Below are 72,089 nucleotides of genomic sequence, written 5' to 3' on the forward strand. Positions count from 1 at the left end.
CCCACCCAAGTTTTGACACTCAAAAATGTTTTTAGACATTACCACAATTGCTACCACTTGAGAACCAATGTTTTCAAAAAGCAAATAATTTTCCAGAGGTCATATATTCTAATGGTTAAAAGTTTGGGCTCTGAAGATAGAGCTATAGAAGAAGATTTGAGTCCTAGTTCTTTTACCTTTCTCACTGTGGGCTTTGAGTAAATCCCTTAACTTTTCTAAGCATCACTTTGTTCATTTGTAAAATGAGACTAGTAAAAATTATCCACCTTCTGCAATAATTGTGAAGATTAAATGAGACACACATGTAAGATATAGTGTAGTGTATGGGACATGGAAGTTAGTATATACCAGAACTTGTTCTTCCTATCATTTAATAGTTCTAAAAAGGCATAAGAATAGAGGAGATAAACATAGCTGTTTTTGAAAGTAGATGCTTTGGCATCAGAGAATTTTGGGAGCCAAATATATGGGTCTCACTATACAGCCTGAGTCTTTAGAGGCATTGGTCTGTTGAATCTATTAGTCAATAAATACTATTTGAGCATCTATTAGGTGCCAAGCTCTATTCTAATGTTGAGCATTGAGACGTGAGCAAAACACAAAATTTTTCAAGACCTTATGTATTATTGGGGAAGACAAAATTGATAGATATGACTTCAACTTACTGGGGTGTAACAGACACTACTAACTGTTCATCAAAGTTTATTCTCCCCTTCTATTACCAAAGCTGGCCCACAGCTTCCCAACTACACTAAGATTCTAACTTTAAAACTCTACACTAAATAGTATAGTAGCCATTTGAGTAAGTGCTTTGTATTAGTCCAAGAACAGAAGTGAAGTCTGCCAGTTCCAGCCCTGACCCGTAAAAACTTCCTCAAAGGGTTTTTTAATGATTTTTGTTTCTTATCATGAGCTGGAGGGTCACACCAATTATCAGAGTGACTAGAACAATCTTGAAAATCACATGTTAAAAGTGGCAGAGCTCCTATCAACCTGGGTTCCTGAATCAGAGTGTGGAACAAAGACTCCTTTCCAGGCTACAACCTACAAGATTGTCTCAACTTTTCAATGGAAGTGAAATAAGATCTGAAATAAGATCCTATTGTGTTTAAGTCATTGCAGTATGAGTTGATTTGTTCACCAATTATGGTTATCAAATGAAGCAGGTGATCTAAAAAGATTTCTGTGAGGGGAGAATATTTGAGCTGAAATCTGACAAAAGAAAATAAAGTAGCCTTATGCATTGGAGAAGGAAATGGTAACCCACTCCAGTGTTTTTGCCTGGAGAATCCCAGGGATGGGGGAGCCTGGTGGGCTGCAGTCCATGGGGTCGCTAAGAGTCGGACAGGACTGACCGACTTCACTTTCACTCTTCACTTTCATGCATTTGGAGAAGGAAATGGCAACCCACTCCAGTGTTCTTGCCTGGAGAATCCCAGGGACAGGGGAGCCTGGTGGGCTGCCGTCTACGGGGTCGCACAGAGTCGGACACAACTGAAGCGACTTAGCAGCAGCAGCAGCAGCAGCACGTGTGTCTAAAAGATTGTTTCTAATGGGAAGAACAACCAGTGTTAGGGAGCCATCTTTGACAAGTAGCCAATACTAGAGCCCCTCCAATCTAGAGGGCCCATGCTGGTGGGTAAGGTGGGAGCATACAGGTAGAAATGGCGTTAAGACAAAATGAAAGTATGGCCCCTAATTCTCCCTGGTTTATAAAGACAGATCTCCATGACAATTGGAAGCACTTCTTCCTTTCCAGAAGAAAAATTGGCTCCTTTTTGTCCAAATCTTTTTTTTTTTTTTTTTTAATCTGGCACTTCAATTGGCATATACATCCATCACATAGTAGTTACATGTTCAGATTGAAAATTCAGTTGAAATTGACTTGGGCAAAGACCATACCTGAAATCACTGGACATAGGTAATGAGGATCTCTCTTGCTTCATCTGATATAGATGAAAAGAGAATCTGTTTTGCAAGTTTCTCTGACAAAATGACCAACGGTGTAAACTCTTGAGATGTGTTAAGCATCCTGGTAGTGTTATGTTGTTCAGATTTCAATAACCCTTGTTTGGATAAGAGTTTTACTTATCTCTGAGCTATACTTTTTCTGTAAATATCTATATTTGAATTAGATTGAGATCGCAAAGAGAAAGATAACTCTTTGATATGTTAATATCCCTTTTATTCAGAAAACTAATTTGTGCTCAGTTTGGGTTGTCAGCCCAGTAACATGGCTGTTTTATGTAAAATGGAGGCTGACTTTTGGAGACAACAAATACTCTTTTGTTCATTTATTTAGCAAATGTCATATAGATGTTCTATAATGTTTTCAATGTTATATCGGATATACATGAATTAAGTAAAACTGAAACAAGCTAGAAAGTAACAATATTATATGCTGATTTGTAAGTTCAGTTCAGTTCAGTCACTCAGTCGCGTCCAACTCTTTGCAACCCCATGAATGCAGCACGCCAGGCCTCCCTGTCCATCACCAACTCCTGGAGTTCACTCAAACTCACGTCCATCGAGTTGGTGATGCCATCCAGTCATCTCATCCTCTGTCGTCCCCTTCTCCTCCTGCCCCCAATCCTTCCCAGCATCAGTCTTTTCCAATGAGCCAACTCTTCGCATGAGGTGGCCAAAGTACTGGAGTTTCAGCTTTAGCATCATTCCTTTCAAAGAACACCCAGGACTAATCTCCTTTAGAATGGACTGGTTGGATCTCCTTGCAGTCCAAGGGACTCTCAAGAGTCTTCTCCAACACCACAGTTCAAAAGCATCAGTTCTTCGGTGCTCAGCCTTCTTCATAGTCCAACTCTCACATCCATACATGACCACTGGAAAAACCATAGCCTTGACTAGATGAACCTTTGTTGGCAAAGTAATGTCTCTGCTTTTGAATATGCTATCTAGGTTGGTCATAAGTTTCCTTCCAAGGAGTAAGCGTCTTTTAATTTCATGGCTGCAATCACCATCTGCAGTGATTTCGGAGCCCCCCAAAATAAACAGTCTGTCACTGTTTCCACTGTTTCCCCATCTATTTGCCATGAAGTGATGGGACCAGATGCCATGATCTTCGTTTTCTGATCTTGAGCTTAAAGCCAACTTTTTCACTCTCCTCTTTCACTTTCAATAAGAGGCTTTTTAGTTCCTCTTCACTTTCTGCCATAAGGGTGGTGTCATCTGCATATCTGAGGTTATTGGTATTTCTCCCAGCAATCTTGACTCCAGCTTGTGCTTTTTCCAGCCCAGCGTTTCTCATGATGTACTCTGCATATAAGTTAAATAAGCAGGGTGACAAAATATAGCCTTGACGCACTCCTTTTCCTATTTGGAGCCAGTGTTGTATAATTTACCCTTCAAATTCCATTCACCTCAGCATGAACTCTTTGGTGCTCCCATCTTACAGCGTTTTACAGTGTTATTCTCAGTAACTTAGTTTCATGAGGAACTTAGAAGAATAATGGAAGAAGTGCTTCTTTTAAGAAGACTAGTATATTTCATTTTTGAACAAAGAATCTTTCATTCCTGGACTTCCTTCTCTCAGAAAAGAACACCATTTTCCATCTAATTACTCAAGACAAAATCTAGGAGTTATCCTTGTTTACTTTCCATTCATTGTTCCTTTTCCCCAAGTCTTCATTTTGGTCCTATAAAGCCTGTCTCCCAAATATATTTTAAATTAATCTATTCATTGCTATCTCTATTATTAACCAACCATCATTTTTTAACTGACCTAAAATAACAGGTTTCACTGATTTCTATTCTTGTTTCACAAGAATAGAGATCTCTATTCTTGTTTCATGAATACAGCACCCAGAATGATCACCTAAAAATCACAAAAATATCATAGTTAAACCCAAATATCTTGCTCTGACTTATAAAGTACCACATGTTCTCATCCTTGCATGTTCCACTTTATTTTATGCTGTTTTGTCCTTGTTCCTTAGTCTGCCACCGCACTGAGCAGACCAAATGTGTTCTCACTGTAGGGCTTTGTACGGTCACGTTAGTATGGAATGCTCTGGTCTGTGATCTTTGCATGGTTACCTCCTTCTAGTCGCTGCTCTGCTTTCAACTGAGTAAAATAGTTCCTGTTAACACAGCAGGCATGGAACAAATATTTGTTGAAAGAGAGCTAATGGGAAAATGGGTCCTTTTCTGATATGGAAGACAGTGACATAATAGGTTGGTGACATGTGGTCATATACCTATGGGGCATGCAGTTTTTCCTTTTGAATTTTATTACATGATGCTGAAGGTCTGTTGACTCCTTAGAGAAGAATTAAGCAATCATTTCCTTTTAAAATGGTTCTGTCTGTAGACTGCATTTTCAGTTTCTATATTTTTAGCCTGTTTTTCATGGAATATTCTAAAGAAGCACAGGCAATTTAGATGGAATATGCAATAAGAGTAAATCAACCCAAAGTGACCATAATGGTCTCATTTCCTGTTTCCTATATCTCTCTCTCATGGGTACGGAGTTCTTAGTAAGTAGGACTGAAGATGGATATTTGATAGAGGATTGGACCCCCGGATGTTTTTCAGTCATTAAATCTTTTACGTCTTACAATTCTAGAGTTTCCAGAAATCAAGTTACAGCCCAGTTCATACTTCTTTTCTATAGGCACCTTCTAAACCAGATTAACCTGTCATTCTAATTTACCTCTATTTTTTTTTTATTCATTTGTTACTGAAGAACATTTCTCCATGATTCAGAATGAGCGCATACTTTTTTCTGTGTAGTGTAAAAAAGGACAAGTGGTGATATATTAATCTGATGGCATTTTCTAGAATATCTGGAAAGTAAAAATTGACTTTTTTTCCAAGTAGATGCCAAAATGAAACAGAAAGGAAGTAACCTAAAACATTTCTTAAAATTGCAAACCAAATGATGCAGACAATAGCTAAGACATGAAGCAAGCAAGCTGCATCTCTTCCCTTGTGTTGTGAGTTAGCCTCGTGTATTCTCTGTTCCTCAGATAGGGAGCAAGCATGCAGCACCTTTCATGCTAAGCTTCAAATCAGGGGCTGGAACTTAGTTATTGAACGGAGGCCTTTGGGGTTTTGATCCTGATGATTCATCTAAAATATATGGAAGTTTATGAAAAGTATATATAGACATTCATTTTAACTATATATTTTGCAACACTAGATTTTAAACCCTGTTTAGGTCATTGATTGTGTCTAAGCTCGTTATGTAAATTCTGGAAGAATTTCTGAGATCAAAGCTCTTTCTGTAATAGGAGTGCAGGTTTGTTTCCCATAAACACTAGCATTACTGTTTTGGTTTATAAATGGCTCATTTTTTTTTGTTCCCATAAGGTACTTGTATGATGCCATGCAATGTTAATTATGTTTTGACTGCTATATTTTTATTTATAAATGGAAATTGAGTATAAAATTTCAAACTTCAAAATTTACAGAAATGCTTATTTGAAAAGACAGCATTTTATTGTTCAGTTGCTAAGTCATGTCCGACTCTTTGTGACCCCATGAAATGCAGCATGCCAGGCTTCCCTGTCCTTCACTGTCTCTGGGAACTTGTTCAGATTCATGTCCACTGAGTCGGTGATACCGTCTAATTATCTCATCCTCCGCTGGCTACTGCCTGCTCCTTTTGCCTTCAGCCTCTCCCAGCATCTGGATTGTTTGCAATGGGTTGGCTCTTCCCATCAGGTGTCCAAAGTATTGGAGTGTCAGCTTCAGCATCAGTCCTTCCAATAAATATTTAGGGTTGATTTCCTTTAGGATTAACTGGTTTTATCTCCTTGCTGTCCAAGGGACTCAAGAGTCTTCTCCAGCACCACAGTTCGAAAGCATCAGTTCTTTGGCACTCAGCCTTCTTTATGGTCCAGCTCTCACATCCATACACAACTACTGGAAAAATCATAGCTTTGACTATATGGACCTTTGTCAGCAAAGTGATGTTTCTGTTTTTTAATATGCTGTCTAGGTTTGTCATAGCTTTCCTTTCAAGGAACAAGTGTCTTTTAATTTCATGGCTGGAGTCACTGCTGCTGCTAAGTCACTTCAGTCGTGTCCGACTCTGTGTGACCCCACAGATGGCAGCCCACCAGGCTCCCCCATCCCTGGGATTCTCCAGGCAAGAACACTGGAGTGGGTTGCCATTTCCTTCTCCAGTGCATGAAAGTGAAAAGTGAAAGTGAAGTCGCTCAGTCGTGTCTGACCCTCAGCAACCCCATGGACTGTAGCCCACCAGGCTCCTCCGTCCAGTGATTTTGGAGCCCAAGAAAACAAAATCTGTCACTGCTTCCACTTTTTCCTTTTCTGTTTGCCATGAAGTGATGGAACCAGATGCCATGATCTTAGTTTTTTGAATGTTGAGCTTTAAGCCAGCCTTTTCACTCTCATCTTTCACCCTCATCAAGAAGCTCTTTAGTTCATCTTCACTTTCTGCCATCAAAGTGGCTTCATCTGCATATCTGAGGTTGTTGATATTTCTCCCGGCAATCTTGATTCCAGTTTGTGAGTCATCCAGCCTGGCATTTTGCATGATGTACTCTGCATACAAGTTAAATAAGCAGGGTGAAAATATAGACTCTTGACTTACTCCTTTCCTAAATTTAAACCAGTCAGTTGTTCCATGTCTGATTGTAACTGTTGCTTCTTGACCTGCATACAGATTTCTTAGGAGACAGGTAAGGTGTCTGGTATTCCCATCTTTTTAAGAATTTTCCACAGTTTGTTGTGATCTACATAGTCAAAGGCTTTAGTGTAGTCAGTGGCTACACTAAAACCAGAAGTGGCTGTTTTTCTGGAATTCCCTTGCTTTCTCTATGATCCAATGAATGTTGGCAATTTGATCTCTGGTTCCTCTGTCTTTTCTAAATCCAGCTTGTACATCTGGAAGTTCTCAGTTCATGAAGACTAGCTTGAAGAATTTTGAGCATAACCTTACTAGCATTTGAAATGGGCACATAATCATTCTTATAAATTTTTTTCAAAATAAATTGACCTTTTAGAAAGTCTTGAAATGCTCGGTTTTCTCATGACTGTGGTCTGTGTAAAGCTGTGTGTAGTGTTTTACTCCTTGTGTATAGATGAATTGATAATGTATTTTATACCAAAAAATAAAACTGAAAACTCAAGACTTTTTAATGAAAGTTTATGTACGTTGTGAGATATGAGAAAATGCACACAGTCCACTGTTGGATTTGTTGCATGTTCTTTAGCTAAATTGTCATTTCATTTGGATAGGACCTTTTTCTTTCTGGTCCTGGCTGTTAAGATGATGGTTCAGTTCCACTGAGTTCTAAACAGAAGGTAGAAAATAGGCAGCTAAAAGGAAAGGAAATAAGCTGATTCATTTAAGCAAAAGAGAAAGAGAATCTAATCTCCCAACAGGGACTCTCTCCATTTCTGCAGCCTCTGAGCCATGGTATCAATTGCTGTCAACACTGTTTATGTGGAAGATTGCATTGACGTAGTGTAATTGGTTCTGCAACATCATTTGTAACACAATGAAGTGAAATAGCCTATCCAAGGCACTCAACACCATACTTAGTCAGAAGACCAGACATAATGTAAAACCCAGGAAGGATCATTGAAAACATACAGAAAGGTGTTTCAGAGGTAAGTGTTTTGGAAATAAAGGTGTTTTGCCGTCCTTGTTAGTATAGTACTGAGTATCCCTGCCCGTCACTCGGGAAACCCAGGTTCGATTCCCCAGTGGAGAGGCAACACACCCTTTCGGAGAAGGGAATGGCAACCCACTCCATTATTTTTGCCTGGAAAATTCCATGGACAGAGGAGCCTGATGGGCTACAGTCCACAGGGTCACAAAGAGTCGGGCATGACCGAATGACTACACTTTGTAAGTAAAGTGAGACAGAGCATAAGAAAGCTTTTGATATTTTTAAGTTTAACATGATGATCAGCTTCTGGTAATATTTTTAAATTGGTTAAAAAGTAGAGAATTATTTTGAAACCCTGCTTTTTATTCTATTACATTGGGACTGGAAGGTTTATTCCTCCAATATCTAGTGGACAGTGACCTAGAGCTTTTGGAACTGGATCTGATCTGGTCCCTTAAAATGAGTGCTGTGTTGCATTGCGGCTCCGAGGGTAGTCAAAGCTATGTCTCGGATGAAAAATTTTATTTCTTTTCTTTTCAGATAAGATTAAGGAAACTAAAGACCAGGATAATTAAAACCCCATGGACAAGTTCATTTGTTATTAAATCATTACAACTGATGGCTTCATATTGGCTAGACTGATGATTTATTACTGACAAATAGAAACACAGCTTCATATTTTGTTATCTCCTTTACTTCATCTTTTCTCTCAGTATCTCAGTTCTTGATACACAGTCTCATAATTTTATCAATGTATTTCTAAATTGCTGCTACTTTCGAGTGGTGATAAAAGACAAGATTAAAGTGGTACTTTCTTGCTGGAGAAATAACATCTGCCCATTTGTAACGCCTATGCGATTATACATAGCAAGGTTTTCAAACACACATAGGATTTAGATCAGATCAGTTCAGTCGCTCAGTCGTGTCTGACTCTTTTCGACCCCATGAATCGCAGCATGCCAGGCCTCCCTGTCCATCACCAACTCCCGGAGTTCACTCAGACTCACGTGCATCGAGTCAGTGATGCCATCCAGCCATCTCATCCTCTGTTGTCCCCTTCTCCTCCTGCCCCCAATCCCTCCCAGCATCAGAGTCTTTTCCAATGAGTCAACTCTTCGCATGAGGTGGCCAAAGTACTGGACTTTCAGCTTTAGCATCTTTCCTTCCAAAGAAATCCCAGGGCTGATCTCCTTCAGAATGGACTGGTTGGATCTCCTTGCAGTCCAAGGGACTCTCAAGAGTCTTCTCCAACACCACAGTTCAAAAGCGTCAGTTCTTCGGTGCTCAGCCTTCTTCACAGTCCAACTCTCACATCCATACATGACCACTGGAAAAACCATAGCCTTGACTAGATGAAACTTTGTTGGCAAAGTAATGTCTCTGCTTTTGAATATGCTATCTAGGTTGGTCATAAGTTTCCTTCCAAGGAGTAAGCGTCTTTTAATTTCATGGCTGCAGTCACCATCTGCAGTGATTTTGGAGCCCAGAAAAATAAAGTCTGACACTCTTTCCACTGTTTCCCCATCTATTTTCCATGAAGTGGTGGGACCGGATGCCATGATCTTCGTTTTCTGAATGTTGAGCTTTAAGCCAACTTTTTCACTCTCCACTTTCACCTTCATCAAGAGGCTTTTTAATTCCTCTTCACTTTCTGCCATAAGGGTGGTGTCATCTGAATATCTGAGGTTATTGATATTTCTTCCGGCAATCTTGATTCCAGTTTGTGTTTCTTCCAGTCCAGCGTTTCTCATGATGTACTCTGCATATAAGTTAAATGAACAGGGTGACAATATACAGCCTTCACGTATTCCTTTTCCTATTTGGAACCAGTCTGTTGTTCCATGTCCAGTTCTAACTGTTGCTTCCTGACTTGCATACAGATTTCTCAAGAGGCAGATCAGGTGGTCTGGTATTCCCATCTCTTCAGAATTTTCCGCAGTTTATTGAGATCCACACAGTCAAAGGCTTTGGCATAGTCAATAAAGCAGAAATAGATGTTTTTCTGGACCTCTCTTGCTTTTTCCATGATCCAGTATATGTTGGCAAGTTGATCTCTGGTTCCACTGCCTTTTCTAAAACCAGCTTGAACATCAGGAAGTTCACGGTTCACATATTGCTGAAGCCTGGCTTGGAGAATTTTGAGCATTACTTTACTAGCGTGTGAGATGAGTGCAATTGTGTGGTAGTTTGAGCATTCTTTGGCATTGCCTTTCTTTGGGATTGGAATGAAAACGGACCTTTTCCAGTCCTGTGGCCACTGCTGAGTTTTCCAAATTTGCTGGCATATTGACTGCAGCACTTTCATAGCATCATCTTTCAGGATTTGAAATAGCTCAACTGGAATTCCATCACCTCCACTAGCTTTGTTCGTAGTGATGCTTTCTAAGGCCCACTTGACTTTTCATTCCAGGATGTCTGGCTCTAGGTGAGTGATTACACCATCGTGATTTTCTGGGTCATGAAGATCTTTTTTGTACAGTTCTTCTATGTATTCTTGCCATCTCTTCTTAATATCTTCTGCTTCTGTTAGGTCCATACCATTTGTGTCCTTTATCGAGCTCATCTTTGCATGAAATGTTCTTTTGGTATCTCTGATTTTCTTGAAGAGATCTCTAGTCTTTCCCATTCTGTTGTTTTCCTCTATTTCTTTACATTGATCTCTGAGGAAGGCTTTCTTATCTCTTCTTGCTATTCTTTGGAACTCTGCATTCAGATGTTTATATCTTTCCTTTTCTCCTTTGCTTTTCGCTTCTCTTCTTTTCACAGCTATTTGTAAGGCCTCCCCAGACAGCCGTTTTGCTTTTTTGCATTTCTTTTCTATGGGAATGGTCTTGATCCCTGTCTCCAGACATACACACAAATGTACACATGTTAATTCTTCATTAAAATACGCATTCTATGGCATTGAAACATGCATAATATCATATATGTAATGAATTGCCAGTCCAGGTTTGTTGCATGATACAGGATGCTTGGGGCTGGTGCACTGGGATGACCCAGAGGGGTGGTATGGGGAGGGAGGGGGGAAGGGGGTTCAGGATGGGGAACACGTGTATACCTGTGGCAGATTCATGTTGATGTATGGCAAAACCAATACAATATTGTAAAGTAATTAGCCTCCAATTAAAATAAATAAATTTATATTAAAAAAATAAATGCATTCTATAAGTATATGTGACTTTTCACAGTGCATTGTTTGTATAATCTTTCTACTTGACATATTCCTTTTAAAGAAACTAAAGGAATTATATTAGTCTACAAAAATAAGTACACGTATTGGTATTAGCTTACCTATAAAGTTCTTTGAAATATGAAATTTATTGGTGAAGCTTTATTTGTTAATATGGGCTAGTATATTTATTTGAGTTAAAGAAATCATAGGAAATCTGATTTGAGGTACTTGTTATCTTAAATTATCACCTATCATGGAAGGAAAGTTGAAATATTAAATATGAGCATTTTAAAGATTAAAACCTTCATTATCATGTTCTTAAGTTAGCACAGGAGAAGGCAATGGCACCCCACTCCAGTACTCTTGCCTGGAAAATCCCATGGACAGAGGAGCCTAGTAGGCTGCAGTCCATGGGTTCGCTAAGAGTCAGACATGACTGACCGACTTCACTTTCACTTTTCTCTTTCATGCATTGGAGAAGGAAATGGCAACCCACTCCAGTGTTCTAGCCTGGAGAATCCCAGGGATGGTGGAGCCTGGTGGGCTGCCGTCTATGGGGTCGCACAGAGTCGGACACGACTGAAGCGACTTGGCAGCAGCAGTAGCAGCAAGTTAGCACAATGGAGTACCCGGAAAGTTTCTCATATTCTGTGAAGAATTATCACTAGACTGTACATTTTCTGGGAATGATTCAGAACATCAAACTAGAGTTTGGGAAACTTGGGTTCTGATACAAACTTCAAGCTACCTAAATGTGTTTTTTCTGTGTAAAACGAGAGTGCTCATTTCTAAGTTTATTTTAGCTTTTCAGTATGTGATTTGGTAATATCACAATAGGCCTTCCCAGAGACATAAAATAATCACATTTAAAGGTTTCATTGGCACTTTTAATCTCAGTGCCAAAAACATTGCACATGTTTCCTCCTCCACAAGTTCTTTGGGACCTGAATATTAAGAGTTAAAGAACCGCATATAACCATGGGTGGTGCTGGTTAGTCCCCAAAAGACTTTTATTTGTACTGAAAGTGTGTTCCCAAGCAATTTTCTAGGGATCACTTTTCAGGAGACATAGATGAAAGAAACTTAAGCATATTTCCAACTTCACCTTAATTATAGCTATTATAGAGTGGGAAGATAGATAACATTAGATAATTATAGCTGAATTTAAGGAATAAAAATCAATTAACAGTAAACAATTTTTCTGTGTACAAATGTTAACACCAGTCAGGATTCCATGCACAGCAGAAAGAGATAAAACTTGGAGAACAAGCAACCTGAGCAATAAAAGTGATTATGCTTCTCAGGAATCACTGAAGAGCTTGCTTAGATAGTAAAGCAAAGGGAGAACATGGGGATAGTTGAAAGCTCTCTTGGATTGTAGGTAGTATATTTTACATGTTTATTTGTGTTTTTATTTATTTAGAATTATTCAGACAAACAAAAATGTGTAAAGAATACTCTAATGAACAGCTCTCTGTATCCACAGCTGGGTTACCAAAGGGAAATGTACAAACCCAACCAAAATTCCTCTTGGGTCTTTTCCTAATTGCAGACCCTTCCCTTCCTTATAGTGATGTGTCCTCTCCTGAATTTGATATTTATCATTCCCATACGTCTCTTTCTTTCCTTCCTTCCTCCTTTCTTTTTAAAATTTATTTATTTTTGCTTACACTGCATCTTCATTGCTTTGCATGGGCTTTTTCTCGTTGAGGTGAGTGGGGGCTACTCTTGCTTACAGTGTGTGGGCTTCTCATAGTGGGGGCTTCTCCTGTTGTGGAGCACAGGCTCCAGATGTGCAGGCTTCAGTAGTCAAAGTGTAAGGGGCTCAGTAGTTATGACTCATGGACTCTAGAGCTCAGGCTCAGTGGTTGTGGAGCACCGGCTTAGTTGCTCAGCAGCGTGTGGAATCTTCCTGGACCAGGGATCAAACCCATGTCTCCTGCATTGGCAGGCGGGTTCCTATCCATGCACCATCAGCGATGTCCTTTGTTTTTTTTTTTAAATAAATGCATATGTCTCTTGACTATAAGTAGAGTTGTTTGATGTGCTTTACATTTTACGAGTCAGATACCACAGTGTATACATTTTACACCCACTGTTACAAGATTCAACTTGTTTTTGAGTACTCTAAATGATTAAGTGGTTTTATATAATTGTATACTTTTATGCCTTCCCAGTTGGTACTAGTGGTAAAGAACCCGCCTGCCAACACAGAAAACATAAGAGATGCAGGTTTGACCCCTGGGTCAGGAAGATCCCCTGGAGGAGGGCATGGAAACCCACTCCAGTATTCTTGCCTGGAGAATTCCATGGACAGAGGAGCCTGGAGGGCTACTGTCCATAGGTTCCCAAAGAGTCAGACATAACTGAAGCAACTTAGCATGCATATACACTCTTTTACATTACATTATGCTATTAATCTTATCAAATAATTGGTTTGATTCATGGTTGCATATTTGTAAGACACTTTCAAGGTGATAGAAGTATAAATATCTTTTCAAATTATTTATAATAAGCATATAATCTTTAATACATGATCCACTTGTTAATTCGTTACTGGTAAAATGATATTTAAATTATTTCCTGGTCAAGGACAGTGTTAGGTATTAAAAATTCACCAGTGAGCAAAACAACTTGATCCCTGTCTTATGGACCTTACAGCCTAATTCAAAGACAAAGCTTAAATTTCACAAATAACCCCAGAAGTGAATATATAGTACATTAAACAGGAATCTATTAATTGCCTTATATAAATTAAAGCAATAAAACCAATGAAAACCTTTGTTCTTGCAGGACTCATATTCCGATTGGGTGGTTTTAGGAGAGTGAGGCAGACAAATAGTAAATAAGATGAGCTAAGAGTAGGCAGGATAAGTAAGAAAAATACAAAGTATGTTTAAAGGTGACATATGCTATGGGGTAAAACAAAGGATGGGTAGGGACTAGGCAATAAGGGAGGGTTGCAGCTTTAAATATACTGTCCATAGAAGCCCTTACTTCTGAGAAGATGACAGTTGAGTAAATATGTGAAGTGGGGACAGGTGAGAGGCTGAACAGTGAGTGTGGGTGTGGTTATATATGAGGAGCATTCGAAGCAGAGGGAATATAAGTACAAGGACTTAAGGGCAGGCAGCATCATTTCTGAAGGATAGCAATGGGCTGGAGTAGAGCACATTATGGGAAGAACAGTGCATTTGAAATCAGAGGGGGAGAGGGCGTGGTGATGTGGGATACATCGATTGATTGATTTGCCATTGTCAGTTGTTTGGCTTTTGCTTGGAATGAGATGTAAAACAATTGGAGGGTTTAGCCAGGAAGATGGCAAGATCTTTAGCAAGATCCTCTATGATCCGACTTCTGTTTAAATAGGATCACTCTACAGGCTACATTGAAAATAGAATGAACTAGGCATAAGAGCGGATGCACGGAGGCCAGTTTGTACAATAATTCTGTACAAATTTGGTTTGTACAATAATCATGGTAGCATGAATCTTAGAAGTGAGACTGTTCTTTTCTATGAAAAGTTTATAAAGAGAAAGAAAGCAATAAACAAAGTTATAGTGGTATGGGTTTAGAAGGCAAGGGCACTCCACTCCAGTACCCTTGCCTGGCAAATCCCATGGACGGAGGAACCTGGTAGGCTGTAGTCCATGGGATCGCGAAGAGTCAGACACGACTGAGCGACTTCCCTTTCACTTTTCACTTTCATGCATTGGAGAAGGAAATGGCAACCCACTCCAGTGTTCTTGCCTGGAGAATCCCAGGGATGGGGGAGCCTGGTGGGCTGCCGTCTATGGGGTCACACAGAGTCAGACATGACTGAAGTGACTTAGCAGCAGCAGTGGTATGGGTATGCAAGAGAAGATACACTTATGACATAAATTTGTGTTGTATGAAAGATGATGGGAATGTAATTTTTTGTAAAGTAGGTACTTTTCAATGAGAAAACTACATTGAAAAATTCAGGAATCAACAAAATTTAGTGTTTCTTTCTCTGTGTTTTAATGGTACATTATACAAATTACTATGTGAATGTCTATCTCACTATCCTTTATTGTAATTATTTATTAAAAAGCACAGAGATCCAAGACAAGGGTGTTCACTTTCACCACTGTTATTCAACATAGTTCTGGAAGTCCTAGCTACAGCAATCGGAGAAGAAAAAGAAATAAAAGGAATCCAGATTGGAAAATAAGAAGTAAAGTTCTCACTGTTTGCAGGTGACATGATACTGTACACAGAAAACCCTAAAGATAGTATCAGAAAATTACTAGAGCTAATCAGTGAATTTAGCAAAGTTGCAGGATACAAAATCAATACACAGAAACCACTTGCATTTCTATATAATAACTGAAAAATCAGAAAGAGAAGTTAAGGAATCAACCCCATTCACCATTTCAACAAAAACAATTAAATATCTAGGAATAAACTCACCTAAGGAGACAAAAGAACTGTACACAGAAAATTATAAGACACTAATTAAAGAAATCAAAGATGACATAAGCAGATGGAGAGATAGTCCATGTTCCTGGGTAGGAAGAATCAATATTGTGAAAATGACTATACTACCAAGTGCAGTCTACAGATTTAATGCAATCCCTATCAAATTACCAATGGCATTTTTCACAGAACTAGAACAAAAAAATTTCACAATTCATATGGAAACACAAAAGACCCTGAATAGCCAAAGCAGTCTTGAGAAAGAAGAATGGAGCTGGAAGAATCAAGCTTCCTGACTTCAGATTATACTGCAAAGCTACAGTCATCAAGACAGTATGTTACTGGCACAAAAACAGAAATATAGACCAATGGAACAAGATAGAAAGCCCAGAAATAAACCCATGGGAAAGGGAACATATGGGTCCCTTATTTTTGACAAAGGAGGCAAGAATATACAATGGGGCAAAAACAGCCTCTTCAATAAATGGTGCTGAGAAAACTGGACAGCTACATGTAAAAGAATTAAATTAGAACACTTCCTAACACCATATGCAAAGATAAAACTCAAAGTGGATTAAAGACCTAAATTTAAGACCAGAAACTATAAAACTCTTAGGGGAGAACATAGACAGAACACTCATTAACATAAACCAAAGCAAGATCCTCTATGACCCACCTCCTAGAGTAACAGAAATAAAAACAACAGTAAGCAAGTGGGATCTGATTAAACTTAAAAGCTTTTTCACAGCAAAGGAAACTATAATCAAGGTGAAAAGACAACCCTCAGAATGGGAAAAAATAATAGCAAATGAAATAACTGACAAAGGATTAATGTCCAAAATACACAAGCAGTTCATACAACTCAATACCAGAAAAACAAACCACCCAATCAAAAAGTGGGGAAAAGACCTAAACAGACATTTCTCCAAATAAGACGTACAGATGGCTAACAAACATGAAAAGATGCTCAACATCCCTTATTGTTGGAGAAATGCAAATCAAAACTACAATGAGATATCACCTCACACCGGTCAGAATGGTCTTCATCAAAAAGTCTACAAACAAAGATTTTTTATTTATTTATAAATTTATTTATATTATTTATTTATAAGTATATAAATTTTATTTAATTTATAAAATAAAATATTTTTATTTTATTAAAAAAAACTTAGATTTCTCTGAGCTTTAATGCACATCTAAATAACTCAAATACAATCATAGAATGTGTAAGAGATTCCAGACAAATAGCATAAGATTTGGATGAGATATACAAAGAGATAATGCTGTTTCTCTAAAACAACAGGGCATTGGAGAGTGTTTGTTAAAGTGTCATGCTTAGAAAAGTTTAGAGAAATGTACAACTGAAATTGTTTCTAAATCACACAGCTGGAAGAACAGACTTGGTGTTGAGTCAGGCATTTTCCTCATCAGCTTTTAGGGGAAGCAGAGGCTACAGTCAGATTATCTAAAATATTACTTTAAAATTGCAGTACATGTTCTTAGAACTGTTGTGTCAACTCAATTGCCTCGACACTGTCGTCTTTACTTTATATACTCAGGTGCTCACCGTCACAGAATACCACCATACCGCCAAGCTTTGAGCTTGATGTTTATCTCCGTGATATTTTTACAGATTTCTTTTCTCCCTCCTAATTTGTAATATTTAGGGAGTCTGTTGCTCACCCACAAGAAAATAAACACACAACTCGGGGCACATCTATCCAGTGGGCCACTCCAGCTCAGTAAAATCCTCACCTGAAATGGTCACTATAGAGCAGACAGATTCTTTACCGTCTGATCCCCCAGGGAAGCCCATGATTTTCTCCTTTAATGATACTGCCTAAGATCACCCTAGGCTCCTAGACCCTTAGCTTCTGCTTTATCTTCTGCTGTATCTTAGCTCTGAATTCCCCATGATGCTTGCTGCCACTTACTTTTCAGATAGAAGAGGGAAGATACAAGAAGAGGCCTTAAGGAAGCCCATGATTTTCTCCTTTAATGATACTGCCTAAGATCACCCTAGGCTCCTAGACCCTTAGCTTCTGCTTTATCTTCTGCTGTATCTTAGCTCTGAATTCCCCATGATGCTTGCTGCCACTTACTTTTCAGATAGAAGAGGGAAGATACAAGAAGAGGCCTTAAGTAGGATGAATTCAGAAGAACCATCAGTATGTAAAAGTAGGGAGTCAAGAAACACCTGGAGTAACAGGCAAATTTGGCCTTGGAGTACAGAATGAAGCAGGGCAAAGGCTAATAGAGTTCTGCCAAGAGAATGCACTGGTCATAGCAAAGACCCTCTTCCAACAACACAAGAGAAGACTCTACACAAGGACAAAATGAGATGGTCAACACTGAAATCAGATTGGTTATATTTACAGCCAAAGATGGAGAAGCTCTATACAGTCAGCAAAAACAAGACCAGGAGGTGACTGTGGCTCAGATCATGAACTCCTTATTGCCAAATTCAGACTTAAATTGAAGAAAGTAGGGAAAACCACTAGACCATTCAGGTATGACCTAAATCAAATCCTTAACAACTATACAGTGGAAGTGAGAAATAGATTTAAGGGACTAGATCTGATAGACAGGGTGCCTGATGAACTCTGGATGTTCATGACACTGTACAGGAGACAGGGATCATGACCATCCCCAAGAAAAAGAAATGCAAAAAAAGCAAAATGGCTGCATGTGGAGGCCTTACAAATAGCTGTGAAAAGAACAGAAGCGAAAAGCAAAGGAGAAAAGGAAAGATTTACCTATTTGAATGCAGAGTTAAAAAAAAAAAAAAGCAAGGAGAGATAAGAAAGCCTTCCTCAGTGATCAGTGCAAAGAAATAGAGGAAAACAACAGAATGGGAAAGACTAGAGATCTCTTCATGAAAATTAGAGATACCAAGGGAACATTTCATGCAAAGATGGGCTCAATAAAGGACAAAAATGGTATGGACCTAACCGAAGCCAAAGATATTAAGAGGTGGCAAGAATACACAGAAGAACTATTCAAAAATGATCTTTACGAACCAGATAATCATGATGGTGTAATCACTCATCTAGAGCCAGACATCCTGGAATGAGAAGTCAAGTGGACCTTAGGAAGAATTACTACAAACAAAGCTAGTGGAGGTGATCGGAGAAGGCAATGGCACCGCACTCCAGTACTCTTGCCTGGAAAATCCCATGGACGGAGGAGCCTGGGAGGCTGCAGTCCATGGGGTTGCTAAGAGTCTGGCACAACTGAGCAACTTCACTTTCACTTTTCATTTTCATGCCTTGGAGAAGGAAATGGCAACCCACTCCAGTGTTCTTGCCTGGAGAATCCCAGGAACAGAGGAGCCTAGTGGGCTGCTGTCTATGGGGTTGCACAGAGTCAAACACAACTGAAGTGATTTAGCAGCAGCAGCAGCAGTGGAGGTGATGGAATTTCAGTTGAGCTATTTCAAATCCTAAAAAATGATGCTGTGAAAGTGCTGCACTCCATATGCCAGCAAATTTGGAAAACTCAGCAGTGGCCACAGGATTGGAAAAGGTCTGTTTTCATTCCACTCCCAATGAAAGGCAATGCCAAAGAATGCTCAAACTACTGCACAATTGCACTCATCTCACACGCTAGTAAAGTAATGCTCAAAATTCTCCAAGTCAGGTTTCAACAATATGTGAACTGTGAACTTCCAGATGTTCAAGCTGGTTTTAGAAAAGGCAGTGGAACCAGAGATCAAATTGGTAACATTTGTTGGATCATCAAAAAAGCAAGAGAGTTCCAGAAAAACATCTATTTCTGCTTTATTGACTATGCCAAAGCCTTTGTGTGGATCACAATAAACTGTGGAAAGTTCTTCAAGAGATGGGAATACCAGACCACCTGATCTGCCTCTTGAGAAATTTGTATGCAGGTCAGGAAGCAACAGTTAGAGCTGGACATGGAACAACAGACTGGTTCCAAATAGGAAAAGGAGTACGTCAAGGCTGTATATTGTCACCCTGCTTATTTAACTTATATGCAGAGTACATCATGAGAAACGCTGGGCTGGAAGAAGCACAAGCTGGAATCAAGATTGCTGGGAGAAATATCAATAATATGCAGATGACACCACCTTTATGGCAGAAAGTGAAGAAGAACCGAAGAGGTTCTTGGGGAAATTGAAAGAGGAGAGTGAAAAAGTTGGCTTAAGGCTCAACATTCAGAAAACTAAGATCATGGCATCTGGTCCCATCACTTCATGGCAAATAGATGGGGAAACAGTGAAAACAGTGACACACGTTATTTTTTGGGCTCCAAAAACACTGTAGATGGTGATTGCAGCCATGAAATTAAAAGATGCTTACTCCTTGGAAGGAAAGTTATGATCAACCTAGACAGCATATTCAAAAGCAGAGACATTACTTTGCCAACAAATGTCCATCTAGTCAAAACTATGGTTTTTCCAGTGATCATGTATGGATGTGAGAGTTGGACTATAAAGAAAACTGAGCGCTGAAGAATTGATGCTTTTGAACTGTGGTGTTGGAGAAGACTTCTTGAGAGTCCCTTGGACTGCAAGGAGAGCCAACCAGTCTATCCTAAAGGAAATCAGTCCTGAGTATTCATTGGAAGGACTGATATTGAAGTTGAAACTCCAATATTTTGGCCACCTGATGAGAAGAGCTGACTCATTTGAAAAGATCCTGATTCTGGGAAAGATTGAAGGCAGAAGGAGCAGGGGATGACAGAGGATGAGATGGTTGGATGGCATCATTGACTCAATGGACATTAGTTTGAGTAAACTCCGGGAGTTGATGATGGACAGGGAGGCCTGGCGTGCTGCAGTCAGTGGGGTCACAAAGAGTCGGACACGACTGAGGGACTGAAACTGAACTGAAAAGTATGTAATTATTTGCTACTCAGAAAATTTCACACCATTTTTCCTGAACCTTAACTACCATTAAGCTCCAGTTTATAACATTCTCTCTTTCCCTCTTCAGAAGAACTTTTTTCCTATCAGGTAAAATTCTCAAATCTGATATTGTCTCTGTATTGACTTTTGTTTTCTTAAATAGCTCTTTTCCCTTCAGTTTAGAGAAAAAATTGTCTATGTCTCTGAATCTTACCACCTGTGTTCTAAAGATCATATCTCCACTCCAGGAGTTCTCCAACTTCATTATTGTACCTCTTTCTGTGCTTCAAATATTTCTTTTCTCTCATAAATATATATATATATATATAAGTTCAGTTATATAGCATATATGTAGTTATATACAGTCATATGTAACTATAACTTTATATATATAAAGAGAAAAGAAATATTGGATTATACAACTATGGATATCTATATAGTTTTATATATGTTAATGGTGTATATATAGTTATATATGATCTTATGTGTTACATATATATGTATTGTATATATATATAAATTATATATATCACATAACATGAGGCAGAGGGCACGTCTGCAATTTCTGTACCTTCCCATGGATAGTCCTTCAGCTTCCAAGATAAAGAGTTAGTTAGTATCAATGTACTGTATTTTAGATAATAAGAGGATGAGAGAGGGGAAGAAATCAAATGTATATATATATTTCCTTCTGATAGCTCACACACACACACACACACACACACACACACACACATATATATATATATATAGGCTTCTCTGATAGTTCAGTTGATAAAGAATCCCCCTGCAATGCAGGAGACCCTGGGTCAATTCCTGGGTCTGGAAGGTCTGCTGGGGAAGGGATAGGCTACCCACTCCAGCATTCTGGCCTGGAGAATTCCATTGACTGTATAGTCAGTCCATGGGGTCGCAAAGAGTTGGACATGACTGAGCAACTTTCACTTTCACACACACACACACACACACACACATATATATATATGTATGTATGTATGTATTTGGTTATTAAAGTGAAAGTGAAGTCGCTCAGTCATGTCCAACTCTTTGCGACCCCATGGAGTGTAGCGTACCAGGCTCCTCCGTCCATGGGATTTTTCAGGCAAGAATACTGGAGTGGGTTTCCATTTCTTTCTCCAGGAGATCTTCTCGACCCAGGAATTGAACATGGATCTCCCTCACTGTAGGCAGACGCTTTATTGTCTGAGTCACCAGGAATGTCCATTTGTTACATACATATATAAATGTTATGTATGCTAAGATACATATCATACATATATGATGACTAATTGGTATATAGCTTATACACACAAACATATTCATATCAAAATAAGAAGGAAAAACCATATCTACTATAGCCCTCGTTTCTGCAGCTACTTGTCTGGTCATCACTGGTATTTATTACTGCCTAATTACACTACTCATTCCATATTCCTTTGCTCTCAGCAAGCACCTGAGCTGGTTGTGATTCCTTGCATGGTATGGTTACCAACGTTTTCACTCCTGAGTCATATGGGCTACTGACAACCTTGGCTAAACTGGGTTTTTGTAGTTCTCTGTTGACTTTGACAATTTGACAGGCAGATTTTTTTTTACCACTGAGCCACCTAGGAATCCCCAAATATTGGCTAAGAGGTTATTTTTTTAAAACTGCTAAATGATGCACGAATATATTCTCTACTTAACATACATAATGCATAAAATACTTATCTCTTATTATAAAAATAATGAGCATTTGTTTAGAAAACATAGAAATGAAGATTAGCAAGGTACTTTCCTGGTGGTCCTTCCCTGATGGCTCAGACGGTAAAGAATCTGCCTGCAATGTAGGAGACTTGGGTTTGATCCCCTGGGTCTGGAAGATCCCCTGGAGAAGGGAATGGCAACCCACTCCAGTATTCTTGCCTGGAGAATTCCATGGACAGAGGAGCCTGGCAGGCTACAGTCCATGGACTCCTAAGAGTTGGATCTACACAACCTGAAGCTATTGTATCCAGCTCATTAGGCTACCATAAAGCAGTCATATTGCTGTTCATTTGTTATTGATGCATGAACCTGTATACCTATAAATAATTGTGAATATGACAAGAAAATAGTGTGACCAGAGATCTAAGAAAATGACAAAGAGTCACTTAAGAAAATCAATGGAAGTAAAAGTTTAATCAACACTGTCAATATTTATGACTGAATAGCTTCAGGTTAGCCTAGGCTATATGCTAATGAATAAATTGTAATACAATTTTTATGTCACACAGTATTGTAGTCATATTCATTATTGGAACCATTTTTAAAATTATTTACTTCATTTATGCATTTGACTGCATTGGGTCTTAGTTGTGGCACGAGGGATCTTTTGTTGAGCACACGGACTCTCTAGTTGAGGCACCCAGACTCAGTAGCTGTGGTGCTCAGGCTTAGTTGCCCTATGGTATGTGGGATCTTCCTGGACCAGGGATCAAACCTATGTTCCCTGTACTGGAAGGCAGATTCTCAACTGCTAGATCACCAGGAAGGTTCCAGGAAACTTTATTATATTTAAAAAATTTACCTGTGAAGAAAGGCTGAGAGAGAGGCATAATGGACAATAACGTAATTCTTTGAAAGGAAAGTTATGAAACAGTAATGGAACCAACTCATTATTATTAATTTTATATTAAATATCACTTACCTATGTGTACATAAGGCACGGACTATTTACTTTAACATGAGTCTTGCACACACTGTTCTGTGCCATGAATACTTAGCATTAATGATGAAGATGATATCAAAATGTCTCATACGGTTCTTGCCATACTGTTATATTTTCACGTGGCAACACTCACATACATACACAATGGATAGCTTTATATGGCTTTATGATTATTTACTTTTCACTGAGTGGAAGTGGATCATCATAAGATGAGGTCTTTATCATGAGATGAGGTCTTTGTCCTCATCTTCTTGTTGAGTAAGCCTATTAGGACAAAGAAGAGAAGAGGTTGGTTTTGCTATCTTGGGGTGGAGGAGGTGGAAGTGGGGATAGGAAAGGCAGGCACACTCTGTGTAACATTACAGATATACATAGTAATTTCTGCCCAACTTTTTGGTTTTTCATTTCTCTAAAAATATTTCTATATGGTTCCAATCCTTCCACCATTTGCTTTAGTTTCAGTGCCTGTATCATAGAAGGGTTCATATTGTCAGTCAGTTCAGTTGCTCAGTCGTGTCTGACTCTTTGTGACCCCGTGGACTGCAGTGTGCCAGGCTTACCTGTCCGTCACCAACTCCCAGAGCTTGCTCAAACTCATGTCCTTTCGAGTCAGTGATGCCATCCAACCAACTCATCCTCTTTTGTCCCTTTCTCCTCCTGCCTTCAATCTTCCCAGCATCAGGGCCTTTTCTAATGAGTCAGTTCTTCACATCAGGTCGCCAAAGTCTTAAAGCTTCAGCTTCAACATTAGTCCTTCCAATGAATACTCAGGACTGATTTCCTTTAGGTTTGACTGATTTGATCTCCTTGTAGTCCAAGGGACTCTCAAGAGTCTTCTCCAACACCACAGTTCAAAAACATCAATTCTTCAATGCTCAGGTTTCTTTATGGTCCAACTCTCACATCTGTGTATGACTACTGGAAAAATCATAGCTTTGACTAGATGGACCTTTGTCGGCAAAGTAATGTCTCTGCTTTTTAATATGCTGTCTAGGTTGCTCATAGCTTTTCTTCCAAGGAGCAAGTGTCTTTCAACTTCATGACTGCAGTCACCATCTGCAGTGATTTTGAAGTCTGTTCATATTGTGCCTAGTCACTCAATAGTCCGACTCTTTGCGACCCCATGGACTGTAGCCTTCCAGGCTCCTCTCTCCATGGGATTCTCCAAGCAAGAATACCGGTGTGGGTTGCCATTTCCTTTTCCAGTTCATGTGTAAAAGAAATCAGAAGCAGTCTTGAATAATCAGAACCCTTCTACCACACTGTCTAATGTGAATTTGTTTTCTAGCTCCGCTTTCTCATTATCTGGCACTGGTTTGGAAGCATGAATCACTTTTAGTCATCTTCTGTTAATTCCTTTGGTAAAGAGTCTATTAACTTTTGAATTTCTCTAAGATCCATATCTGAAATCCTTCCCCTTACCTTTTTTGCCATATCCACAATCTTTCTTGATTTCCTTGATTGGCTCTGTTGTAAACTCTGTGAAGTCATGCACATCTGGATAAAGTTTCCTCCCACAGAAATTTATTGTTTCAGATTTGATAGCTTTCACAAATTTTGCTAGAACAACAATGGCATCTTAAATGGTGTAATACTTATAGACTTTCGTGGTAATCCCTCTGGTGGAGCTCTCTTCCATAACATTGATAATCCTTTCTGTTGATAAAGCCTTAAAGGTCTTTATGACTCCCTGATCTTGAACCTGAATTAGAGACAGTGTGCTTGGGGCTACTGCTTTGATGACTTTGGCTAGGGGCATTGTCGAATATCAAAAGAACTTTATAAGGCTGTCCCTCACTGGAAATGTACTTCCTGACTTCAGGGACAAAGTGTGGATGGAGCCAATCTATATAGCAAAAGGGCTTTCCTTGTGGCTCAGCTGGTAAAGAATCTGCCTGAATTCAGGAGACCTGGGTTCCATCCCTGGGTCTGGAGAAGGGAAAGGCTACCCACGCCAGTATTCTGGCCTGGAGAATTCCATGGACTGTATAGTCCTTGGGGTCGCAAAGAGTTGGACATGACTGAGCCACTTTCACTTTCACTTTCATAAATCAAAAGAGTTCTCATTCAGATCTTCTTTTGTGGTACAACAAAGAGATGAGTAACTGATACTTATCTTTTCCCTTTGAGGTTCAAGGGCTAGCAGCTTTATAGGAAAGCAAAGTCCTGATCATAAACCTGACTGCATCTGCATCAAAGAATAGAGTTATCCTATGCCTTCCTGCCTTAAATTCTGGTGCTCACTTGTCTTCCTTACTAATAAATGTCATTTGTGGAATTTCTTTCTTTCTTTTCCCACAATAGGAAACTTTTGTCTGTATCAGTAAACTGTTCAAGTAGATGTCTTTCTCCCCAGTGATTCCCTTAAAGGCATTTGGGAGCTGGTTTGCTGTCTCTTGGGTGCTAGAAGTTGCTTCTCTTGTCTATCTTGATATTTTTAAATGCAAACCTCCTAAAATTACCAAACCATCCTTTGCTTACATTAAACTCTCTAGCTTTAGATTCTTCTCCTTTTTAAGTTGTCATAAAATGACTTTGATTTTGTTTTTGAAGTCATATTAGAATCTACATAAACATATCTTTATTATATCAATCCTGCACCCACATAAAAGCTACTTTTCAGTATGAGATAAAAAGCTAGTTTGCAAAAAGTACAAGGTTTCCTCACCTACTGGTATAGTTGCAGTGACAGCTTGATGAATTTCTTTTCTTTTCTTTTTCTTTTTTTTTTTTTTTACAGTGGTCCTTATCCTGGATTAATTTATCTCGATAGGATGTCTGCATAACTGCAGACCTTGATCTATAGTGTATATCAAGCAAATGTAACCTTTTATTGCAATGTCATGACTTTCCTGTGCTTGTCGGGAGCACTTCCAGCATCACTAGTAGCACTTTGTATGGGTCCCATGGTGTTACTCAAGATTTATATGGTATTATGCTAAGCACAATGAAAAGTATGCAAGAACCATAAGACATCACTTGTAATTGAGATAGATTGTTTACTGGAGAGACAAAGTGTTCATAAGGAGATGACTAGTGTCACGTGGTATTTTCAGCTAATACAACAGGAGTTCACCACAATAGCCAACAGGTGGTAGCTACGAAATTATTACAGCGCTGCGGTTATGTGTTACAGTTACTTTTATGCAGTTATGATTTAACACTGCATCTTTACGTTAGTTTACAGTTCTCTCGACTGCAAATGGCACCATCTATTGTCTGTTAGTGTTTATGTGTGTACTTTTTTGATAACTTTGTATAATAGATTTGTGTGTATTTTATGGTGTGGATGATAAAATCGACTAGTATGTACATATATTTCCTGCATTCATGACATAATCTTTTAATTTTTCTGATATTTCTAGGCTACATGGTTTGTCTTTTTTTTTTTTTTCAAACTGTTGCAACTCTTCAAAATTTTTTCTGATATATCTATTGAAAAAAAATCTGTATAAGTGGACCCATGCAGTTCAAACTGTTGTTCAGTGGTCCACTGTAGTAGCATTTTGTGGAAGGCCTTATGAGATGGTAGTTTAGATTACTGACTCTGCTTTGAGGCTTCTTAGTTCAAAACTCATATCTGACATTTACTGGTTCATTGATCTTGGGCATATTTCTTAACTTTTTTCACCCAGTTTTCTTGTCTGTGAAAGGTGATAATAATAGTACCTACCTCACAAGTATATTGTGAGGATTAAATAAATATATACTTGTGAAGCAGTTAGAACAATGCAGAGTGTCAAAATGTTTGTTACTATTTTGTAATTCTATGAGACTGTATATTACAGAAATAAAGTATTGCTTTAAAGTACCTCACAGAAGCATTGACTTTAGATCTCTTTTAAGTAAAGTCTTTCCACTGATTCTTCAAAAATTTTTGAAAATTTATGTAAAATATAACGTTTTAAATTCAGTATACTTTATTTTCCTTCTGAAGGGTTTCCTAGCTCAAACATTTTAAAGTATTCATTAAAACTAGCTTCCCATCCTTTAAACAATCCTTTCATGCAGGAATGTTTGTATGTGTGTATATATGCATATGTTTGCATATGTATGTGTATTGATGTATATGTATATGTGTGTATAAGAGAAAGTTTACTATTTATGATTTTCATTCAGACCTTGACTCTGAACATAAATGTAAAATGAAGTTCTGTGTTTGGCCTATTTCATCTTTTACTACCAGCTTAAGTGGAATCATGTATATGGATAAAAGTTTCTTATTTTAAATCTGCAGATCTAGTACATACTAAGAGATTATTCATTAGCTTTAAAGAGGGGAAGAAAAACCTGGGCATTTTGTAACTTTTATATTGTTCTACCACAGAAATAACATGTTTACGGACTATATTGCATTTGAATTTTGTGTCTCAAAGTATCAAATAAATGAAAATCAGAGTTTGGATACGCAAGGGAATACAAATCATTTTTGAAGATATTCATTGTGGTTCAAGGATTTTATGACACAGGTCAACATGTTTCCCATTTAACAGCAGTTTATGATATTTATGCCATTGTTATATGAATTGTGTGGTTGTACTAAGATGCTCGATACATTTCATTCTTCCTGATTGGTGGCCAGTGAGGTCAGAACTGTTCCATTAATCCAGCTGAGCACTCATATGTGAACTTTTGCCTTGATTCTTTTTTTAACTTTTGAAACCACAAAATGTATAATAGTAATTAGTTATTCCAGGATGTTCATTTCAAGATTACTGCCTGGGGTGGTGGAAGCCCTATGCTATTTGACCACAGACCAGTTGTGTAATCCCTCAGAAATGTTCTACATCTTGCATTGGAATTGGAAAGGAGTTGATGCACCTTGAAATGTACATTTGCTTCAAACTTCAATTCAGATAAACTATGAAAAACATTAGCAGTGGGCCAACTGCATTTTGGTGCTGTTCTGTGTTTTTAAACATCTTGTGAACGAGCAATGTTCTGGTGAGAAAGTTTCTCTGACTTATAATATGTTTGACAGATATTTGAATGTGAAACCATTGCTTTTATACCACTCCTTAAATGGTTTCACTTATTTTTATTTCTTGTGTCTTTTCATTAATAAGGAAAATATATTTAACAGAATGCACAACTGAAATGCTGTGTATTACTCTATAGATGGTAACTTTCTTAATGTGATTGTACTTTTTATGAGTTGGTATATTCATTAAATATTACAGCACAGTGTCCAGTAAAACCATATGTTTCTGTTCTACACTCTTCACATCTGGTTCTGTTCCCCAAGACTCAACTCTTCATCTTTTTCCTCCACTCTCTCCCAGCCCAAAGAGTTCTTAATTGTTTTCTGTCCAATTAACCTTACCTGAGTTAGGATTTTTATGTTCTCATTCTCTTTCACAGTAAAAATAATATAGTAATAATAATGATAATATCAATTTCAGCAAGTACATTGCAGTTTAATTCCATAGATCTCAGTGATTTTTTTTCCTGTGTTTCTTAATCTTGAAGCCTCTGTTGTCCTTCGATCACATTACCTTTCCCAGTCGTTTCCATTTTTCTTCCTTTTCCTTCACAGCTTTATTTTCTACTAGAAGTACTTCTGTGATTTATCTATAGTGGTTATATGATAAACATTGACTAACTTTATGATCATTACCTTCCATTTGCTTTCCTTCCATAGTTGTTTCAATAAATCAGTATTGAATAGATCAGGACATGAAATGCATTATTATTTTCTTGGTACACATGCTCTGTCTAAAAGTGGGAAGAAAATCTGTATCTATGCACCTAGTTGGATTATTGTTAAGCTAAAAAGTTTCTTGAAAGAAAATTACTTTGGTGATCTGTACATCTAGGTGATAGAAGTTCCATCTTCCACCAAAGAGAGATGGTGAGCTACTAGTGGATGATGACCATGTTTTATTCATCCCTGTGTTTCCCTCGAGTACCTAATGCAGAGCCTTACACAGTGTAGTTAACTTAGAAACTGGCTAACTAAGTTAGCTAATTTATTCTAGTCTGGGGCATTATGATGATCTGCCAAACTATCTCTGCTAAATAAATAATAAACTAGCGTGACTTTACTATACTTCTTTTGACCAGATGAGTTGCATACCCTCAACATAGCATGTTACAGTCAAGACAGAATTTCTGAAAATTTCACATGGTTCATAGTACTCTGGAGTGAAGTAAAACTGTCATTTACTTAGAGGTGATATCCTAGAAGCCAGACTAGGAAAATGGAGAAGTAGTTCTATAAACCAGAAAACTGGATTTGTTTTTAGCAATCTAAACATTAAAATTGAAAGGTATTGACCAACACCTAAAGGATGAGAGTTGGAGTGAACTTCCTAGTGTGGATTTGATTTCTCTTGAAGTGATTACTAATTTTAAGTAATGAAGACCCTAGGACAGCTAGGAGTAAGTTTGAATTTAATTTAAAACCAGCACATGATGGATTGTACTGCCAGCTATTGCAATGGACATTTATTTAATTTTTTCTCCAGAAAGCTTTTTATTTATATAGGACATCTTCCAATCATAGGAGATTATTTAGATAGGTTCTGTAGGAATATACATAGCTATTGTTCAATCAGTGGAGTTCCTGGTTTTATTTTTCTTAAGAACTGTTGATGACAGCATCCAGAAATGTTAGTGTTAGGTTTCTACAATTCTGAAATTGCCCAGAATATAAACTTCTCTAATTTAGTGAACTGAAGGAAGAAAATGCATGTTTTCAGCCCCAGTGGATTTTGATGTGAATCCTAAACCAGGCTCAATTTGGATTTCTTACATGTTATTTTGTAGACCACATATTAGCTTTAAGTAAAATGGCTGCATGTAGCCCTGTAAGGGTTTCCTACTAGTTAAGTGGTACTCATTAGAAGAATAGAGTTATAATGTTATTTATTTACTTTTAATGATATTGTGTTGATATTTAATAATAATTGACCCAGTTTATAAACTCTTCCATTTTAGCCTATACTGCCAATGTCAGTAGGGAATGTTTAATTATTTTTCTAACAGTACTGGGTGGAGGTCCATAAAATGATTTAATTATAGTATCTTTTCAGATTTAACTCGTGACCAGTATCCTAGATTTAGATGGGCACAGTACAAAATATATTCTTATTACAACATAGAGTACAATTAGAAAGGTAACCTGGGGCTATACAAAGGGAAAACATTTAAAAATTGTAATACATTTATTTATTATTAATTAAATTAATTTATCATAAACTTAATTTTAATTACATTTGTATGAATCTGTGCCACTAGCAGTTATGAACTTATGATACATTTGTGACAGTCCTATCTGTATATTTACTGAACATAATATTTATTATGAAAGGTAATGCACTTTTTGAGAAAATGACAACTTACCAGTGCCTCAAAGCCAGCTGTTAGAACCACTTTATGAAAATGCACAACTTTCAGTTTTCCCAAGTCTTCTTATTCTTGTTTCTAATTAAACCAAATAAGAGAAGTTCTCTTTCCATATCTAAACATCTCTGAGTAAGAAAATGTCATTGTTAATATTCATTCAGGGCTATGTGAAAGGTGGAGGGAAATGAGAGAAAAAGTATGGAAATGAAGCACGGTTTTCTAACCCAAAGGTCTCCTGAGCCTGAGGTAAGGATCAGAGGAGGAGTCACAGTGGAGCAGCTGATTACAAGGTCTAGGGTAGATTGTCGTGCAGGAGGGAATGATGAAGCCTGGCTGGATCCCAATAGGAAATCAGAACAGGAGAAAACTGATGCTGAGAAGAAGGGTCAAAAGCAGAGCAGCTGGAAAGAGAAAAAGAAACAGAACCCTCCCCATCATATCCAATAGGACATTGCAGGTGTATTTCATTTTGGCTCCAGTTCCTGAAACATTGATTATCATTACCATCAGCTTACAGGCAGTTCAGAATCCAATCTTTCAAAACAGAAGCCTAAGAGTATTTGATTCTTAGAAAGAAGTCCAAGTCTATGATGTGGAAACAAATAAACATCAGTTACGTATGTCTTGGTAAGTGAAGAAAATCACACAAGGCAGCTCTAGAAATAAAATATTTTGGAGGAAATTGAGAATTTCCTGGAGTAGATATACTGATTTCCTTATTTCCTGCATGTGTGCTAAGTTGTTTCAATTGTGTCCGACTCTTTGCAATCTCGTGGCCTGGTACCTGCCAGGCTCCTCTGTCCATGGGATTCTCCAGGCAGGAATACTGAAATGGGCTGCCATTTCCTCCTCCAGGGGATCTTCCCGACCCAGGATTTGAACCTGCCTGTCTTTCGTCTCATTAGGTGGCAGGTTCTTTACCATTAGTGCCACCTGGGAAGCCCTTTACTACTTGTACCCATTATTAACGCCCTTTATTAACCCATTATTAAACCCATTATTAAAGCCATTTCCTACTTGTACCCATTATTAAAATGAAATTGAATTATAATACTACATACCATTTAGCTTGAATATAACAGATGATGATGCTTTATTGTATCTACATATGAAAAAATCTCTATGGTACAAAACCAGAACTAGTCTCTGCTGTTAGCTGTCAGGATGCCATTATACATGAGGAAGCAAGTGAGTGGCTCTAGGATGGTGAGAACTTCTGCTTGTCATCTGGGCGCTTGGTTACATGGCTAGGTTCCACTTGTAACAGTTCATCCAGTGGTACACATGGCATGTGCCTTGTTCTGTTCACATTTTATAATTCAATGAAATGTTTGAAGCAAACAGCTCTAGGAAATGGATGATTTGGGATTCATGACTTGGAAAAATGATTTCAAAATGCTTAATAAAATATATGTAATGATAACAGGGGACCCAGATGTTATTAAAGTAAAAAATATCTTGACAAAGATGATTTTGTTTATTCCTAGATTTTGGTTGCAGGAAACAACCTCATGCAAACCCATTTTTTTTTAAAGAAATATGGTTCTCAAGTCAACCCCAAATTGGCTTAATGGATCCTGTATGGTTTTGATAAAGCTGTTTTTTGACAGGCCTTTGAAAATCATCTTAGTTCTATAAACAGCTCAGCCAAACTATGGAACTGGTTTATCACTTTGATCAACTAGTTGCCCTTCACGAGTTCAAAGTTTCAAAATGCTGAGCCAATAGGGAATTCAAGCTAATTGCTGATCAGTAGATATTGATAGGGGCTTCCTTGGTGGCTCAGCTGGGAAGAATCTGCTTGCAATGCAGAAGACCCTGGTTTGATTCCTGGGTTGGGAAGATCCCCTGGAAAAGGGATAGACAACCCACTCCAGTATTCATGGGCTTCCCTGGTGGCTGAGACAGTGAAGAATCTGCCTGCAATGCAGGAGACCTGGGTTCAGTCCCTGGGTTGGGAAGATCCCCTGGAGGAGGGCATGGCAACCTACTCCAGTATTCTTGCCTGGAGAATCCCATGGACAGAGGAGCCTGGTGGGCTACAGTCTATGGAGTCGAAAAAGAGTTGGATATGACTGAGTGACTAACACACACACACACACACACACACACACACACACACACAAGTATGTGTTATTGGGAGGCAGGATAGGAATTCGGGATTGGAAGGAAGGCTGGCATTCTGTTTCTTCTCCATGCAATGGCCTTTTGGTGACTCCATGCTTTGAGCTTGTTCAGGAAGACTTCAGACCTGTAGGGATTTGCTGCTGAGCAAGACTGATGGGAGAACAGGAATGACAGTTCTCTCTTTTACTAGCAGATTTAAGTGAATGGGAACTGTGCATCAACCAGGGTCCTGATCCTCATTCTCCTAGCTGCAACACATTGGTATGGACTCTTCCCTTCCTTAAAATAATCCTGAATGGAAGGGAGAATGGCACGGGTCTGCATGGTAACCTATCTCCCTTATTGATCTCAGAGGGGACAACACCTAATGCTGTCCTCTGAGAAAAAGGAGTCAAAACCCAGCATGTTTAATTAAAAATCCTGAAAGTAAGGAGAGCAAGATACTTCTTAGGGTAAGTATTTCTAAATGTCATGTTGATAATGAAAAAAGTACTATTATAAATCTAAAACTTGTTTTTCATTTTACCAGTTCTCAATGCTTACTTAAAATCTCACCATTTCTTTACTAATAGACAGTTCCAAAGTTTTCACTCAAATTTTTCCTGGACTCGGGGAAAAAATTGGCACCAATGTGCAGGCAATATTTTAAATTACGTAAACTATATTGAAGATGGTTCCATTAATTTCTTAAACCCATATCAGGTAATGGAAAACAAATTTGCATCTTGGATAGCCTTCCAAAAATGAAATATGGAGTTAGTGATTCCAGTAACTTAGAATGGGATGGTGTAAGATTTTCCTTCTTGGTTATTATGGATTACTGTTGTGGTGGACTTGTGTCTGCTTTAAATAATCCTGTTGATAGTAAAAAGTAGATTGTCTGTTTTTAGGGTAGGGGAATCCATATGCTAGTTTTGGATTTGACAATTACCTTACAAATATTAATGGCTACCAGTGTATGATACATCAGTGTTGGAAAGGATAATGAATCTAATTAAAATGAACAAACTTATCCAAAAGTTTAGGCCCCTGTAGACAAAAAGTAGGATAAAGCAGCCAGCACCCAGATGTGTCCATTTTCATTTTCAGCTAGTCCTAAGAAATATGAGCTCTCCTATAATTTCCATTGTCAGTTTAATGGCAGACTTAAAAATGCATAGCAACCTGAAGGAGAGAAAACTCAAAACAAAGTGCTTTTTAAAAATTAGAATGCTAAACTTCTAATTTAAAAAACAGATATGCAACAAGCCACAGAGGTTTATTGTATAGCACAGGGAACTAGAGTCAATATCTTGTAATAAACGTTAATGGAAATTAATTTAAAAAATGTGTGTGTATATGTATAACTGAATCACAAAAAAATTCTACTTTTTGAAATTTAGTAATGTTTATCTTGTTGCCAGTTTATGGACATCTAATAACAGCATATGAAATACAAAATTTTAAATATATTTCTGTAGGATATAAGATTAATATAAATTAATATAAATAGAAATCTCTTATATTTAGATTATTAATGACATCATTCAAGATGTTCCTGTTCTTATTTTTTTTGCACTTGATAAAATATTCTCAGAGAAATGTTAATATGTCTCATTATGATTATATATTTTTTTCTTTTCCCTTATATTTCTTCTGATTTTTGCTTTATATATCTTTGTTTCTTTGTTGTTAGGTGTCTAATGGTTTATGATATCTATCTTTTTTTGTGAATTTTACCTTTTATCATTAAAAATATTCATCTTTGTTTCATTAAAAAAATTAATGTTTCAGTCGTCAAACCCATGTTTTCCAAAGTCATAATTTTTTGAGGTCTTAAATTACAAAAGTTATTTATGGTTAGGTTATATAGCAAAAACAAGCAAAAGAAAATAAGAAAACAAATTTAAAAAGTGCAACTCATTTTTAATGTTATGTTATATCTTTGCCATAGAGGGTAAAATGAAACTGATTATGAGCAAATGTTAATTCTAAAGTTGAAAATGGAAGTCGCTCAGTCGTGTCCAACCCTTTGTGGCCCCATGGACTATACAGTCCATGGAATTCTTCTAGGCCAGAATACTGGAGTGGGTAGCCTTTCCCTTCTCCAGGGGATCTTCCTAACCCAGGGATTGAACCCAGGTCTCCTGCATTGCAGGTGGATTCTTTACCAGTTGAGCCACAAAGGAAGCCCAAGAATACTGGAGTGGGTAGCCTATCCCTTCTTTAGCGGATCTTCCCAACCCAGGGATCAACCCCGGGTCTCCTGCATTGCAGGTGGATTTTTTACCAATTAAGTTATCAGGGAAGCCCTAAATTCTAAAGCTGGCACATCACTAAAGTGGAATGATGCTTCATTGAAGACTTGTTTTCTATGAAAGCCAGTAGAGTGTGTGTGCTTTGAAAGCAGGATCTTTGGTGCATGGTTGTATACAAGAACTAGGACAAGGCCTGGCTTTTAGTATGTATTGGCAACTAATTGGAATAAAACAATGACTTTTTATCATTATCCCAGGTATTTTTGTAGGCACAGTCTAGTGGAAAGTCATACAATATCTTAAAACACACACAAACACAGCAACAAAGCTACTGGGTACGTCAGGGAAATTTAGCTAAGACTTGAACTGAAAAATAAGTGCGTTTGCTAACTGACTGATTGGGGAGGTTGATATAAGCAGAAAAATGGGAGACATAGAGGCATGAAAAATATACTGTGCAGACAGATCATATTCTGAAGCATCAAGAGTTTGTTGATAGATTAAGAGAGGCAAAGAGTGAAGGTGGAGAAAGCTGGATAGTTGAAATGAGGCCAATTGATGGGAAAAAATTGAGGAAAAAGATGTTCCACTGTCTTCCACCACCATATTTAACCCACTAATTCCTCCTCTCCCTGCCCCCATGACCTTCATCTATGTCCTCAAATTCTTTGCTCCATCCTGTTGCTAAGGCTGAATGGCCTACCTTCATGTCATGGGCTGCTTTGCTACTTGTATTACAAACGTCATTCCTTCTCACCAATTTAAGGATAACATTTAGGAATTCATCATTCCTGCATCAAAATTTTTAATCTTTCCTCCAGCCTGACTTGACATTCACAGCAGCCTAAAATCATGCTGTAATTTTGTCCATCTTGTAAAAATTCTTTTCACTACTTATCTTTCTCCAGCCATGACCCAATTTCTCTTTTGTACTTTATAGCAGATTTCCGCAAAAGGATGTTGAAAAGAAGACTGTCTCCAGTTTATCTTTAATATTCTCATAAACCTATTGCACTGTTTGAGTACAGCTATATCCGTATTATCAACATCATCATGACCTCCTTATTTTTAGACTTACAGTTAACTTCAGTTCTAATATCATTTGACCAAACAGCAACATGACACTCTATGATTTTTTTGGAGAAAATACGGGTTTGGGACACCACTTCTTTTTGGTTCTTCTTCTGTCTTACCTGCAGTTCATTTTTGGTTTCCTGTGTTGGCATCTTCTAATGTTTTTAATCTCTAAATGTTTAAGTGCTTCAGAGTTCTGTCCCCAGACCAATGCTTCATTGATATGAACTTTCTAGGTGACTTTATAGAGTTTCACGACTGGATCTCAAATTTATATTTTTAACCTAACTCCTAGTATGAATGCTAGACCTTGTGTATACATGCATATGCTGCTGCTGCTGCTGTGTTGCTTCAGTTGTATCCGACTCTGTGCGACCCCATAGACGAAAGCCCACCAGGCTCCCCCGTCCCTGGGATTCTCCAGGCAAGAACACTGGAGTGCGTTGCCATTTCCTTGTCCAATGCATGAAAGTGAAAAGTGAAAGTGAAGTCGCTCAGTTGTGTCCGACTCTTAGCGACCCCATGGACCACAGCCCACCAGGCTCCTCCGTCCATGGGATTTTCCAGGCAAGAGTACTGGAGTGGGGTACCATTGCCTTCTCCATGCATATGCTACTCTTAACCAGTTATTTTCCTTTTCATTTCCTGTTATATATTTGTTTGTTGTCTTCTCTTGAAGGACATAAACTTCATGAGGACAGAGACTTTATTTTGTTCAATTCACTCATTTTTGTTGATAGTTACTGCTTTGTCAAATAAAACGTATGCCTATCCTATTATCTAGTATGTATTCTAAAGAACCCAGGCCCATAAGAATGTTTATTTCAATATTATTATGGAAGCAGAAAGGTGAAGTCACTCTTAGGGAATGAATGGGTAAAATGTAGTAGAAGATCATTATTTATATCAAAAGCATCAGCTTAGATATACACATAGCTATATGGATATTTAAAATAATTCTGAGTAAAGAGTATAAAAATCATAAATGTATACATTATATATGTATATAACAATTTTATGTAAATTAAAAACATGCACAAACAATACATTTTGTTAGTATTAATCTAATTAGACAGGGATACATTATACACATTGGAATGGTTGTTTAAGAGAAGAAGGGGAAAGGAGAAAGTTATATGGTAAAAATGAAGGGATAAAGGAATGAATGAATGGGTAAAGGAGGAATTGTGCTTGGGCCAATGGTGATAATGTGCTTTAAGCTGAGAAATATTACTATCTCAACCGTTTGCAGCTGAAGCACACCAGAAGGAAGTGTTGAGTAAACAAAAGAGGTGTTGTAGAATTTTCAAGTGATGAATAGAGGAGTAGAATAATAAAAAATGCCCAACCCAAAAGAGAAAGAAAACTATTCTGTCTTTGAGTTCCTCTGCTCAAAATTCAACATCTTGATAGAGAGAATTCCATGAATCAAGTTCTGATCACCCACATAATTCTTGACTGTGCCAGGTTTTAAGAGGATAAGACTGGAAAAACAAGTATGGAGGGAAAGTGGGGCAGGATCAAGATCTATGTTCTCACCCTGTTTGCTTATAGACTGGGAAAGATAGTTTTCCAAAGTAAAACCAGGGTGCTGTTAGGATGATGGTATGAAACTACGTAGTTGAAAAATAAAACCGCTAGAGACCATATGATACCAAAATTTCTTTATTGATAACAATTAACAGTGACCCATGGTGGCTGTTGAATGAAATGACTTAGAAAATTCAGTATTTTTTTCTCTTGGGGAAAAAAAAAAAAAAAAGTGGTACCAAAAGAGACTCTAATTTCCAACTGTAAATTGCACTGAGAGCTGCCGAGAATAATCTAAACTTCTAAAAATGATAATTTATATTCAGTTAGCAGAAACCATGGAGAAGGCAATGGCACCCCACTCCAGTACTCTTGCCTGGAAAATCCATGGATGGAGGAGCCTGTTGGGCTGCAGTCCGTGGGGTCGCAAAGGGTCGGACACGACTGAGTGACTTCACTTTCACTTTTCACTTTCCTGCATTGGAGAAGGAAATGGCAACCCACTCCAGTGTTCTTGCCTGGAGAATCCCAGGGACGGGGGAGCCTGGTGGGCTGCCGTCTATGGGGTCGCACAGAGTCGGACACGACTGAAGCGACTTAGCAGCAGTAGCAGCATACTCCAATAACATAGATAATCAAAAGTTCTATGTATTATAACTCAGTTCTTGTTAATGCAGTTGAGTTGGGGGGGGGAGCCAAACTCATTATATCCTTAGATGTTGGTTATAGAAGTCTTTCCTCCTGTATTCCATTCTTTAATTTTTTAAATTAGAATCTTTTCAAGCACTATTTCTACTCACTACATGCCACTATTCTCTTCAGTCACTTTGGCAAAGCAAATCAAAGAAGTATCAGCCATTCCTGGCTTTAGCCTGAATAGATTGTCTGAGTCTTCCAGCTGATTGTCAGAAAGGAATGCAGGTCGTCTGTTCACTGAGCAACAGGATGTCACTCAAGGACAGAACATTGCCGTTGGGCTTTGAAATCAGGGAACCCTGAACCCTACAGAGAGTGACTGGACAGACTCTGAGAGTCCACAAATAAACCCGTCTGGTCCTCTGCTCCCTCTGTTTACTTGCTTCTGAGTTATTCCATTACTTGATGTGATTTCTGACACCAAGCATCCATTCCTGTGAAGCTGTGCCCTTGCCAAGTTAAGATAAATGACTTATTTTGTAGCATTCCAGTTTAGTTAAAGGTGATGGGTGCTTTAGGACTTTTTCTATGGTAAGATAAATATCACTCAACTTGTTATATTCTTTTATTTATTGATTGGTTTGTTCTGAGCTCAGGGAAGGCACAATTCCATCTGGACTTAGGTATTGAATTCACCCTTTCATCTTTCCAACCTTTGGAATCTGTGTGTCTCATGGAATACAGAGCTAAGTGAGAGGTGTTCCTTTCTTTAAAAATAGATGCATTCTGGGCATAGACTACTATGGGAACATTTTTGGACATTTCACATTCCTCTCCAGTGGGTACCATAAAGTCATGGCCATGAAGGCTTGCCAAGAACAGCTAACTTGTATCCACAGCTCAGAGGTACTGATCTTAGCATTATTTGGCTTGATTTCTAATTTTCCCTCACTGGTTGTCATAAAGTGTTCTGAAGCTATTCTGAGCATACTCTATTTTCATAATGCCCTTCTATGAGCCTTAGGTGACATGAGGTATGTTACCATGAGGCAATGGTGAGAGGTGAAACATAATTATTATTAGTTTGTTTATTTACTTTATAAGCCTATAGGCTTTGGCTTATGTTTAGGAGTTATTTATATGATGTTATTACTCAAGAATCTCCGTTTAATTGTTTAAAGAACAGTGAGTGCTCAGTCATTTACATTCATTAGAATATTGAAAAACAAACCTTGATTTAAAGTTTCAACTGCATAGGTCAAATGGAGATTTCATTCATTTAGGCCAGTGGAAGGTATCTAAGATTTATCCTTAAATTGCTTTCTTTTTTTTAAATGTATTTTTCAATTATCAAACCTATTTAGCAACATTAAAGGGAACTATAGACTACCTCACATCTATCTATCTTTCTATCCAGTTTGCTATTCCCTTTTATTTTCCACCTACATATGTTTTCATAGAGTTATATGAAATTTTATAATTGGCTTAAATAAATCACTTAGAATTTTTCTGCCATGATTATAGCCAGAATAACTTTTTCAGCTACTACTATACCATACTTTCACCTCTGACATCATGTATGTTACCTGAATACATCAAAACAATGATTTGTTTTCCATAGAGACCTGGGAAAATTTTTCCACATTTTAGTTTGTTTGTTTTTCTTGAGTATAGGCAGAGGATATTTACCAATGTGAAAATATCAGAATACTGTTTTTCTAAACTGCTTTACCAAATAGAAGCTGTAGTCATTGGGGTCAGAGTAGGTCTCCTTTGAAGGCCATGTGCTCTCTTAATATATTTAGAAATTGGAAGAAACTTAAAGGAGCACAAAAACAGTGGCAGATTCCAACAACTATACCCAGACCTCTAGCCACAAGCAGAAAGGCTGCAGTATCCAGTACGGTGGTCTGGTTCTAATAAAACTAAGCCGGCAGTCAACAGTTATTTTTCTCACTGTCCCCCAAATTTTATCTCACTAAACAACTTTTGACTATTCCTTAATTCTTGATCTCCAAAAAATGTATCGACAGTAGACTGAGTGATGTCTTTGTACGATTTTCCACACTTCTGTATCCTTATATTTAGGAAACCACGCTGCTGAATGACTTCTTTTTTACAGACTGCTTCTGTGGGCTCACTGCGGATTGCAGTTGGTAGTGCTTTTTGCTTTGCTTTGTAATGCATTATAGTTGGTTACCAAGCCTTGAAACAAGTGGTAGGTACAGTTTTTTAATAGTCTCCACAGCTTCGTAGAACAGTTGTACTCAGAACAGTATATTCACTTCCTTGTATGATCAAAAAAACAATAACCAGAGTACTACTATTAAGACAAAAAGAAGAAACTTGTGGTGGCTGGTAACTCATCCTCTTTGAACAAATGTGCTCAGTCAGGTCTTCTGTAGTTGAAGCAGACCCTCCTTTGACCTATTCTGTCCACTCTTTGACCACCCAGGCTCTACATCTTGACCACCCATTCATTTTGACTGGGTTTAAACCTCCGAGACTATAGTTTTTACCCTGTTCATAGCAGGTGACACTTACCTGTGTCCACTGCGTTCACCTCAGTCACACATCTCTAGTTGTCTACTTCTTCACTGTTTATTTAGTGATGACTTCAACAATTTTTCTAACCCCAGACTCATATTTTCTCTAGAATTGCCTTATTCTTAAGAATACCTTATTTCCTGTTCCTCTATGTTGGATATGACTTGTTCAACATTGTTCTACCCCATCCTCCCAATCTTTCTCAGCTTTTTTTTTTTTAACTACACATAGACTCTTTATTAACATAAGACACAACAAAAATGACAAGCAAAATAAAATATTCTCATTTTAAAAATTCATTGTTTCTTATATGATATTATACATGTTTCAATGCCATTCTCCCAACTTATCCGTGCCCTCCCCCCCCCCCGCCCCCGCCCCTGCCACAGAGTCCAAAAGACTGTTCTATACATCCGTGTCTTTTTTGCTGTCTCACATACAGGGTTATCATTAGGAATTACTTTCTAAATTCCATATATAGGCGTTAGTATACTGTATTGGTGTTTTACTTTCTGGCTTACTTTCTGTATAATCGGCTCCAGTTTCATCCACCTTATTCATGTGATGTATGGCAAAACCAATACAATATTGTAAAATAATTAGCCTCTAATTAAATAAATTTAAATTTAAAATTAAAAAAAAATAAAAATTCATTGTTCTTCTAGGTGGAAGGTGAACGTCTTGAAGGCAAAGGCTTCAATCCATTTATTTCCTTAGCATTTAACAAAACAAATATTTGTTGAGAATTCATCATCTTTATATTTTTAATCTCTTGATATATAATGGTTAATACACATTAAAACAATTCTATCGTCTTTGATCAATTTAGCAGAGGTCCTTAACATTTTCAATATCAGAAAGTTTTTGAGAATCTGAAGAAAACAATGTATTCTGTCCTTAGGAAAACAAGTGTGTACGCCCATGCACACGCCACCACTTCTCTTCCCACCTTCTCTGTCTCTTTCTCTCACACACACACTTGTACACACATGCACGCAAATATACATACTATTTTTGCATACACTTTTAAAGCGCTCCTGGGGTTCATCAATGAATGCCAAGTTAATGGTTACTGCCCAGTGGTTTTTATAGATAATATTGGCAGTATTATTTTGTGGGACTGTGAAATAATGATGTTAGAAAAGAATGAGAACACTATAGACAGGGAGAAAGACATAAAAAGGGTGAAAATTAGGAGGATCAAGGGGAATAGGTGGTAATAGATAAAAGGACTAGACGGCATCGCAAAGCGGGCATGAAACATGGATTTTCTGGGATCAAAGAGGTTCAGGATTTTGGCTGAGGTCTGAACTGAGCTTTAGACTGAGAAGAGGATCACAGTACAAAGCAAGATAATGGTATCCTCTACCCTCTGGGCAATACGAACCCAGAGAGAATGACTCCTTACTGATGTCATAAGGGATCAATTTTCATTCTGGGATCATTGGATCTTAAGTCTGACTATCATGAAGAAGAACTAGGAATATGGAGACAGCATCAAGTCTGGGAGGATGACTCAACCTTGAGTCATACTGACATGGGGGTTTTGAGAGACGAAAATGGGGTGCCTATCGAAGAATTTTACTTCCTACATTCTATCCTTCAAGGTTCAACTGTAGTTAGAAAGAGAAAAAAGTTGGCTTAAAGCTCAACATTCAGAAAACGAAGATCATGGCATCCAGTCCCACCACTTCATGGGAAATAGATGGCGAAACAGTGGAAACAGTGTCAGACTTTATTTTTCTGGGCTCCAAAATCACTACAGACGGTGACTGCAGCCATGAAATTAAAAGATGCTTACTCCTTGGAAGGAAAGTTATGACCAACCTAGATAGCATATTCAAAAGCAGAGACATTACTTTGCCAACAAAGGTTCGTCTAGTCAAGGCTATGGTTTTTCTTGTGGTCATGTATGGATGTGAGAGTTGGACTGTGAAGAAGGCTGAGCGCTGAAGAATTGATGCTTTTGAAGTGTGGTGTTGGAGAAGACTCTTGAGAGTCCCTGGGACTGCAAAGAGATCCAACCAGTCCATTCTGAAGGAGATCAGCCCTGGGATTTCTTTGGAAGGAATGATGCTAAAGCTGAAACTCCAGTACTTTGGCCACCTCATGCGAAGAGTTGACTCATTGGAAAAGACTCTGATGCTGGGAGGGATTGAGGGCAGGAGGAGAAGCGGACGACAGAGGATGAGATGGCTGGATGGCATCGCTGACTCGATGGACGTGAGTCTGAGTGAACTCCGGGAGTTGGTGATGGACAGGGAGGCCTGGCATGCAGCGATTCATGGGGTCGCAAAGAGTCGGACATGACTGAGCGACTGATCTGATCTGATCAGATGTAATAACCATGGGACCATTTTACATTCTTACAGTAATGAGAGTAATTGTAAATGCTTGTTGAGAATGTATAAACAAGAAGCAAGGCTGAGCGCCACACATGGATTATTTCATCAAATCCTCACCATACTCTAGAATGAAAGAACTGTTATTTTTCCCATTGTGTGAATGGAAAGCCAGGGATGGAAGAGATGAAATAGCTTGCCAAGGTCACAGAGCCAAGAAGTTGCATACCTTGGATCCACAATTTTTGAAATCAGATTTAACTTTCTTAACTACAACTTTAAACTGACTTGAGGCAGAATTGTTGTAGCAGAGGCTGCTAGTGGTAGATGGAAGAGATACCTGGCCTTAGCACCCTCCAGCCAAGTAGATGTTAGTGATATAGTTGATTTCTTCTTCTCAAGTTTTGAACAGCTGTGAGGTGTTTAGACTTAGCTCAGCATCAGTATATATAAATAACCCTAACTTGATCCCCTTTGATTTTATTTTTGGATGTCATAGCTTTGTCCTTTCTTTACTTTAGCTAAGCCTCTACTGCATGTTCCCTGAGTAGAAGAACGATCCATTTCAGGAGCATATTTTATGGGATGCTGACACTGGCTGCTCCAGGGAGATCTTCGGGCTCCTGCCAGGGTGTAATTGGCACTCAGGAGCAGACAGGATCCAAAGCACCAAAAAGTGAACATGTTTCACAATAAGTCTATCTCAGCATGAAAAAAGCAATAAATTGTGAAAAGTCTGAGCAGCCTTTCTCCAAACACACATACAAAATTTTTTGTGTGCTAAAACATAGCTGATTGCCAAAAATGAGGACACCAGGGCTGTCTTTTTAACAATCTCCTTGTAACTTTTTAAAATGCTGATTATTCAAAACACATTAATATCTAGTGCCAGGGGATTTAGATATTTAATTAGTATCCATTCATTTATTAGACATTTTTGAACATTTACTGTATGTCAGGCCATATTCTAGGAATATAGCCAAAAACAAAGATAGGCATAAATTCACATTTAAGTAATCATTGTGGATGTAAACATGCTTGAAAGAAGCAGAGAAGGTGGGAAAAAAAGATATCCATCATTTACCTTTTTTAGGTTCCAAAAATTCCCCTGCATTCAGTTCAGTTCAGTCACTCAGTCATGTAACTCTTTGCAACCCCATGTACTGCAGCACACCAGGCTTCCCTGTCCATCACCAACTTCCACAGCTTGCTCAAACTCATGTCCGTCAAGTTGGTGATGCCATCCAGCCATCTCATCCTCTTTTGTCCCCTTCTTCTCCTGCCTTCAATCTTTCCCAGCATCAGGGTCTTTTTTCTAATGAGTCAGTTCTTCGCATCAGGTGGCCAAAGTATTGAAGTTTCAGCTTCAGCATCAGTCCTTCCAATGAATATTCAGGGCTGACTTCCTTTAGGATGGACTGGTTTGATCTCCTTGCAGTCCAAGGGACTCTCAAGAGTCTTCTCCAACACCACAGTTCAAAAGCATCAGTTCTTCAATGCTCAGCTTTCTTTATGGTCCAACTCTTACAGCATACATGACTACTGGAAAAACCACAGCTTTGACTATATACACCCCTGCATTATGAAGTTATACTTTTGGTGTCAGTTGATTGTGACAGTAATTCCAGTGGATTCAGAAATGTTTTATTTATATTTTCTCATTCATAATTACTTGTCCATGCATCAGAAATAGTCACACAAGGACATGTGATGTATTCTGATTTTTTTAAAGAAAATTTTGGTTTGTACATAGCTTGATTTTTGTCCTATGAAAATTTCTCCCATGGATCTAGAATCATATTGGGTTGACCAAATTAGATGATCTCTGGAGAATCATTCTAGGTTTGAGGGTGGAATGCTATCTTTGGAAAACTGCTAGTTATTCCCTGTTAGAATGTGTTTCTAAAAAATAGGAAATCTCTTATTTGACTCATCTTTTCTATATTAGAATATTTTTAGATAATTCAGCACATATCCCTGAATCTTAAAATTATTAGAGTATAATTGCCAACATCCGTTGGATCATGGAAAAAGCAAGAGAGTTCCATAAAACATCTATTTCTGCTTTATTGACTATGCCAAAGCCTTTCACTGTGTGGATCACAATAAACTGGAAAATTCAGAAAGAGATGGGAATACCAGACCACCTGACCTGCCTTGTGAGAAACCTATCTGCAGGTCAGGAAGCAACAGTTAGAACTGGACATGGAACAACAGACTCGTTCCAAGTAGGAAAAGGAGTACGTCAAGGCTGTATATTGTCACCCTGCTTATTTAACTTGTATGCAGAGTACATCAGGAGAAACGCTGGGCTGGAAGAAGCACAAGCTGGAATCAAGATTGCCGGGAGAAATCTCAATAACCTCAGATATGCAGATGACACCACCCTTATGGCAGAAAGTGAAGAGGAACTAAAAAGCCTCTTGATGAAAGTGAAAGTGGAGAGTGAAAATGTTGACTTAAAGCTCAACATTCAGAAAACGAAGATCATGGCATCTGGTCCCATCGCTTCATGGGAAATGGGGAAACAGTGGAAACAATGTCAGACTTTATTTTTTGGAGCTCCAGAATCACTGCAGATGGTGACTGCAGCCATGAAATTAAAAGACACTTACTCCTTGGAAGGAAACTTATGACCAACCTAGATAGCATATTCAAAAGCAGAGACATTACTTTGCCAACAAAGGTCTGTCTAGTCAAGGCTATGGTTTTTCCAGTGGTCATGTATGGATGTGAGAGTTGGACTGTAAAGAAAGCTGAGCACCGAAGAATCGATGCTTTTGAACTGTGGTGTTGGAGAAGACTCTTGAGAGTCCCTTGGACTGCAAGGAGATCCAACCAGTCCATTCTGAAGGAGATCAGCCCTGGGTGTTCTTCGGAAGGAATGATGCTAAAGCTGAAACTCCAGTACTTTGGCCACCTCATGCGAAGAGTTGACTCATTGGAAAAGACTCTGATGCTGGGAGGGATTGAGGGCAGGAGGAGAAGGGGACAACAGAAGATGAGATGGCTGGATGGCATCACTGACTCGATGGACGTGAGTCTGAGTGAACTCCGGGAGTTGGTGATAGACAGGGAGGCCTGGCGTGCTGTGATTCATGGGGTCGCAAAGAGTCAAACACAACTGAGCGACTGAACTGAACTGAACTGAAAGGGTTCCTAAAATTTATTTTGTCTTTGTTCTATAATTAGATAATTCTTTCCAAAGTTGTCTCATAAATAATTTCTTTAATTCTTTTTTCTCATTTAGGAAGAATGCAAATTTAAGCCCTTTTGCCTTTGTAACCAAGAAGAGTCAGACCTTTCTATGCCTAATAAAAAATGTATTACTACATTCAATATAAGTTTTCTAGTTTTTGTTAAAAAGTAGTTTAAAATAGGAAAAAAATCTGACCTTATCATTTTTCTTATATGTATCAGATTCTTGAAGAAAACTATAGACATTCAGAACATTTCTTGAAAAAATTTAAATAAGATAACATAGAATGAATCACCTTGCTTGCATATAATATGTGATAAATCATTACACTCGCCCTAAATCTGTCTAGATGGATTATTTCCATAGTGCCTCATGTTGATGCTCCGTTTTCAAATCCCTATCCCGATAAGGTCATAATTCAATAGTGCTCACTAAGTTTTAGATCTGATGCAGCAGAAAAGCTTTGGTATTATCTTGTGCTTTATTGGGTACAGACATGTTGCCACTTAAAGTATTTATATCTTTTTGAGAATTCACTTTTATAGAAGAGATCTGAGATGGACTTTAGGATTATTTAGAATGAAAAGATATTTCTATAAAACTGTATGTTATTAACCTGGCCTTTTAGATGAACTTGAGGTAGTTTCAACTAGATAATTTGATCTAATTGATTATATACAATATAACTGAAAACCAGAGAGCAGTAGCAGTTTCTACTTGAATCTCAACTATAAGCCCTGGGAGTTTGCCTTTATTTAATCATTGGTTTCAGTGCTTTGTCTTAGGGCTGACAGAAAGGAAAGGAAGAAAATGTTGGAGGTGTTAACATAATATCAACAATTGAATCTGAAAATATTAGGTCAAACAAGAAGTAAGGGTAAATCCAAATAATTAATGAAGCACTTTCACTGGGTGCAGAGCTCTGTTTTATAAAAGATGATATAAAAGATGTAAAAATAAGTCCCTTCTCTTTAAGAATTTTAATATGATATTTACATGGTGGTTGAAATGACAAAAATTCATGGAGAAAAACATCAAATGTTTATTCAGTTCAGTTCAGTCGCTCAGTTGTGTCCTACTCTTTGCGACCCCTTGAATCACAACATGGCCAGGTCTCCCTGTCCATCACCAACTCCCAGAGTTAACCCAGACTCATGTCCATCGAGCCAGTGATGCCATCCAGCGATCTCATCTGCTGTCATCCCCTTCTCCTCTTGCCCCCAATCCCTTCCAGCATCAGGGTCTTTTCCAATGAGTCAACTCTTCGCATGAGGTGGCCAGAGTATTGGAGTTTCAGCTTCAGCATCAGTCCTTCCAATGAACACCCAGGACTGATATCCTAAAGGAGACTGGTTAGATCTTCTTACAGTCCACGGTTAATGCTTATTAATTCCTAAATCCTTTATTTAACTATTAACAAGAACAACACTTCTTGGGACCCAAAGGAGAAAGAAAATAGAAAAAAGTTGCATGTGACATTTCTTGTGTTAGTAAACTAAAGAATATATTTAAAAAATCTTAAAAGCAATGAAAGAGTAAATTCAATACCTACAAATTAATGGCAGCAAGGACACAGGCATCTCAAAAATAACAATAGAGATAAACATGGTGGTATGATATATTTTTAAAGAGGTGAGAGACAATATTCCTAACTCAGAGTTTTATACCCAGCACAACTATTATTCAGAGACAAAAGAGAAAAAAAAAAAGTAGAAGATAAACACTGAAAGAATGTACAGTCCTCAGAATCTTGGTGAAAGAACATGTAAAATTTGCATTTTCCAAAGAAAGAAATCCACTCCTAGGAGGAAGGCTAGAGAAGGAAGTAGCAATAGCTAGCAGAGATACTGGTATACATTTGAGTAAATCTAAATGAGCATTGGCTATACATGATAATGATGATATTAGGAAGATGATAAGAAGAAGAACTGGGAGTTCAAAATCAATATCAAATTAAATACTGGATAACAATAAAATATGTGAAGCCAAAGTAAAATTACTTCAAGGTGTTTTTATTAACTAGAAAGGAAAGGTTCTTTGGAGATTCAATCAGCAAAATCCAAACTGCACAAATCTCTGCAGGATCTCTGGAGTTAAACTACCTGGATTCCCCAGTGTGTGACCTTGGATGACTTATGTAGATACTCTATTTCTCAGTTTATTTATATGTAAAATACAGTTGACAGTAACAGTACCTATTTCATAATGTTATTACAATGAGTTTGAGGCTTAGAAGCATTTAAAAGAATACCTGGCACTATGAGAGTATCATTATGTATATATACATATATTAACATATATATAATATATAATTACATATTATAATTACATATTTTAATTATGTATAAATGTAGTTTTAATTATATAAAATAATGTATATACATATATTAATACACAATATATATATACACATATACATATATGTATATGAAATATATCCTAAAATAATAAATTCAAAAATAGAGTTTTTCTCAAGATTAGTTATCATGGACTTTAACGTCTTTGTTGGGTCTTGAATAAGATTGTTATATGATAATGATATTTGAAGGGAACTAGAAAAATGCCAAACATATCTTTCTTGGCTTCAACACAAGAGGCAAATTAGATGTTTTGTGATTATTCTGAGATATCATAGAATGGCATCTTGTTCTGTGTCTCTTTTTTTACTTAGACAATGATATGAGAATAATAAAGTTAAGTTTGAAGCAAGTAATGTGATACCTTTGCTTAATGTGGTACATTTTTGTATTCTTTAGTTCTTAGTAGTACTTAACAAAGAAAACTTGAGGCAAAATAACACAATTAACAAATACATTTTTACATCATTTCCTTAAGCCTCCTTTAATAGAAAGAGCATCTAGATGATAGGGTGGCATCAAAATGAGTTAACTTACATGTTGCCATCATGTTGTTAGCTACTTTTACTTTGGAATGAATTAACAGGGCTTTCTTCTCCACTTATATTACATTCACTACAATCATTGCTCTTGGAGAGTGCAGGACACATCCCAACCATAATAGTTCACACCTTAAATAAAGTGCACTGGGACGACCCAGAGGGATGGTATGGGGAGGGAGGAGGGAGGAGGGTTCAGGATGGGGAACACATGTATACCTGTGGTGGATTCATTTTGATATTTGGCAAAACTAATACAATTATGTAAAGTTTAAAAATAAAATAAAATTAAAAAAATTATAATCTCTTTTATATTTTTAAATGTATTTCCTTAGATAATCAGGACAAAGGGAGGTAAAGAGAAATATCTTTCCATAGCTAGAGGTTATTTCAGTTATAAGGTGCTCACCTTTTTAGGAAAAAAAAAAATCTTGATTAGACCTACACTTGGGACATTTCTCACATAAGATGATATAAAAATTTCATGCCCCCACCCGTTACCTCTTCCTATCTTCATTTCTGGCCTACTGTGTCCTATTCTGAGGGCTGGAAACAGAGGACTGCAATTCTGCTTCTTGACGGCAGGTGATGGGACTGTGTGCTCTCTTAACATTTAGAGAGGCAGTAGCATGGGCGGTTTACAGTGTTTAGCTGTGGTTATTTCAATATGGTCTTCCAGGAGAGTCTCTAAAACTGCCTCCTCATTCACTCTTGAGGATGGATTCCCTGGGGACCACTCTTTAGTGTGCCACTGGCCTCAGCGTGTAGCCCTGGCTCTGTTTCTGAAGGGTGCTTCAGGTCGAACAAAACAATTCTATCGCACTCTTTGATCTGATCCGATTTGGTCATCTGGTAAAGTGAGCCTGCTCTCTCCAATCCTCTGAACTTCCAGTTTGGCTGCTGGCCTTCTACTGTGGTCTATTCTTCTAATGCCGCAGGGTTCTAGCTCTGCACAGCTGCTTACCCTGGCACTGGCCCCCATTCTGGCGTGCTGATTTATCTCTGCTGGTGCTGGCCCCGTTCCTCTGGCTTTTGTTCTCGGCAGTGCTGCTGAGTTTTTCCCCTGACTCATGGTGAACTCCCAAATGCCTCAGGAAGGCTGAGATGTAATCACACTTCATTTGCTGCCTCCGTATGAGGTACCAACTAAACTGAGACGAGAAAGAAGGAATCAGCTCTCAGATAAAAAGCTGAAGTCAACCTTTACTCGTCTCTGAGCCATGGTAGCAGGAAGAAAATGATGCACTGTTTGAGGTTTGGATTCTACATTATAGTTTAGAGGGGTGAGGAGATTTGTTTCAATGTATGTATATAGAGTCAGTATGAGCTTTCATCTTTACATTATAAGAAATTGCTGAGAGTTACTTATGAAAAAGTTGCTGAAAGCCCCCCTAAACAATGGGAAGTTAAATCCTATTGCTGAGAATATACTCTAACAGAAAAAAAATTAGTAAAGCACCATGTATGAAAATCCTTTTCCCAGTCCTGCAAAAAAAAAAAAGTCTCTTTTTTTCCCCACCTCAGTAGGAGATCTTATTGCAGTGCAAACTCATTTGTCAGAGACTGAATATACTCCACAGTCCTTTGCAAAGGATGACATAGGCCATATGGTATTTTGACAGCATTAAAACATCTGGTCAACTAAAAGCCTCCATACTGTGGCTCTACAAAGGAAGCAGGTCACCTGAGGGAATCTGAGGTGAAGAACTGCCAATGATTGAACTTGGAAGTCTTAAAAGTGAGGAGAAGCTTACCATTCACTTGGTTTCTGGCTTTTCTCACTAAGGTTGATTGTGTTGTATTTTGTTGTTTTTCTTCATGAACTTGAGTTTAATCATAAGGAAGTGCCTTATTCAGGAAATCAGTCCTGAATATTCATTGGAAGAACTGATGCTGAAGCTGAAACTCCAATACTTTGGTCTCATGATATGAAGAACTGATTCGTCCGAAAACATCCTGATGCTGGGCAAGATTGAAGGCAGGAGGAGGAGAGGACAACAGAGGATGAGATGGTTGGATGGCATCACACCGGCTCAATGGACATGGGTTTGAGCAAGCTCCAAGAATTAGTGATGGGCAGGGAAGCCTGGTGTGCTGCAGTCCATGGGGTTGCAAAGAGTCAGACATGACTGAGTGCCTGAACTGAACTGAAGGAAGTGCTATTATTTACTTTTTTTAAGATTAATTAATTCATTTTAATTGAAGGCTAAATACACTATTGTGGTGGTTTTTGCCATATATCAACATGAATCAGCTGCAGGTATACATGTGTCCCCCCATCCTGAACCCCCCTCATATTTCCCTCCTCACCCCATCCCTCTAGGTTGTCCCAGACCACTGGCTTTGAGTGCCCTGCTTCATACATCAAATTTGCACTGGTCATCTGTTTTACATATGGTAATATACATGTTTCAATGCTATTCTCTCAAATCATCCCACCCTTGCCTTCTCCCACATAGTCTAAAAGTCTGTTCTTTACATCTGTGTCTCTTTTGCTGTCTTGCATATAGGGTCATCATTACCATCTTTCTAAATTCCATATATATGTGTTAACATACTACATTGGTGTTTCTCTCTCTGACTTACTTCACTCTGTATAATAGGCTCCAGTTTCATCCACCTCATTAGAACTTACTCAAATGTGCTCTTTTTTATAGCTGAGTAATACTCCATTGTGTATATGTACCACTGCTTTCTTATCCATTTGTCTGCCGATGGACATCTAGGTTGCTTCCATGTCCTAGCTGTTGTAAACAGTGCTGCTATGAACACTGGGGTACCTGTGTCTCTTTCAGTTCTGGTTTCCTCGGTGTGTATGCCCAGCAGTGGGATTGCTGGGTTGTATGGCAGTTCTAGTTCCAGTTTTTAAAGCAATTTCCACACTGTTCTCCATAGTGGCTGTGCTAGTTTGCATTCCCACTGACAGTGTAAGAGGGTTCCTTTTTCCCACATCCTCTCCAGCATTTATTGTTAGTAGACTTTTTGATGGCAGACATTCTGATTGGCATGAGATGGTACCTCATTGTGGTTTTGATATGCATTTCTCTGATAATGAGTGATATTGAGCATCTTTTCATGTGTTTGTTAGCCATCTGTATGTCTCTTTTGGAAATCACTAACTATTTGAAGTCATTATGGTTAGGAAGGAGGATATACTAATGTCAAATAAAATCCTATTTTAAAACATACTATTAAAAACACTCTGTTCAAAGAAGGAACTCAACATTACAAAATTGCTGAAAAATAACAGTAATGAAAAGAGGAAACAATCTTTGGGATATAATTGAATCAGTTATCAGAGGAAATTTTGTAGCATTAAATAACTATGTCAATAAAAATTAAATGGATTAAACACTTAATTTAAAAAGCTAGAAAAGCAAGTGTGAACCAAAAGAAGGCATAGAGAAAGAATTGATATAAATAGGAACTAGTGAGTTAGAAAACAGAAAAATAGTTCTAAAATAATCTATATCATTAATATCAAATTTGAAAAACTATTACCTAGCATAACTTTTAAAATGATAAAGGCACAAACACATTAGAAATCAAAAAGGACAGAATAAAACAAAGCAATTTTAAAAGTTCTATTTTACCCAACTATGTGCAAATATATTTGAAATCTTGATACAAGTGAATAAATAAAAATTATTATAACTGTCCTTAGTAAAGTATAAATAGAACAATAAATAAATAGAAATGAAGCTTCCCCACAGAAAAGCACCAAGTTCATTTGGTTTCATAGAAAAATTCTACCAAACCTTTAATGATTTGATAATCCCATCATTAAAAGGGATTATCATTGGTACTGTCACTCCCAATGCACTTAAAGTATGCCAGAGAATATAGAAAAGAAAGAAATCTTTCAATTCCATGTTCTGAATCTAGTATAATATTAATCCCCAAAGATGAATGATTGTACCAACAAAGAAAAGTAATGAAAAATCTCACTTATGAATATCAGTATAAAAATCTTAAGGGAAATATTAGAAAACTGAAATCACCAGAACATTTAAAAAATAATTGCATTATGACTAAGTGCTGGGGTTAATTTTAGGAATGCAATGTGGTTCATTAATTTCAGGGGGTTCACTATTAGGAATTCTGTTGCATTGACATAACATATTAAGACTAGGAAGAAAAGTCATGATCATCTCCAAATGTAAGAGAGAGGGTATTTTACAACTTTCAATATCCATTTGTATTATAGACGTTCAGTATAATAGCTATTGATCATATTTACCTATCATGAACTTTCTCTCTTTTCCCCTCTCTTTTTCCCACCCTCTGGTTGGAAGTATTAACCAATGAAAACAACCCAAGAGAAAACAAGTGGAGGTATAAGAATTAGGAAAAAGTAAAACTGTGTCTAGATGGAAAATAAGTGATTTTATATCTATAAATCCTAAAAGAAATCTTGGAGAGCTATCAAAAACAGTAGAGAATTTAGTATAATAAGTTGTTAAATTAACAGACAAAAATCAATAGGCATCATATACACAAGCAAAATGTCAGTATATAAAATGGAGATCTCATTTTCTATAAAAACAGAAATTAAATTCATTTGTATGAACTCTACAAGAAATGTTCAAAACTTAGATGAGGAAAACATTAAACATTTTTGAGAGTTGAAAAGAAAGTCACACTCTTTCCTGGATAGGAAAGTTCAATATCTTGAAAACTATATATATATATCTAAACTGCTTGTTAGTTTTAGGTGATTCCAATTTTTAAAAAATCATTTTTTCCCAATAGCTGGCTTACAAAGTTCATTTGGAAAGAAAGGAAATGAGAATAGACAGAAAAATACTGAAAAGAAGAGAAAGTTTGTACATACAGTGGGGACACACAGATAGCTATTTTCAAAATTAAATATATACTGAAAAAGGATATAAAATCAAGGCCATTTGTTAATGGTACTTAGATAGACAGACTGACCAATGGAATAAAAGCAAATTCAGCAACTAACTGAATCATGCAAGAAAATTAAGAGTACTTATAAATGTCAACCACATATCTCAACAAATAGGAAAAAATAGATTTAAGTAGCGTTGGAGAATGGCAATACAGAAAAAGACAATGTGAGATTCATTCCTTATATTTTACATGTGTAAAAAAAAAAACACAGTTGTGTCAGTTCTGAAAGAAAGCATGGGTGACTTTCTGCAGATGCAGGAATGGGAGAACTTTACTGAATCAAAGTCCATAAGTAATCCACAGGAAGAGGTTGAAATTTTTGATTGTGTTAAAATTTTGCATAGTGAACTATGCTGTAAATAAACATACAAGTAACAAAACTGGGAACAAAATATTTTCAACTTACGTTAGAACCAAGGGTTAATGTTCTTAATATAAAAAGAATATCTGAAAATACAGGGATGTGGAACTATAGAAAAAATGAGTTAAAATACAGACTATGCACTGGCTTATGAGGCAGATTGGAACTTAATGGCATGGTGTCAGAGGTGTGATGATAAATATTTAATAATCAGTTCTCCAAAAACGAGGGCAGGGGGATAGTGATTTGTGATTTGTTGTTGTTGTTCAGTCATTCAGTCATGTTCAACTCTGCGACCCCATGGACTGCAGCATGCCAGGTCTCCCTGTCTCTCACCATATCCTGGAGTTTGCTCAAACTCATGTCCATTGAGTCATTGATGCCATCCAACCATCTCATTCTCTGTCGTCCCCTTCTCCCCCTGCCTTCAATCTTTCCTGGCATCAGGGTCTTTTCCAATGAGTCGGCTCTTCTCATCAGGTGGCCAAAGTATTGGTGCTTCAACTTCAATATCAGTCCTTCCAATGAATATTCAGGGTTGATTTCTTTTAGGATTGACTGCTTTGATCTCCTTGCTGTCCAAGGGACTCTAAAAAATTCTTGTCCAACACCACAGTCCAAAGTCATCAATTCTTTGGTGCTCAGCCTTCTTTATGGTCCAGCTCTCACATGCATACATGACTACTGGAAAAACCATAGTGATTTTTGCATTTGCTAATTTCCCAGGTATAAATAGTCCCACCAAGGCAGATTTCAAGACACCAACTTGACATCACTGGATAAAGAATTGGGACTGGTTCTCAGGGCAAGCCATTATAAGCTGATCCAGTTTACTGTTTCATGTCCCATGTTAAAAGACCTAGGAAATCTTCAGACAGCTGTTGTAGCATTTGGTATTGCTTCCATCACCTCCAAATAAACAGCTGGTCTAAGACAGAGTCCTGCATTTTTAAGCCATTGATCAAACCTCTGGCTCCTTAAGTAGTAGATGTCACCTAGCTGCCTGGTGACCAATTCAGTTTCTTCTGCCATGACTTTTCTCCTAGTATGTTATGTGATCATTCATCAAATACTTACAGAATTTATTTTTTCTATTGTAATATGGTTGATTAAAATATTATATTGGTTTCAGATGTTTTTGTTGTTGTTTGGTTGCTAAGCCTTGTCCAGCTCTTTGGGACCCCCCAGACTGCTGTACGCCAGGCTCCCCGTCCTCCACCATCTGCCAGAGTTTGCTGAAATTCATTTCCATTGAGTCCGTGATGCTATCTAACCATCTCATCCTCTGCTGCCCTCTTCTCCTTTGGCCTTCAGTCTTTCCCAGTATCTGGGTCTTTTCCAATGATTCAGTATTTTGCAGATTATAATATAAAAGTTATTGCAAACTCATGGCTATATTTCCCTGTGCTATGCAGTATATCCTCGTTGCCTATCAATTTTATATAGAGTTTGTATCTCTTACTCCCATACCAACTTGCCCCTCCCTCCTTCCCTATCCCCTCTGATAAGCCCTAGTGTTTTCTATAATGGTTTATTTTTTGCTATATACATTCATTTGCATTATTTTTTAGATTACACATATAGGTGATATGATACAGTATTTTTCTGACTTATCTCACTAATCATAATATTCTCTGGGTCCATACATATTGCTACAGATGGCAGAATTTCATTCTCTTTTATGGCTGAATAATATTCACATCTTTATCCTTTTATCTATTGATGGAGACTTGGGTTGCTTCCCTACCTTGGCTGTTGTACTGCCATGAATTCTGGGGTGTATGTATCTTTTTGCATCAGTGTTTTCTGCTCTACTGTGCCAGGTGCTGACATTTTATGATGAGCAAAGGAAGCTTAGATCTTTGCCTGCATTGAATTTGTAGTATCACTGAAGCAAAGACCCATTCATTAAATCCCCCTTGAATATATCATTACAAAACAATCAGTGTTAAGTAGGTAGGGGTGTGTGCGTGTGCACCCAGGTGCTCAGTCATGTCCAACTCTTCGCGACCCCATGGACTGTAGCCCATCCAGCTCCCCTGTCTGTGGGATTTTCCAGGCAGGAATACTAGAGTGGGGTACCATTTCCTCCTCCGGGGGATCTTCCCAGTAAGGACCAAGATTTTGTGTTGTTACTTAACTGAGCATACCTGATCTGTCCAGTATAGAGGTTGAGGAGTGGCTTCTCTGTGGAAGTGCAATCTGAAAGGAGATTAGGATTCAGAGGAATTAATGGGAATATGTGAGGGCGGACTATCCAAATAGAGGACAGAGTCTGTATAAAGGTCCTGAGGTGGGAGGAGTGACCAGTGGAAAGAAAAGGAGACCAGAAAAGGTGAGAAGCAGCCAGTCAAAGGCAGAGTGGTTGGAGATGGGGTAAAAGAGAGCAGACATCAGTCCTTCATGGCTCTTTACCCACTGTGCTTCTGAGAGAGTGTTATGTGTCAACTTGGGTGCAACCAGATGCAATCTCCAGCAGCATGTTTTATTTATAATATACTCTACCAAAACATCTGCTTTAAACTCCTCAAATACTCACATTCATGTTGTTGATATCCGGATTTCCTCCATTTTCTTGTGCATTTCCCACAATTTAAGCTCATGAGATAAATAAATATCTGGTAAATATTCCTATTTAAAGGCAGTAGTGTTCTAATGTCCAGGCAAGGGAGGCTGTGCCCTTGCCTTCTGCTCTTGCCTTCTTCCTGCCACTCCTCTCCTGAAGGGAGAATGACTCTGAGGCCAGGAGTTGGTGCCAACTCAGAGTCTCACTCCCACTCCCTTCCGGATTATTCTCTGCACATGGGAGCTTAGAATCCCTGCCTGACAACACCAGTTAACTTTGGTTTAATTTTTATTCTAAAATAATGCTTATTAAAATAGTAACAATTTTAAAAATTAAACAAAACCATGAAATATGTATATAGACATCAACCAAAGAAAGACACTTGTCAACATTTTAGGATAATCTTATCTAGGATTACCTTATGCTTTATAAACCAATGCTACATACATAAACCAATCCTATATAATTCCTATTTTAATTTTCAGTTAACATTATAAATAAAGTTTTCCTATACTATTCAAAACAATGGTCACAAAGTAAACTATAATTTAATCTATTATTTGGCTTTCAAAGTGTTTCCTTGCTTAACTCAGTAATTATTTGCCATTATAATGATCACTGCATTAAGCAGCCATCTGTGTGCTTAAATGTCGCCCACAAATCAGTTTATTTCCTCAGGCTAAATTTCTAGCAGTCAAATTGTATGAAATTTTTTAAGTGTTTGACATATACTGCCATGTTTAGCTTTAGAAATTTTATATACTCTTTAACGTTCTAAACAAAGGTTAGGAAGGTGCTGTGTGCTGATTTCCTCACAATTTCCCTAGAATTGAGTGCTATCAGTGGAAAGCTTCTGCTAATCTGACAGAGTGGCTTCATTTGTGTGTGTACATGTGTATCATCTTTTCATAGTTCTTTATTTATAGAGATGTTAATGTCTGTGACAATATCTCTGGGCAATTTATGTGGGAATGGTATTTCAACTGTGATATGTTCTGTATTATCACCTAATTTGTATTTTGCCTCATTTTGGCCAGTTTAATTTACACACAAAATTTAAAATATATGTGTAATTAAATGTGTTTATCTTTTATACTGTAATTTTTCCATTGCTTTTACGCTTAATGATCCTTCCCTATGCAGAAATCAAATTACGTTCAGCAGTACTTATTTTTGTTGCATACAACTTTTGCAGTTAACTCTTTGGTCCACAAAGAGATTATTTCAGTGTATGAGAAAAACCTAAATTGACCCACACATTGATTCCATCCCAGTAGCTCTCCAGTTCTCTTTACTCTGTTGGTCAAGCAAGTCATCTTTGCCCCCTTGGTTTGTGAAGTCTCTCTTTTATCAGTTATAAAACACTGAATCAGGCTATTTTGTTACATTAACCTATTTATTTTTGGACCAGTGTAAGGGTTTAAATTGTAGTAGTGTTAAAATATGTGTATACCACCCAATTACACTATTAGTTGGTAGAATTATGTCAATGGTTGTATATATAAGATAGGACTAGGAATAGAAGAGAAGCTACTCATGACCCAGTTGCTTTGAATGCACAATGAACTCTTTGAAGGAAGCCACTAGATTTTATGTGTTTGGACTCTGTCCATAGGGGCAAGCAAAATGCTATCTATACTGTGAAAGCTCAGATAATATTTTCTATTGTCTGCCTGGTCAGAGGCCAGCAGGAAAATTGATTTCAGCAACTTTTTCCAGAGACACTATTGAAGTTCTGCTTTCAAAGCTTGCCAAGGCAATGAAGAGTGGACACATGGGCCAAAGTCTTCTGGCTTTTTGTCCATCTGGTCATACTTTTCCTAAGGTTCCTGGGAGAGGCAACTACTGTTCTCCTGTGCTAAACTATTAAGTAAAGAATATGGTGAGATTTTCATTTTACTTTGTTTGAAGGTAGGATGGGTTATAATTATCTCCATATGAGCTATGGATAAAATATGGCAAGAGATATTAGAGAAGCATAATTGGATTGATGAGCTATTTGATGCATTTAAAGTCTTATCTGTGAAATCAGAAGTAGAGCCCTCCTTAAACTTCTCATACATTAGAAATTGTGATGGCTATCAAACAAGTATTAATTAGAAAAGACTGAGAAATCATCTAGTCCAACTCTTTTATTTTATAGATTAAGGAAAGAGAGATCCAAAGAAGCTAAGATCTGTTTTCATGGTCACACAGTTAATAAATTAGTATAGATAACTTCTAGTTAGTTAGGAATTATCTAACTCCTATCATTTATCATTTTAGTTCTCTTATCATACCCTGACTTCATTAATTAAAGTGACAGTGACAATTTGAGCAACCCCAGAACCTCTAATACTCATCTTTCTATATGACACATAGGTGTAGAACTTGTGTTTGGAAAATTCCTGGTGAATTGCAGTGGACCTCTTAAGAATTTCCCCATTTTTATTCTCTTTCCACAATCCCCAAAAACTAGGCCACAGAAACACCAATTCACTGGAATTTAATGGTTTTCTTTTTTCTTATGTGCTTTGAGAGCAGAATCTCTTAAAGCTCGTATCTAAATTCAGACATGTGATGTGCTTTCTGATGTCGCTTTTAACACAAAAGCCAAAAGTTGCTGAAGCATCTCAAAATTCCTGGCTTCAATACAGAGTTGTAATACAGTGTTATAAAACGTCTCACTCCCAGCATGGTGAATCACATGCACTTTCATCCACTGTGTGAAAATTCATTAATTTTAAAAACTTCCACCCTTTATGATTAGAGGAAACAGTTGCTTAAGTGGAAAAGTAAAATGCAAATATGAGTCAATACAGAATGTGATTTCAAAATGGGGAGTGGAGTATTGGAATTAATTATTTTCTTGTTTATTATCAAGAGTGATCACTTTTTCAGGATACCAAAAAAACAACCTCAGAAATAAGCTTTAGCAAATAGCTAAAGTATGTCTAATTAATTATATGCAACTATCATATAATTAATAGCACCATTACTGAGAAACAGGCTCTACATTATCTAGTCCAACCTTCTGTTATTATGACATCAGATATTAGGTTTTCTTTTTTGTGGAGATTTTTATGCTAAATTGCTTGGTAAAAATTTGTTTTTGTGTTTCTTATAAAGAAATTCAGTGCGTTAGAATATTCCATGGATAAACAGGGAGCTTAGGCCCCCAACAACCCACTCCAGTATTCTTGCCTAGAGAATCCCAGGGGCAGAGGAGCCTGGTGGGCTGTGGTCTACGGGGTTGCACAGAGTTGGACATGACTGAAGCGACGTAGCAGCAGCAGCAGGCCTCCAAGGGTCTCCTCTTTATTTCTTTAATATAAATGAAAGAAATTGGAGGTCATAAAGACCGCTCTTATTATCAAAATGTTCTCTATGATTTTTAACATCTAGAGAAGAAATTCTTATGTGGCAACATCAAAGCTTAAGCTAGTAAGACTTATTTTATTGGCTAGAAGATGATACAGTTAGTTTTCCTCTTTACAAAAGGAAGGTTTAGACTATTTTTATTGCTTAATAGGTTCTATAAATGCTATCTTTTGTGCTTTGAGTCTGTTATTACATCTGCATTTTATGAAAAACTCAAATTTTGGGTTTAGCAGATGGACTTATTAGAATTAGGTTTGCTTTAAAAAGTCTTTCCAAATTATATTATGTAAAAAGCTAACACAGTAGACTTGCCTCAAGATTTTCTGGAACAATGATTAGGCACGAAAACTCTTAGGATGAGGAAATAGTTGTGCCTCATCTGCCTTTCCTTCTGGAGTGTTCCTGAAGAATACTCAGAACTCCCTCAGGTGGGAAGGGCAGAGTCCTAGGAAAGGCCTGGTTCTTACCTCCAAACAGGTCCATGAAAAAAGCCCATTGTCTTTCTCTCTGACTGACCCAAATTCCTCAGTGCAAAGCAAATAGCTTGTGAAATTTGCTTTTAATTTTTAAATGAAATGCATTTGAGTCAACATCCTAACATATTGAAAAACAAGAGTTTCATGACAGTGAGTGCACATTTGCTGCAAAAATTTCATGACGTAGGGTCAGTTGCTTCAGAGGAGAAGCAGTTTTAAAGAAGGAAACAGACCCTCAGATATTTTTAGGTATTTAAAAACTATGTGGAAAGGTGGACAAAGCAACCCTAGGATCCTGGTGAAAATTTGTTTTTAAAAGTAGATGTCAAAACGTCTTAGTTTTCTTCTATTTTTTAATTGGAAGAATATAATTCAATTTCTGTGAACATGTAATTGAAAGAAACATGAAATATTTGAGGGAGCAATGCACTCAGAATGGAAAAAGCGTGGGGGGATGTTGGATGGGTGGGATGATGGAGAAAAGAAAAGCTGAATGGGGTAGAATGAATAGTTTCTAATACACCTCAAGATCCAACTTAGAAAGCAGTTTAGGGAAAAAATAATTAAGAATTGGTCATATTTTATAGACATCTTTCTACTCTGGGAAAAGGAAGTAATGGGCATATGGAATACTATAAGTATTTCTCCCTCTCTTCATCTCTCCATCCTAACCCTTCATCTGCCTTTCCTTCCTATCTTCCTTCCCACCATCCCTCCCTTCCTCCATCTTTTCCCTTTTAACACCATAGAACTGAGGAAAGGACATCATGAAAAGCAAATTGACTTACAGTTGTTCTATTGCATTAAGAAAGAGGTGCTTAAATAAGTTGTGGTACATAATATATACAATGAAATATTACTCAGCCATAAAAAGGAATGGATTTGAGTCAGTCCTAGTGAGGTTGTTGTTGTCGCTCAGTTGCTCAGTCATGTCTGACTCTTTGTGACCCCACGGGCTGCAGCACACTAGGCTTCCCTCTTCTTCATCATCTTCCAGAGCTTGCTCAAATTCATGTCCATTGAGTCAGTGATGCCATCCAACCATTTTGCCCTCTGTTGTCCTCTTCTCCTGCCTTCAATCTTTCTCACCATCAGGGTCTTTTCTAATGAAGCAGTTCTTTGCATCAAATGATGCAAGTATTGGAGCTTCAGCTTCAGCATCAGTTCTTCTAATGCATATTCAGGATTGATTTCCTGTAAGATTGACTGCTTTGATCTCCTTGCGATCCAAGGGACTCTCAAGAGTCTTTTCCAGCACTACAGCTCAAAAGCATCACTTCTTTGGCATTCATGGTCCAACCGTCACATCCATACATGACTACTGGAAAAACCATAGCTTTGACTAGATGGATCTTTGTCGGCAAAGTAATGCCTCTGTTTTTTAACATGCTGTCTACGTTGGTCATAGCTTTTCTTCCAAGGAGCAAGTGTCTTTTAATTTTGTGGTTGCAGTCATCATTCACAGTGATTTTGGAGCCCAAGAAAATAAAGTGTGTCTGTTTCCAGCGTTTCCCCATCTATTTGCCATGAAGTGATGAGACCGGATGCAGTGATCTTCATTTTTCAAATGTTGAGTTTTAGGCCAGTTTTTTTCACTCTCCTCTTTCACCTTCATCAAGGGCTCTCTAATTCCTCTTCACTTTCTGCCATAAGGGTAGCTTCATCTGCATATTGGGGGTTATTGATATTTCTCCTGGCAATCCTAATTCCAGATTGTGCTTCATCCAGCCCTCCCTTTCACATGATGTACTCTGCATATAAGTTAAATAAGCAGGGTGACAATATGCAACCTTGATGTACTCCTTTCCCAATTTGGAACCAGTCCATTGTTCCATGTCTGGTTCTAACTGTTGCTTCTTGACCTGCATACAGGTTTCTCAGGAGGCAGGTAAGGTCATCTGGTATTTCCATCTCTTTCAGAATTTTCCACTGTTGTGATCCACACTGTCAAAGGCTTTAGTGTAGTCAATGAAGCAGAAGTAGACACTCTTCTGGAATTCTCTTGCTTTTTCTATGATCCAACGTTATGTTAGTACATGAACCTAAAGCCTGTTATACAAAGTGAAGTAAGTCAGAAAGAGAAAAATAAACATCACATATAAATATATATATATATATAGGAATCTAGAAAATGGTACTGATGAACCTGTTTGTAGTTGGACATGACTGAAGTGACTTAGCAGCAGCAGCAGCGGTAGAGATGTAGACACAGAAAACAGAGTTGTGGACACAATGGGGGATGGACAGCATGGGATGAAGGGAGAAAGTAACTTTGAAACATATAAATTACCATATGTAAAACAGATAGCCAGTGGGAATTTGCTGTATGATGCAGGAAGCTTCACCTGGGGCTATTAACAACTTAGAGGGATGGGATGGGGTGAGAGGTGGGAGGGAGGTTTAAGACAGAGGAGACATATCTATACCTATGATTGACTCATGTTGATGTATGGCAGAAGCTAACACAATATTATAAAACAAATATCCTCCAATTAAAAATAAATGAAGTTTTTTTTAAAAAAGAAAGAGGTGCTTAGCCTAAAGACCCCTCAGGTATTTAAGGATGAGGTTTGGTGGTTTATGAATTCCCAACATTGTCGACATATTCCTATTTGCATTTTTTGAGGATTAGAGTGATCTCTGTCTTTCATCAATTACTCCAGAGGTTCCATGGCCTAGAAAAGTATAAGAACTACTAGTATTAAGCGTTTGAAGCAAAAGCAATAGTTAAACACTACCGTAATTTTTAAATGTTACTTTGGTATAATATACTTTTCTTAATACACATTTTTTCAGTAAATTTTAGATTGTGATTTTTCACGTATACTAGTAAAAGAATATTCTTTTTGTACTTGAAATTTTGCATCTCACTAAAATTAATGCACAAAATTTGTGGAAGACACAGAACTTACATAGTCTAAATGATTTGCTCCAAGGTATTTATTACCTCCAAAGAGAAATATAGTAACTTCAAGATAGAGAAATCCAGGAGACACCATTTACCCAATTGATCAAGATTAAAATCACCAGTAGTGAGAGACTATTATGCTGTTCATCCTTTGATATGATTCCTTGAGAAGGCAAGAGCATAATTTCTGTGATATTCTTTTCAAAAATACAGAAACTTACTCCAATTAAGAGGAAGAAAAATCAGAGGAACCCAAACTCAGAAACATTCTATCAAATAACTAGCCAATAATCTTCAAAAATAGCAACATCATGAGAGACATGGAAAACTGAGGAACTATTATTGATCAGAGGAGACTAAAGGCATAACAGATGAATGCACCGTGGGATCCCAGTAGGATAATGGAACAGGAGAAAAAAAAAAATTAATGAAAAAATCTAGTGAAATTTGAAAAAGGTCTATAATTTAGTCAGTAGAACTGTTGTACCAAGGTCGATTTCTGGCTTTGATAATTGTACTACTGTTATGCAAGATGTTAACCAAAGGGCAATTGAGTAAGGAAAGGGTGTACAGGAACTCTCTGTTAATCTAAATTACTAAGTCTTTTGTAAGTATAATTTTAGATCAAAATAAAAAGTAAAAAAAAAGAAAAAGAGAAACAAAAGATCCCCAGTGACATCATCTTAACATTTGGTTCCAGCTCTGCCTGAAGTCTGAACATTTTCTCCTAACACTGTAGTTAGGTGACATAATACATTGCCCTTTTCCTTAAGAAGATTTAACCAAAGAAAATTCTCTAGCTTAACTTTGTTACTCTGGACAACTTGAAAGTGAAAGTCACTCTGTTGTGTTCGACTCTTTCCAACACCATGGACTGTAGCCTGTCAGGCACCTTTTTCATGGAATTCTCCAGGCAAGAATCCTGGAGTAGATAGCCTATCCCTTCTCCAGAGGATTTTCCTGACTCAGGAATCAAACCCGGGTCTCCTTTATTGTAGGTGGATTCTTTACCAGCTGAGCCAAAAGGGAAGCCTCCTGGACAACTTACTTGAGCCAATAATATACACTGTCCTGAAAAAGTTGCTGGTTTCATCTCTACTATTTTGTAGATTTTGTTGAGTTTTAAACAGGGATTCTCGTTGATAGCACCTTCCTGCCTCTACAGTGCCTTATTCTTGAGCTTGAGCACAGATCACATCTTTGTGTGGCTTCTAGACATAGCTCATTACATAAAGTGCCTACTTATTCTTTCTCAGATCTTTCATAATTATTATAATCTCAGTGATGACTTTTTGGCATTATATATGAATACACTGTCTTTTTTCTTAAAATTTTTGTAGAACTCTTCTTAGCAGTAATATTAAAGTATTTATAACAGATATCTAATAACTATCTGTGCAAGAGAATGTATAGCTGTCTTACTCTGTGTTCCTCTTTCTTTCATTTAAAAAAAGCTTTGAGTGACCATTATGTGTTATGAAGTATTTTTCAGCAAAGAATACTACAGACAGATTCTTACCAGCATATCTATATTCCAGCCCACAGGATGTAGGAAAAAAGGAATGCAGGATAAGTGACTTTGCATTTTAAAGGTCACTTGGAGGTTGTACCCATATCAGTTCTGCTCATTTCCATTAGTCTAGACATAGTCACATGGACTCTCTTCCTTTGTGCCAAGGAAGCAGATAGATCAATTCTCCTGCTGAGCAACCTTATACTCCCTAAAATTTTGATGGTGGGGACATTTACTTTAAAGAAGATGGAGAAAATGGGAAGATCAAATTGATGAACGTTGCTGTCATAAGAGTCGGACACAACTGAGCGACTGAACAACAGGACTTCCCAGGTAGCTCAGTGGTAAAGAATTTGCCTGCCATTGCAGGATCCACAGGGACTTGGGTTTGATCCCTGGGTCAGGAAGATCCCCTGGAGATGGAAATGGCAACCCACTCCAGTATTCTTGCCGGGAAATCCCATGGACAGAGGAGCCTAGTGGGCTACAGTCCATGGGGTCACAAAGAGTCAGACACGACTGAGCACCTGGGCATGCATGCATGCTGCCACTTACTGAGCTGCAGAAGTTTCTAAAGAAATGAGTTGCCAGGGGCCAATGAGAATGAGGATTTCTTTTTCATTATGTTAGGCTTGAGATTCAAATGAAAAACAAAATGAATGTCTATTAGGTAATTAAATAAAAATGCCTGAGGTTTAGGTGTCAGGTTAAGGGAAAGATAATTTATAAACTCACTGGGAGTTTCTGCTACAAAGATGCCTCTGGGAAATTTGAAGGATGAGATGAGGCAAATTAACCTGGGAGAACAGTAGGAAGTTCCAGGGGGTCTTTTCTGCAGAGATAAGAATGATGAAGAATCTGAGAATGAGTGGGCTTAGTTTATCTGCTTAACTAAAGACTCTACACTTAATAGCATTCACAGTGGAGAGGGGCTTATTCTCCACAGAACACTCATATTTTTTACTTTGACTCTACATAGTTAAGTGGATGTTGGTAAGAGTAGACAGAGATGCCCTTGACTTCCTTCTTTTTAGAAAGGGCTTCAAAGAAGGAACAGTTCATAAGACTCTGGCTTCTGTCTTTTGTGTAGTCTCTTTTGGCTATAGTGTATTTCTTCTGAATTTCCAATATATGCTTACTGAGATCTGGTAAACATTCAAGGTCAGCTGACATTTTCATTAGGACAGGTTTAGTAGAACCTTGTAAACACATCAAGATGGTTGGGAGCTTCACTTGTGCATCCTTCAACTTGAGATGAGATCCAAAGACTTTAAAGGAATCCTCTGAGCTCTTCAAAGCTGGCCTCTCATCAGGTAATGATGAAACTCCAGTTAGTCAACAGAGCCCAAGAGGAAATTGGGAATGATGAAGTGTTACTTTTGCTTTCCACTTTGAACTTTTTATTTGGTCTCCTGTAGTCTATTCTGTCTCTTTCCCTTCCCACCTTCTTTTCTATCCACTTGTATCACTCTTTAACAGTTCCTCACAAAAAGTCAGTAAGAATTGGATGGTCTCCATCTCATTTTTTAACACCTTTGACTAAAAGTGGATTTGTGACAGTAATCACTTCCAGAAAGGACTTGTACGGGGTGCCAGTAAATTGCCTCTCGCTTCCAACTGTGCAAGTGTGTATGGGCATGGGGATGGGAGAATGAAGTGGGGTTTGGTTTGATTTGGTTTTCTCCTGCTGCTAAGACTGTGCTGATTACCTATGCTCCTGGCCTTTATTTAGGGGCCCCAAATCTTCTATCTGATTAAACATTTTAATAATTCCAGGGGCCAATGTGCTGTCATCACAGATTCTCTCTCTCTCTCTCACTTGCTCCTTAAGTTCCATGTCATTTACTTAGAAATCAAAATATTAAATAGAGAAGTGTATCCTGATGCTAAAGCTGAAACTCCAGTACTTTGGCCACCTCATGTGAAGAGTTGACTCACTGGAAAAGACTCTGATGCTGGGAGGGATTGGGGGCAGGAGGAGAAGGGGATGACAGAGGATGAGATGGCTGGATGGCATTACTGACTCGATGGACGTGAGTCTGGGTGAACTCCAGGAGTTAGTGATGGACAGGGAGGCCTGGCGTGCTGCGATTCATGGGATCGCAAAGAGTTGGACACAACTGAGTGACTGATCTGATCTGATCCATCATCCCTCTGTTCATTTGTTGTTAGTTATTCAACATTTATTCAGTGGATATATATGTCTGTTCTGCACTCAAGTAAGAATTATAAGAACTTTAAGAGATGGTTTTCTAGTCATTACTTCTGTAAAGTTTATGATTTTTTAGGGTGATATAACTTCCATCTGACTAAGATGGCAGAGTGCACTCATCTTCTCTTGCAAGAACTCCAAAATTACAACTCACTGGTGAACAACCATCGACAGGAGAATGTTGGATCCCACCAAAATAAGATACCTCACATCCAATGGCAAAGGATAAGCCCCAGCAAGATGGAAGAAGGGGCGAAATTTCATTTAGAGTCAAACCCCATACCTGCCAGAGATGCTCAGAGGGCTCAAATGAACCTTGCACACCAGGACCCAGAGACCCCACAGAGACTGAGCCAGAACTGTGTTTGAGTGTCTCCTGCAGAGTTAAGGGTCATCAGTGGCCTGCCACAGGGGCAGGGGCTCTGGGTGCAGCAGACCTGGGTATGGCATAAACCCTCTTGGAGGAGGTCACCATTAACACCACCATAGAGCCACCAGAACTTACACAAAACTGGGGAAACAGACTCTTGGAGGGCACAAACAAAATCTTGTGCACACCAGGACCCAGGAGAAAGGAGCAGTGACCCCACAGGAGACTGCCCCAGCTTGCCTACGAATGTCCAGGAGTCTCTGGGAGAAGCATGGGTTGGCGATGGCCTGCTGCAGGATCAGGGGCACAGAGTGCAGCAGTACATGCATGGGACTTTTTGAGGTCCCATTATCTTCATTACCTCCACCATAATTTGGCCTCAGGTCAAACAAAGGGAGGGGACACAGCCCATCAACAAAAAAACTAGACTAGAGATTTACTGAGCATGGCCCTGCCCATCAGAACAAGACCCGGTTTCCCCCTCAGTCAGTCTCTTCTGACAGGAAACTTCCATAAGCCTCTTATCCTTACCCATTAGAGGGCAGACAGAATGAAAACCACAATCACAGAAAACTAACCAAACTGATCACATGGACCACAGCCTTGTCTAACTCAATGAAACTATGAGCCATGTTGTGTAGGGCCACCAAAAATGGACGGGTAATGGTGAAGAGTTCTGACAAAACATGGTCCACTGGAGAAGGGAATGGCAAACCACTTCATTATTCTTGCCTTGAGAACCCCATGAGCAGTATGAAAAGGCAAAAAGATAGGACACTGAAAGATGAACTCCACAGGTCGGTAGGTGCCCAATATGCTACTGGAGATCAGCAGAGAAATAACTCCAGAAAGAATGAAGAGATGTTCAGTTCATTACAGTTCAGTCACTCAGTCGTGTCTGACTCTTTGTGACCCCATGAACCGTAGCACGCCAGACCTCCCATCCATCACCAACTCCCAGAGTCTACCCAAACCCATGTCCATTGAGTCGGTGATGCCATACAACCATCTCATCCTCTGTTGTCCCCTTCTCCTCCTGCCCTCAATCTTTCCCAGCATCAGGGTCTTTTCAAATGAGTCAGCTCTTTATATCAGGTGGCCTAAGTATTGGAGTTTCAGTGTCAGCATCAGTCCTTTCAGTGAACATCCAGGACTGATCTCCTTTAGGATGGACTGGTTGGATCTCCTTGCAGTCCAAGGGACTCTCAAGAGTCTTCTCCAACACCACAGTTCAAAAGCATCAATTCTTCAGCAGTCAGCTTTCCTTATAGTCCAACTCTCACATCCATACATGACCACTGGAAAAACCATAGCCTTGACTAGACAGACCTTTGTTCGTGAAGTAATGTCTCTGCTTTTTAATATATTGTCTAGGTTGGTCATGACTTTCCTTCCAAGGAGTAAGCATCCTTGGCTGCAATCACCATCTGCAGTGATTTTGGAGCCCAGAAAAATAAAGTCAGCCACTGTTTCCACTGTTTCCCCATCTGCCAAAGCAAAAACAACACCCAGCTGTGGATGTGACTGGTGATGGAAGTAAAGTCCAATGCTGTAAAGAGCAAAATTGCATAGGAACCTGGAATGTTGGGTCCATGAATCAAGGCAAATTGGAAGTGGTCAAAGAGGAAATGGCAAAAGTGAACATTTTAGGAATCAGTGAACTAAAGTGGACTGGAATGGGTGAATTTAACTCAGATGACCATTATATCTACTACTGTGGGCAAGAATCCCTTTGAAGAAATGGAGTAGCCCTCATAATCAACAAGAGTCCAAAATGCAGTACTTGGATGCAATCTCAAAACTACAGAATGATCTCTGTTCATTTCCAAGGCAAACCATTCAGTATCACAGAATCTAAGTCCGTGTCCTGATCAGTAATGCTGAAGAAGCTGAAGTTGAACAGTTCTCTGAAGACCTACAAGACCTTCAAGAACTAACACCCCAAAAAAGATGTCCTTTTCATTATAAGGGACTGGAATGCAAAAGTAGGAAGTCACGAGATACCTGGAATAACAGGAATAACAGGCAAATTTGGCCTTGGAGTACAAAATGAAGCAGGTGAAAGAATAACAGTTTTGCCAAGAGAACTTACTGGTCATAGCAAACAGCCTCTTCCAACAACACAAGAGAAGACTCTACACACGGACATCACCAGATGGTCAATGCCAAAACTAGATTGATTATATTCTTTGCAGCCAAAGATGGAAAAGCTCTAGACAGTCAGCAAAAACAAGACCAGGAGCTGACTGTGGCTCAGATCATGAACTCCTTTTTGTCAAATTCAGACTTAAATTGAACAAAGTAGGGAAAACCACCAGACCATTCAGGTATGACCTAAATCAAATCTATTATTATACAGTGGAAGTCAGAAATAGACTCAAGGGATTAGATCTGATAGAGTACCTGAAGAACTATGGACAGAGGTTCATGACATTGTACAGGAGGCAGTGATCAAGACCATCCCCAAGAAAAAGAAATGCAAAAAGGCAAAATGGTTGTCTGAGGAGGCCTTATGAATAGCTGAGAAAAGAAGAGAAGCTAAAGGCAAAGGAGAAGAGGAAAGATATACCCACTTAATGCAGAGTTCCAAAGAATAGCAAGGAGAGATATGAAAGCCTTCCTCAGTGATCACTACAAAGAAATAGAGGAAAACAATAGAATGGGAAAGACTGGAGATCTCTTTAAAAAAATTAGAGATACCAAGGGAACCTTTCATCCTGTGCAAAGATGGGCACAATAAAAGACAGAAATGGTATGGACCTAACAGAAGCAGAAGATATTAAGAAGAGGTGGCAAGAATACACAGAAGAACCAAATGAAAAAGATCTTAATGACCCAGATAAGCATGATGGTGTGATCATTCACCTAGAGCCAGACATCCTGGAATGTGAAGTCAAGTAGGCCTTAGGAAACATAACTATGAACAAAGCTAGTGGAGGTGATGGAATTCCAGTTGAGCTATTTCAAATCCTAAAAGATGATGCTGTGAAAGTGCTGCACTCAATATGCCAGCAAACTCAGCAGCGGCCACAGGACTGCAAAAGGTCAGTTTTCATTCCAGTCCCCAAAAGATAATGCCAAATTTTCAAACTACTACACAATTGCACTCATCTCACCTGCTAGCAAAGTAATTCTCAAAATTCTCCAAGCCAGGTTTCAACAGTACATGAACTGTGAAATTCCAGATGTTCAAGCTGGATTTAGAAAAGGCAGAGGAACAAGAGATCAAATTGCCAACATCTGTTGGATCATTGAAAAAGCAAGGGAGTTCCAGAAAAAACATCTACTTCTGCTTTATTGACTATCCCAACGCCTTTGACTGTGTGGATCAAAACAAACTGTGGAAAATTCTGAAAGAGATGGGAATAGCAGACTGCATGAACTGCCTCGTGAGAAATCTGTATGCATGTCAAGAAGCAACAGTTAGAACTTGACATGGAACAACAGACTGGTTCCAAATAGGAAAAGGAATACATCAAGGCTGTATATTGTCACCCTGTTTATTTAACTTATATGCAGAGTACATCATGCAAAATGCTGGGCTGGATGAAGCACAAACTGCAATCCAGATTGCCAGGAGAAATATCAATAACCTCAAATATGCAGATGACACCACCCTTATGGCAGAAAGTGAAGAAGAACTAAAGAGCCTCTTGATGAAAGTGAAAGAAGAGAGTGAAAATGTTGGCTTACAACTCAACATTCAGAAAACGAAGATCATGGCATCTGGTCCCATCACTTCCTGGCAAATAGATGGGGAAACAATGGAAACAGTGAGAGACTTTATTTTTTGGGACTCCAAAATTACTGCAGATGGTGAGTGCAGCCATGAAATTAAAAGAGGCTTGCTCCTTGGAAGAAAAGCTATGACCAACCTAGACAGCACATTAAAAGGCAAAGACATGACTTTACCAACAAAGGTCCGTCTAGTCAAAGCTATGGTTTTTCCAGTAGTCAGGTATGGTGAGAGTTGGAGTATAAAGAAAGCTGAGCACCGAAGAATTGATTCCTTTGAACTGTGGTGTTGGAGAAGACTCTGGAGAGTCCCTTGGACTGCAAGGAGATCCAACCAGTCTATCCTAAAGGAAATCAGTCCTGAATATTCATTGGAAGGACTGATGCTGAAGCTGAAACTCCAATAATTTGGCCCCCTGAGGCAAAGAACTGAGTCACTAGAAAAGATACTGATGTTGGGAAAGATTGAAGGCAGAAGGAGAGGGGACGACAGAGGATGAGATAGTTGGATGGCATCACTGACCTGATGGACATGAGTTTGAGTAAGCTCTTGAAATTGGTGATGGACAGAGAAGCTTGGCGTTTTGCAGTCGATAGGATCGCAAAGAGTTGGATATGACTGAACGACTGAACTGAACTTCCATGTATTAACCATCTAAAATGTGATTCTGTGAATGCACAGAAATTTCAGGATAACATAAAGACTATGGTGGGAGTGGGGTTAGTCACCAGTAGGTTTTCAGAATAGAAAGTCTTGAAGTGGCCTTTAAGGAAGTTTAGGGGTTGGATGTGTTATCTGGTGGGTATGTCACAAACTTTTATCAAATTCCAGTTCCTATTTACTATGAGACTGAGAAAATTTCTGTAAGAGTTATAGGTGATAATTTTGGTTCTGATCCTTATTATTACCATAGAAGTTGTTCATGAATTTATACAATGTGTTTTGCTTATTCACATTTCTTTTCTC

The sequence above is a fragment of the Bos indicus genome, chromosome 6, assembly GCF_029378745.1.
Source record: "Bos indicus isolate NIAB-ARS_2022 breed Sahiwal x Tharparkar chromosome 6, NIAB-ARS_B.indTharparkar_mat_pri_1.0, whole genome shotgun sequence".
NCBI classification, from domain to species: Eukaryota; Metazoa; Chordata; class Mammalia; order Artiodactyla; family Bovidae; genus Bos; species Bos indicus.